Source organism: Electrophorus electricus, chromosome 10 (genome assembly GCF_041902795.1).
Source record: "Electrophorus electricus isolate QZ-2024a chromosome 10, ASM4190279v1, whole genome shotgun sequence".
Lineage (NCBI taxonomy): Eukaryota > Metazoa > Chordata > Actinopteri > Gymnotiformes > Gymnotidae > Electrophorus > Electrophorus electricus.
In genome coordinates this window covers 19,392,873-19,453,820 of record NC_137506.1, presented here as the reverse complement: position 1 = coordinate 19,453,820, position 60,948 = coordinate 19,392,873, and the positions used below count along the sequence as shown (strand labels likewise).

Here is a 60,948-nt window from a genome sequence, read left to right as displayed (position 1 = left end):
ATTCACTTATTAGTTCCGTACCAATCATAAAGCGTTATACTTCTTCCATTTAAAACTGGAAAATTCAGATGCCACCCTTTAAATCCACCCACACAGACTCTAATCTCATTTTTCAATGGAAAGTTCAGTGGAAATACTTTCTTGAATGAGCAGAATATTTGTGCATTAAAATAATTTTTTAAAAATTCATTTACTATATACTGTATATATGTTCATTATTTGTTTTGTGTACTGTTATGCTTTGGCAAAAATATATACACTAAGAATGGTTATAAATTATAACTTTATTGCTTGTCAAAAGAAACAGTTCAAGAAATTGAAAACATTGTAGGTTATAAGCAGATGATTAAACATTACAAACATTACATTTTTAGTTTTTATCAGAAATAGAAAAATACAAAACAATTAAAAAAGATTGTTTCACTATATTACACATTTTTACTTTTACTTAGAACAGTATTAATCATGTTTATTTAAGATCTTGTTTATTTAAGCTGAATATAATGGAAAATTATTCATGTATGGCATTTGAAAAGTGACCCATTTTACAGTGCTTGATAGCATTTCTTCATAGATGCTCTTGCTAAATAACATTTTCCAGATGAAATTCCTCAGTTCTCATTCAACATCGACTTTGGTTTTGTAAGCTGTAGAAACAAAAGATACAAATATTTCATGAGACACAAATGTGTTAAATGTATGTATTTATTTATTTTTGTCAAATTATTTCTATAATTTTCTGCAATAAGAAACCCATCTATCAATTGACTAATATGCAGCATTAGTGTATCGACTGTAATTTTGACTTATTGAAGTACAATATTTACCTTGCATTTCCACACCACTGTACAGATCAGCACAGCATACAGCAGACTCTTGCTTAGAAACAGGAGGTAGCTAAAGCGGACTGTGACAAGTGTACTCACTAAAATCAGAAATGGCAACACATCAGAATCGATCAGGTCAGATATGGTATTACTGGTAGAAAATGAAAAGCATATTTTCTTATACTATATTTTAATTATTTTTACAATATATATGTAAAAATATCCCTTTAACAGCCATTTGGATGATAATAGGAAGGTGTTTGAAGTTTCAGCTCACCTGGAATATGGCCTAGGTGGGGGAAAAAAACAACAACATCTATTTTACCATCATTCAAACTAATGCAGTAAAGTATGAGACAGTCTAGATTAAGGGTTTTTAAATGGATTTTATGACATCTAGCTCAAGGGTTGAACTTGTCAAGAGCTTGGCCTTTGGGTTCTTATCTGTTCCTTTGGTTTTGTTTTTCCTGGCTTAAAACATTTGGCTCTGTGCTTCAAAAAGCTGATGACTTGAGGTCAGGCCTGTTAGAGTGAGTACCCCAGGGTAGTGGGCCCCAAGGTCCTCAGCCTGGAACCCCTGACATAACCCAGGGTAGTGGGCCCAAGATCATTCAGCCTTGAACCCCTGTCCTAGAGGGCACAGGGTCTGTTTATAAATACTTTACCTTTTTGTGCTTGTATGATATCTGTATAGTTGTTGTACATTGTACCATTGTAGAAACCAACAACGCAGGTGAAATTGTTGTTGGTCTCAACCCACTCAGTTCGTTTCACCATCAGTCTGCTGGAGATCATGTAATTTTTGTTTACTGGATCTTGTCGGGCTGTATAGTCTGTCGCAACTCCATTGACAGTGAAAAGTCCTTTCTAGAATCAACCAGATGATATTGTATTCTTGTCATTGTTCAGAATTTTTATTGTCAATGAAAAAAAAAAAAAAATCCCCATTAGATTTACATCTTTTTGAACATTGGATGCATTGGACATAATTTTGTGAATAACAAAGCTCTTTTTAATGTACTATTAGACAGAACACAGAAATGTATAGAGTAAATGATTTTCAATATTTTCGATTTCAGTGATCTTACACATTTAAATGTACTTCCCCATCAGTTGGTACATCAAAAAACTTCATAAACACTGTTTTGTTTTTTTTGGTTAAAATTTTTACCACCACCAAAAACAAAACAAAAATAAATAATTCATTATCAGCTAATTCATGTACTGCAGGAAATGGAGTTTTATGCGTGTTCCATTCATAGATAACCTCAGTATAGGTTCTATGCATGAAAAGTGGAAATGTTTCTTAAGATATTTCTTAATAAATTGTGTTGAGGTCTATACACTGTATGAATAGTAGATAGAGGTATTGTGCATGGAATGTTTTGAATGTTTAGAAAGATTCTTCTGTGAGAGTCACTTCAAGCCTTTAAGACCAAACTGTCAAGGAATGTCATCGTAACTCATCTGGTAACTTACGCACAGCTGTGAGTTTGGTCTTTGTTCCAACTTCCAGTTTGGAATAGGACGTACATAATGATTTTAGTCGCAATAGACACCAAGCAACTTTTTATAATAAGAATACGTTTTTGGGGGGGCTCTTATCTCATCAAGGCAGCCAAGTCTCGTTGACCACATTTGCGGAGTCTGCACACATGGCCCCTCAAGTAACAGGAATGCCACACTTTTCCATTTGCACTATAGAACTGTATTTTGTTTTGTAATTATATTTAATTTACAGTTTTCTTTATATATTATTATATTAAATTTTATTTACTATAATATTACCACATGCTTTTTGTAATTACCAGCAATAACTGTGTACTTCTGAGTATTAACATAGTAACACATAGATACTAATTGGTGTTACTAAACATAACTTATACGTAAAGGTTTTTGTCAGTGGTTTGTAATTAGGTAGTTGAGCACTAGTTTTCTACACAGATACCAACATTGTGTAGCACTTTTCCAGTTATACATACTTGTATGTGCTGAAAGTTTCTTGAACTGAATTGAACAATTTAGTTTGACAATTTAAATTTGTTGAGTACTTTCTGAACAAAAATAATTAATGGAATGAATAAATAACTGGTTCCCGTTTGTACATGCACCTATTACAAACAAGTATTATAATGTGATTTCACTTTTGATCATTGAGTCAGTGAACTGAATAGCTGTAAATGACTTGGCATGAAGCACAATAAAGGAACAAACAATTTACATGCATGACACAAAACTTAAGTTTTGAAGTAACTTACTCACCTAGAACTGTTAGTCTGGTCCCTGGGCCAAATGCCAGCTCAGAGAAGCTAGCACAATGATAAAAGACCTGGCATAAACTGAAAGAACATTCTATCAACACAACTTTTCTATCTTTGGGGCCCCTCGTATAGTTAAGATTGGGAAACATTGCTCCCCCATTAACAACTTCCTCACAGAGGCCCCAGCAGGCTTCAGCATTTTAGACTGCAGTAGTTACTGAGATGGAAAATTTCACAGCAATTCTTTGTTGTTGACACTTTTTTGCTGCTCATTCTTTTATGCATTGTAAAGCTTCCCTGTAGAAATCACTTCCATAATCATAGTGGCCACAGTCTGGGCCTAGTTGGCCTCACTGATACTGTTTGTGGAATAGGGGCAGAAAGAAGGGCACATGAATGGCAAAATAATCCTTCAAACATCATTTATCTTTATTGTCCTTGAAATAAACACATGTATTTAAATCTACTGTTATTAAAAAAATCTAAATAGTGAGACATTACAAGCTTCAATATTGTATACTGCAACACATAAGATATCAGACTTCCTATTTGCGCAATGCGTCAAATAAAGCAACATAAAGTTAACATTGTTCAATAAGAGAGGTGTATAGTAAGAAAGCAAAGGTTCAGGCAAACTACACAATAAACTGCATAACACAGAGTGCATTGTTACCAAGTTGCATGTATTAGTACAGCACATTGTAATAATTATGCTTTCATACACAGAACCCAAAAGGCTGAAAATATCCATGTCATTGGTGCATCCTCCTCTGTCACATGATAGAATGGCAGGTCTCAGAATACCACCAGTCTGAGCTCCTTCACTTTGATATGAAACCCTGTTGAACAGAAAATACCACTTGTATCCTGCCATGGTGAATGTCTGCTCAGACATTTTTAAAAGCAACATTAAGCATATTTAAGAGTATTACATTATTATTCATTAGAATATTTAAACTTTATTTTTTTAAGCAGTATTGAAGCCCTCACTGCTGGATTTGCTTTGTAACAATACAAGGGTATGTGGCATGATAGATAATGGTGGCTCCATGCTCAATTACCTGTCTCTTTATGATGAACATGATGAAAAGGCCATACACAAAACTTTTGCAGATGAATATACCATAAGCCAACATTGTTATTCTGGTATTTTTAAGGTATTGTCCTGAAATCAAGAAAGGCAAGAAGTGCAAAACTATTCTAAATGTGAGCAGGCAAATATATATCATAAATTTAAGTAGAGAGATGTGTCTGCACTGCGAAATATAACCCAAGTAACACAATACTCTACAGTACCTGTACACACTATGGCATTTTAATGATAGATCTTACCTCTGAGGCCTAGAAAGAAAGAAACAAAAGAAAATATTTTCATGATTTAGTTATTTAGGTGAGTTAATCATCATCATCATCATCATCATCACCATCATCATCATCTAATACTACTACTACTTCTACTTCTACTACTACTACCACTAATAAACAGTAGAAAGAGGCATGCTTAGACTCATACCTTGAGGTCCAGTTATGGAGTCTGAATGCTTCGACTTTGCTGTCCCATTAAAGAAAGTGACAGTGCAAGTGTACTGTGAGCCTTTGTTCCATTCTTTGTAAGTGGTGGTCAGCCTGCTGCTGATTTTGTATGAGGATTCTGTTGTACTTTTCTTTCTGGCAGCATTGTCTGTTGCCACTCCTTCAATTTGATTCAGTCCATTAATTTGCCAGAACACTTCCACATGGTCAGGGTAAAAGCCAGTAGCCACACACACCACTGTGACTCTTCCATTCTTACACTTTTCAGCAAGGTTAGGTCCCAGTATCTTGACAGCTGGAGGTGTGATTTTAGCATTAGGATCTGAAAAACAAGCAAAAAAATAAATAAATTGTGTTGTCAGTTCATGAAGTTTGATACACTCCCCTGTTAAAAACACATTCATTAAATGCTATTTTATTGATCACACATACACACACACACACACACACACACACACACACACACACACACACACACACACGCACGCACACAAAACAGCAGCAACAACAACAACAACAACAATAACAATAACAATAACAATAACAGCAAAAGCTATTTGAACTAAAAGATATCTTTCTCTTTAATATAAATATCTGGTTAACCAGTTAACCATGCTCAAGCAGTGCCCTTTGTAAATACATTTTCACCTTTTATATTTTTCTTCATATTACTTTATCAGTTTAGAAGCATCACAACGTTGTCACCACACTCTCAATTGGAAGTGAACATAAGTGCTAGCACATGGGTGCACTGTGGGTTTAACTGGCTGGATGCTTTACTAGTTCCACTTACTCTACATTGCACCCATATTTGCACCTTTTAATTCAATAAGGATTCAAAGCAATAAGTCAAATATGTCAAATATATTCCAAAATAATAGGTGATGTGCTATTGCGTCACATTGATTTTTTAATGTATTATTTTAGCTACATGACAGTAATACAAGATGACTCCATTGTTCTGATAGCTCTGGAGTGCACTGTTGATTCAGACAGAATTGGACTAGGATTCTTCAACTTGTGAGCTCAAAAATCTTTCAACATTCTTTACAAATCAGGTATCTCTATGTCCAAGAATTTTGACATTGTTAGTGAAGTTCTAAATCATACAGCTTATAATACAAATATTTAAATAAAGATAATTTGATTTTGTTATAAAAACCCTCCTTCATTATGGAGTGATAAGAAAACTTTTAACACTAGTGAAGGGCATTGCCCATGTGCTAAACTCATTATAGAGGGGTTTACTGGTTACTGGAAAACACATTCAAACGATCTTACCTTACACTTCAGGTCACACTTCGATCAGATAGCAATAACATCATTAATTGATAACTTGAAAATATTTATGCTGTTAACTATATTACAAATTCTACACATATTGTTAATGTGTTTCCTTAAATGTTATCATTTTAAGGTCAAAATGAAGAATGCAGAGGTTTTCTTGACTTTTTGAATTGAGGTAGATTGCGGATTTTAATGACTTTTAATAACCTTAAATAAAGCTACAGAACTGACAGCATTGTAACTGAAAATTAGAAAATGATGTACATGCAACCCCCCCCCCCCCCATTTTTTGGGAGTATGTAAGCATTCTTCATGTTTCTGTTTCCTTCTTTTTGTTGAATGAACTTATAATCATAATAAATTATTGTACTAATCACTTATAGGAAATTTAGGTTGATCACATGATGTCCCATTAAATTCTTTGTTGCCTCATTAATATTACAGTTATGTGATGAGGTTAACTGTCTGTTTAGCAGGAAATCCACAAACAACTTTCCAAGAAACGAATGATCACACTAATTTACAAACCTTTTTAAACAACCCTGTAACTACTTACAGAGCCAATAAGAAGTATTATGCATAATATGTAGATTATTTTACCTATAAATAAAATTCAACATGCACAATATGAAACTATGGTATATAAATCAATATATATATATAATCAATTTTATATAAATCAATTTTATATAAAATATAAAACAGTGTTAATGCATATTACAAAAAAATGCATGCTCTATTTTTGTAGCAATACTAGTATAAACAGCACCTTCCACAGTAAATATTCTACATCAATTAACATGTTTTTTATTTTCCTGCGAATCTATTTACAAACAAGGCGCATCCATAAACTTGTCAGAGCAGAAGAGTCCCTAAGAGCACTGTGTGCGAACTGGAATGATAAGCTTAGCCTTACCAAGAACAGTGAGCTTGGTCCCCTGGCCGAAGTGTGCTGGCAGTGTGTTCACACTGTACAGCAGCAACAGTAAAACACCCTGCACTTCTTACACTTGAGCACATTCTGCTAGGCTAACATTGCCTAGGGACTGCTTCCACCATATACATACAATAAAGCTAAGGTAAACATTATTTCCACATTATGAATTTTAAAATTTTAAAAAGTCTAGATTTGAGTTTTCCTCATGCAGTAATGGAGCAAGAGACTCTTACCTAAGACTGTGAGTTGAGTGCCAGGACCAAACACGGCTGGATTGCCATAGCACAGAGTGCAGCCGCTCCACATAATCAGCGTTGACTCAAAAGACTACTTTTAGCAGCATGCTTTCTTCTAATACTGCATAACTTTTATCTATTTATCAATTATGTAAGTTTACAGTGTTGAAAGACATTGACCAATTTAGACTGGATCACTTTGTAAATCACCATTTTTGTGTAGTATAATTGCCAGACTACTGATAAATGTAATGTGCATGTATTGCCACAGAGAATAATGCTGGATGTTTTTTTAGGAATAATGCATTTCTCACCTGTTACAGTGAGCTTGGTGCCACTTCCAAAGTATACAGGGTTGTTATTCACACTGATACCACACAAGAGATAAAACCTGCACCACCCTCACATTCTGTTACACATTAGCAATCAGACAAAGTAGGGGCTTCAAGTACAATGGAATGATATGATTAATTTGCAATATAAATCTCTATGAGCAACATGGTGTTTCTTACCAAGGACTGTTAACTTTGTCCCTCCACCGAAGTAAGCCTGACGGCTCCCAGAGACACAGCATGCAAGGTCACTAATTAAATCAACTAGCTGTCATGTGCCATAGTCCAAATAACTCTGCATGTTACCTGTGATTTTTGCCTATTACCTGATCATCGTGTTTATAGTACATCTATCAAATCTTTAAAAGAGCTCCCTGCACAGAATCACATTTATTATTATGGATTTTGGTTATGGACAAGATATGACTACATATTTTTAGAATATAATAATTAAACAATGCATTAAAGAAAACACTGCGAGCAGCTTGAATGGACATATAACCCTTATATATATATATCATACATTATAATGATTTATTCAAAATCTGCTCACCTTTTACTGTGAGTTTAGTTCCAGTGCCAAAGTATGCACGATCATTGGTGTCACACTGAAACTAAGCTACTGATGAAACCACCATTGACATCCATACAGACTCAGTCAAACACAACAGCACTATTTTCACATAATGAATATCAAGCTAGGACATATTACAGTGGAAACATATGTAAAATAATGTGCAATGCTAATTAGTCACAATGTCAATAGAGTTTTGCGATAGTCTTTTCAGATGACCTCGTAATACTGCAGTGCATAAGTTCAATACAGCCTACTACACAGCACTGAGATTCCAAAAAGCCATATTGCTCGAGTACATTGTAAAAGTGCTTTTTAAAAAACATCATAGCACTGTAGCCTCACATTTCACTAGAGTCTTCACATGCATCATTACTGCATATACCGCAGTTTGACAAACTGAGTATACTTCATTCAATTTGCAAGATGGGCCTATATTACACTATTAGACAAAGCTTTACATATTACCAAAGTAAAAGACATGACACCAGATAACAGATGAATGATATTAAAGAGAGCAACTCTGGTGTTTCTTACCAAGGACTGTTAACTTTGTCCCTCCACCGAAGTAAGCCTGACCGGCTCCAGTGACACGGCAAGCAAGTTCACTAATGAAATCACCTAGCTGTCATGTGCCATAGTCCAAATAACCCTACATTTTACCTGTGATTTTTCACTATTACCTACTCATCATGTTTATAGCACATCTATCAAATTAATACTCCACAAATTAAAATCAAGGTTTTTTATTTGGCCCACTAGTAGGAAGACCAGAATTATTTATATTCCCATAAAATGGGACTAAATTAAGAACTTTTAAGACTTGCAGGCTGAATGGAAATTGCACTTTACTCACCTATTACAGTGAGTTTAGTTCCACTTCCAAAGTATGCAGGATCATAGTTCTCACACTGACACTAAGCTACAGATAAAACCTCTACTCACATCCACAAAAACACTACTAAACAAGCAGGACAACACAGCTTCAGTATTTTTACATACTGCATTAAATGAGGCAGGAAATATAACCTTAGAAATATATAACACAGTACAGGCTACAATTGAATTGATTTTCTTACCTAAAACGGTGAGTTTTGTGCCTGCTCCAAAATATGCTTGTGAATATGAGCACAGAGATTTAAAGCTGTATGGTAATATCTAGCCTCAGTATTTGAGACGTTCCCCCCATGTTAATATGTGAGCTTTCATTTCATTCAGTTTAAATCAATGTTTGTACAGATCCAAATATTTACATAAGCAAATCACATTATTCACACACATTGGTAACCAGATTAGTTCAGGGCATTCAAGAAATGAGCTGATATTTCTTACCAAGAACAGTCAGTTTTGTGCCTTCACCAAAGTAAGCTGGATAGCCTCCAGAAGCACAGTGTGAAAGCTTACCGAGAAAATAACTTGATTCACATGATCTAAACTGTATGCCAAACCAGATGTGTGTAATTTCATGATCTCTAAGATCTTGATGACTCTAGTGTAATGTATTCCTATCCACTGAAATTGCTACTAGCTGTGTATTGTTAATTCTCGCTACTTTGAGAAGGGCCAGCAACATTTCAAGCAGGATAGAATTAATACTTACCTATAACAGTCAATTTAGTGCCGCTGCCAAAGTAAGCTTGATAATTTGCACAGCATTTGGAAGTCATATCAAAAAGTGTGTCTAGTAGCATGCTCAAACAACTACTCATATCACAACTGACATTCACGGTATAAAATACTACTGTTTAGTATGTTCAGTAGATGTTTTTTTATCTTGCACTACTCAAATAAAAAAAGATATACATATTTTACAATGACTTAATGCCAAAATTAAAAACCTTCTTACCTAAAACTGTGAGTTTTGTTCCAGCGCCAAAATATGCTTGATAACCCTGATTCACAGTGTGGATGTGTGAACAAATTTCCCACATCTCTCTAATGTTAATCTGACATGAGTGAACTTCTCATATATTTGTCTGGATTCACAGTTTTTTTTTTCTTTGGGAATAAGAACCTCCTCAGTGTTGCTAGGGTTGAATGAAACTGCCCTTTAAGACAAAGTTTATAGACAAGACATGCTTCAAGGAAAGGTCCAAGACTAGTAACTCAGCACACACACTGGCCAATACCCAAAATGGTTCTCAAATGGTTTATCATCAGAAAAACAATTTTAATACTGATGACATAATTTCAAGAACAAAAACTTTCTTACCTAAAACTGTGAGTTTTGTTCCAATGCCAAAGTATGCAGAAGTAGCCTGAGTCACAGTATGAGTGTGTGAACAAATTTCTCACATCTCTCTAATGCTAATCTTATGAACCTGATTGAATTTCTTTCAATAGCAAGGAAAGCCTCCTAAAAGCTACTATTTAGACAGAAACGAGATGCACTCCAAAAGAAAAAGTCTTAAAGCACACTCAAGCAAACACCAAAAGCATTTTTTTTTCTTAGCCTAATCCGCAAAATGCTTCCGAATTTTGAACTTCAGTTAATAACATTGATACTTGTAAGCTAATTTCAGGGCCAAAAACTTACCCAAAACTGTTAGCTTGGTTCCAGCTCCGAAGTATGCAGGATTCAAATTATCACAGTATGAGTGTGTGAACAGATTTCCCAGATATCTCTAATGCTAATTTTATATACCAGACATTTATAGATTTTCGCACATTTGATTTGGCTCTCCTCATTTTTAAGGAAAACGTTTTTGGTGCTGCTATGGCTGAGGACAAATGCTCTACAGTAATTTACAGATGAGGATCTGAACAGCTTCTAATTAAAGAAAGAATAAAACAATCCCCAAAACCCAGAAATTCAATGAACATGACATATGTTCTTTACATTATTTTCCAAAACTGTTTGATTCTTTTGCCACCAATATGGAAACAAAATTATAAGACCAAAAAATTTTCTTACCTAATACTGTCAACTTTGTTCCTGCTCCAAAGTATGCTTGAGCAGCATTGTCACAGTATGACTGTGTGAACAAATTTCCCAGATTTCTCTAATACTGATCTTATAAACCTTGCTAATCCTGTGAACCTAGCATGAGCCAGCATCAAATGCATTTGATTTGACTTGCCAGATTTATCTCTCTGGTAAAGGGCACACACTTTGGGTTTAGAAATTCAGAAGTATAAACCTTCACATTGCAGAGGTCACTGTCTACAAGTTAACATTCAAATCGGGTCAACTTACCTAAAACGGTCAGTTTTGTTCCATCTCCAAAATATGCTTGAGAGCCAGTGTCACATTTGTTAATCACTGCTCCAAAATAATCACCAAGTCCATTTCATATTCCATCATGTAACAATCAAATAGAAAGCTGTGCTTGTTCAGTTTAAATGCACATGGATCCAGACCATGTGCTTACATGAAGTTGACCAATGTGTCCACAGCTGTGATACAACAGGGGATGAGATGCAATATTTACATAACGGGGGAAAAATGTATGAATTCATACATTTGAGGAGAGGAAAAAACAAAATATTATTTTCAACAAGTCTGTTAAGCCTGACGGTTGAAATGCATGTGAAATCACTTCATTTGCTTTGTTCTCTGGTGTGCTGTCACTAACAATAAATGGCAGGAGGTTTTTGTACGGCGGCTATATGGAAATATATCATCGTGCCCCCCCTGTCCCCACGGTGCTAAAACATTATACAAAAACGAAAACTCTCTTTCTGCCTCTTACCCATCCTCCCCCACCCTCACTTTATCTTTATTTCTCATCATACACTATACCACACTTATACAATTTTGTCAGGTGCTTTAGGAGGTAAGGTAATTGCAACAGAAAGTTGCTATTTCTGTGAATAACAAGAAATTGGGCAGGTGCATGTTTCACTTAACATGGAAAAAAAAGACTGTGTGACATAGCAACCCCACCCACATCCTCATGCAGCAATGATCAAAGCGAAGAGTGGTTATAGTGTCTACAGGATCCACTATTACTATACCAGGAGATGGAGACACAAAGTTCTTGCATTAAAAAATATTAATTTGCTTGCGTATGACAGAAAACCAGATCTTCTGATGATGTGGTTATAATGGCACTTTAAAGTCTTCTGCTGAATCATAATATTTTGCATTACAAATGTAAGAGGGAAAGTTCGAAATACATATGTTAGAATTGTAGCTATTGTCAAATGAAATATATGGTTAAAGATTAATTAGAGAGCAGCAAATAGTATGCCACTTAAAATCTATGCAGTCAATACATACACATATGTAAAGAAGGGCACTGTTCAAAATCAGGTCTTCATATTGCATCCTTGGAAAGTATAGGCAGACATTTAATAGTAATAAAAAAGCAAATTACAATAATATAGAACACAAACATTGCTTAATTTAAACTTCAGATTTGGTCTCCACCAAAACTTGGTGACGCTATTTAGATTATGTTTGGTCCATTACGAACATTCCAAGTTCCTCCCAGGAATGTGGAATTCTGACTATGTTCTAAAAATAAAGGCACATTTTAGCACCCATCTTAGTATTTTAAAGAATACTCTATTCTTGTTTGCATTATTTTGCCTACCCACTATATACCTTATATAGCCAAAACACTATAGGAAATAATATAATAATATATTAACACTACTAGCAAAATATTATTGTCTTTTGGATAATTGATATTTGGTGAAAATAGAGCATATAGTTCAAGTTGACTATGTCCTCCTCTGCAGTACTATATTGTATGATGAAGTTTAATTCCTCCCTTCATCCTGCAGAGGTCAGCATATGAGCTATAATCCATTGCACAGAGATGTATTTACATCATATCAATCTGAACTGCCCTTTCAGCAAGCCGCCCAACATTGCTCCACCCCAAGCTTTCACCAATCATAATGTGAAAAGGTTTCAGGAAATATGGAGATGATCCCGCAGCTACCAGGCTCTTTCTCCTTGACATGCAGCTCTGGCCTTGCCCTTTTCAACACGCTGAATGTTGAGATTGTTGTTCAGATGTATAGCTCAGGCAAGGCTGTGTGCCTTATTGCAGGTGTAGATGTACACAGTTGCGTCCTTGTGCTCTAGCCTCCTTATCTGGAGTTCTGATGTCTGCAGCTTGGGATGGGTCATGGATTACTTAGTCTCACTGAAAGGGGAAATGACTTGAACCACATCTGGGCCAACAGACATTGCCATTAAGTCCGTTTCACCCAGTTTCCTCTGTTTCTACCAGTACATATAGTAATAGGTGCTGGCATTATGCTTGCATCCTATCTTCACTGTGTCATCATGGTACTTCAGGAGCAATGGAAGATCCTGAATAACAGTGAGTCCAATTAAAGACTTTGTAAGAGGAAAAATGAAACTGATCTTCACTGATTGTGTTACTGGGAATCTGCAATTATATGTACACGACTTATTTATTTAATACAGAACATCAGAATTAACTTTTATAAGTTTATAACTATCTTCCTCAGAATGAGGACTAGTATAAACGCCACCCACATTAGCTCCATGCTGTGTTGAGGTAAAATGACAGCCTGTTTGCTTCTCTTTTCTAATTTTTCCAGTAACAGGAAGTTACATCACTGAACATTTACAGTCTTACACAGCAGCCATGCATTTCCATTCATAAAGCTTGCTCCTTCATTATAATGTAAAGGGGCACCTCCTTATTTTTATGTAGACTGGATAAATATATTGGACATTGTCTCAAAATGTGTATTTTACAGAACAATAACAATTTTATATATAAATCCAGGTCACTTAAAAAATGTTTAATAAAAAACAAAATAGTACAGGAGATATATATTACGCAAGCATGTAGGAAAAAGAACCTGAATCACATCCAAAAAGTGCCTAGTTGTTTTACACTTAGACAATAGAGAGTCAGACAGGAAGGAAGGATCCTGTGTGGACAGATGAGTTTAGCACAGTTTTTAATATACGATTAGTGAGAAGCGAAAATGATAAGCACTCACAAGGTCTGAAGGACCTGCCACACAAGGACATCAGACCCAGAGGCCTGTGGGGGTCATGTGGTTGTGGGTGTGTAATAGGACTATCATTGTTATTAGTGCTTGTGTCCATCCTTGAATATCCTTTGTTTAAATCATTGCTACACAGCCTGCACGGCTTGCTGTGTTCTGATGGGGGAGGGAGGGTCATCTGCTAAATGTTACCCACAAATCCAGGTGCATTTCTTCAACTTTTCACTTCACTGCTCTAGTGATAGTATTGAAGTTGCTGAATAGCTGATTAACTGCTCTCAGTCACTGTGCTCTACTTGTAGCACAGAAATATGAACCTGTGTCAGCAGTCTCTAGTTTCGTGATCTGCAGGGTGGCCTTCTTTACCTCCAGACGCTTCACTTTATATTTCTCGGCTTTATTGAAGGGTGGCTCGATGTCCACCAGTTTTGGGCCAGCAGAATATGACAGAAGTTGCAAATCCACACTATCTCTGATTTGTCTGTACCAGTACATCCTGTAGTGGTCACTGTTATCGTGCTCACAAAGCAGGGTCACCAATGAATTCTGATTGGCAAATAACACTTCAGGGTCTTGATCAATCCTGACTTCGCTGGATCCATCTGTAAGAAATCGTTAAAACGGTAAGCTATTCAAATTCTCAACATTAATATTACTGCAATTTTAGGTTGTGAAATTGGTATAGTTTATTTAGGTTTAGGTTTTTAAAAGCTTATCAGGTGCTTGTTAAATGTATAAAGTAAAACACATTATCACTGCCATTAAAATAATTTAATTTTCTGGTCAAATTGAGTGGAAAAAAACATACATATTGAAAGCAGTAAAGTAAAAATAACAAAGATAAATCGAGTTCTGTCCAACATGGCACTGAGCACTAAAGAGCACTGAAGTTGAAGCCCTTTTTGGTGGCTGTCATCAATCCTTCCACAGACAAATAAGGGCTGTCCCAAACCAGCACGAACACCTGCCCCCTCACACTTACACACCCACCCACCCATTATTCATCATTATTCATCATTATTCATCATTCATTATTACTAGTCACAATGAGAAGTTTACATCTCCAAGCTAGAACATGATTCTCTAATGCACTGTATTTCTATTCAGATATTCCCACATCTGAAATTTAGAAAATGTCAGTGTAATGGCCCGAGTGCTGCAGGTCAAGGAACAAGATGCACTGAACTGCCTCGATGTAGATAAACATTTATTAATCACAACACAAAGGATAAACACAGTGGCACTCACACGGAACAGGAAGGGTGAACACAAGCAACATTGAACACAGAGTCACATACAGGTATATGACATGCAGTATGAATAGAGACATAACAATCAGGATCACGATTAAAGACCAACAAACATGTACACACCAACAGGGGTTTAAATGCATACAAATATTACACAATAAACCATGTGCAGGTGTGTGCAAACAACATGGGTATAATTACAAACTGGACAGTTTGTGAATTCCCACTGCATGCGGCAGGCTGTACCACGTGAACAGTGGGAAGGGGAGTGTTCCATGACAGTCAAGTTTCAGATAATTAGAACTTGGATGCATCAATAATGAACCACATTATGAATTATTGAATAGCTGAAAAAGAGAAGAAAAATAATTTATTATTATTATTATTATTATTATTATTATTATTATTATTATTATTTATTTATAAGAAAATCTTCAATATTACATATGTATAGACAACAGATTTTTTTATGCAGCCTTAAATCTGAATCTCAGTTAAGTTTGTCTATGTCATGGTATGGCCCCTCCTCCCAAGTGTCTCCCTGTGTGTGTGTGTCTGTGTGTATGTGTGTGTGTGTTCGTCCGTGTGGCCACGCCCCCCATGTGTCACACCTGTTTGTAATTGTTTTTCATTTACGTGTGTATATAAACCCCTATGGTTCTGTTGTCTGTTGTCGGTGTTTGATGTTAAGCTAGCTTAGTTGCTACGTAGTCTTTGTTCTCTGTGTAAATAAATGTATGTTTTTGTTCAATGTAACTCGTCTCCACATCCTGCTTAGCCTCCTAACATTACAGTCTAAAAAAGCATAATTTGTAATTCAGTTTAAGGGAACATCAAATTTCAGATGCCTGTGGTTTAGTATATTTTACTGCATAGTAAAATTACCCACCAGTCTTTTAATAGAAATATAACTTTATTAGAAACACTTCCAACCTTTAAAACAGGTACACCTAATAAAGTGGCCAATTTGTATAGATATATAATAGGAGTTTCTAACAAAGTGGTTGGTGAATGTAAATCAGAGGTATTGTAAACATTTTCATATTCAACCCCAGACAGCAGGTGCCTCCTGTATCTTCCTGTAACACTGAACCCAACCTTTGCTTCACTGTGACTGGCTGCGCAGTAATAAGTGGCACTTTGCTGCAGTTTGAGGTCTGAAAGGTGCAAGGTGAACTTGTTCTCTGTGGTGGCTAGAGCGACGCTAAGGTTCCCTTTGGGATTGTCATACTCCTTTATAAGGAACTCCACAGGGGTGCCATAGTTGACTTGCATGTACCACTGCATAGTGTAACTGCTCATGCTAAACCCAGCTGCCATACTGCAGTGAAGGAAAACATCATCCCCTGGAAAAGCAGTCATGGAGACCGGTGACTGGAGCACTTGTTGAGCTGAACCTATGGAAGAAGTTAAACCCAAGACAGATCAGGACAGATCAGGTGTCTGTGTTCAGGCTGAAATGCAATTAAAAGACATTCTTGGTCTTAAAATGAAACCTGATGTGGATTTCAGTTCTGTCCCCCATCTGAAGTACTCACATTTGTCTAAAAGCATCCATAGCAGCAGACCTACTGAGAACATATTCTTCTAACCCTCCTCCTCCTCCTTTGAACCAAAACAGGAACAAATGCACTCATCGGCTGTTAAAGTGGTGATGGCATACAGACTGACAAGTGGTACCACTGATCTCATTTAGTGGGCATGCCTTATAGCACAGAAATGCTCTGTCCTGCAAGGTAACAAAAGGTCTGTGGTGTGTTCAGCTGCAAAGTCTGCTACAATTGCAGTTAATCCTTTTCCTGCATTAGACTATTGTGTACTGACAACAAAAATATGATGGAATCAGGATTCCTTTCAATAAGCCGTTGCAAGATAGTTTAGTAGCCCTTTTTTATTTATATAGATATACCATTGTCACAAAGCCTTTTCCTGGTGCCAGATACAGCACATGTACACAAAATGAAAAGCCATGTAGGATCCAAAACCAAACAGAAACTCTTTTCACTGCATGAAAGTGCAAATCAAATATGATAGTATCAGTAAGATAATAATATAAATTATACATATTATATTGGTTCCCATAATGCATCATTAGAGCATCACAGTTGATAACATAAGAACCTTTTTCCAGTTTAAAAGTGGCCCTGCATGATTTGCTGCTCAGCTGTTTGCCTGGCTGAACCCATGTTTACTCACTGCACAAGCAATAGATTTTTCGTAAGGAGATAGAATTCAACGTTCAGTGTTTTCTCAGCAGTTCAGAAAAATGAAACACACCTCCCCCTGCTGGCCTGAAACACAGACAGGTCTAATTGAAATGGCACAGATATACTGGCTGGTTAAAACAAAGTGCATGTAGAAATGGAACCCAGAGTATAACACATGGTATTGCGGTATAGTGTATCATCAGATAATAAACCAGCAATACATCATAAAAGCCCTCTTTTCCACAGAGACTGTGTTTGCATTTCTGTGTGTTTGCTTTTTTAGTAAGGCAGTTGTGTGAATATGAAGCACTGTGCATTTTGGCTGCACAGTAATAAACAGCAGAGTCTGACTGTAGGAGGTCAGAGATGGTCAGATTTCCTTCCAGTGTGGATTTTCTGTTGAGCTTGAATCTGTTTTTAAATCCATCTTCATAGTTTGGGTCACTAGATGCATAGCCAGAGATGACCAGGGAAAAAGAGGTACTGCCATGCTTTTGCTGATACCACAGCATGAACGTTAAGCTGGTGTCATCATGCCTGCACTTGATTGTTATTTGTTGTGATTCGTTGGCAAATAATGATGAGATCTGTTGAATGTTAGCACAGTGTACTGTCCCTGATAAAGGAAAAAAATAGTTTTCAACAAATAGTTTTCAGAATTTCAAAATAATAAAAAATTACAAAATTATTATAAAAAAAATCCACACATTAATCATTTAAGGACATCATACCTAATAACCAAATAAAAAACACACACAGTCCACTCGTAGCAGACATCCTTCTGATACACAGCTTGATTGACAATCACCATTTTAGCACATGCAGTGTACCTGTCACGGAACGCTCCACCCCCCCATGAGTCACGTGGTACGGCCTGCTGCGTGCAGGGGGTTTGTTTGTTTGTTTGTAGAGAAACCCTCCGTGAGGGCGCCCACCTGTACAGGGTTTTGACGTTAAGTTTTTGCATGTCTATTTAAACCGCTGTCAGTGCGCACCTCTTCATTGGTCATTGTCAATATTAATGTTAAGGTAGCATGCGTATGTAAGTCAGTTGTCATCGTTGTGTAGACAGTCTGTGTTAAACATTCACTTTGTGTAATACTGTTCAGACATGTTTATGTTCAATGTTTTGTTCTGTGTGAGTGCCCTGTTAAATGTTATTAAATGTCTCACAAAGTTGAGGGAGTCTGCGCATCCTGTTTTATGCCATTCGGCACTCGGGCCACACGTTACAGAATGACCAACCACCACAGGACGCCAGCTCCCGCGGCTAAGAGCGGACTTCCTAGCGGGAGGTGCATGGGCACCCCCTGCACTGCTGCCTGGATCCCAGGAGATTGGGGAGAGGACCGCGACTGGTGTCCACTCCGGAGGTGGAGTGGAACACCCCCAGAAATTTCTTGGGGGGGCCTACGGCTATCGAGCCTGAGCCACAGAGGACCGATGTGCCACACAACCAGAAAAAGGGTGGGAGCCAGCGGGATCCCCAGAGGGCAGAGCTGTAGCCCGAGTCCCTTCCAGTCAGTGGACTCACCAGCGAGACTGGAAGGGTCTGCCCAAAGCCTCGGAAGCATATTGCATTTGGAATGCTCCTAAAGCGCCAGGATTAAGGAGGACTGTTCAGGGGAGAAGCACGTCTGGAACCGGGGCGGACGTGCACCCCCACGTTTCCGTTGAGGCCGGGGACACATTTACAGCCCCTGCGCTGACTGCAGGCGCTGCAGCACAGTCTCTTAAGTGTGTGTGTGTGGAGGCGTTTTTGTTTGTGTATGTTTGTGTCTTCTGTGTGTGTTTAGACGCATCACATTGCGGGGAGAGCGTCTGACTGACCCGAAAGAGGCAGGCACTATCCCTTTCTCCCTGGCTGAAGGTCTCCCAGATGAGAGATTCCTGGCCCGCTTTGTGTTGGTTGGGCACTGGGCATGGCCGTACTGTGTCTGTTTGTGTGTACGGCAGCCTGGAGTTTGCTATCCTGGAAGGGGAGGCGTCGGAAGCCGCGCCTCTAGGGAGGGATCACTGTCGAGGACTGCTCCCCCCGTTACGTGGAGCGAAACGGACTGCCCCGAGAGAGGCAGGGTCTCTGCTTCTCTCCCTCGCTTAGAGAGGACTCCCGGGCTCCCTGGCCCGCCTTGTGTTAGGTGGGCACCGGGCATTGCTGTGCGGTTTCTGTGTGTGCACGACGTCCTGGGTTTCGCTGTCCGAGCATTGGACGCTTCGGGAGCCGCGCCCCTTGGGAGGGGGTTCTGTCACAGAACACTCCTCCCCTCACGAGTCATGTGGTACGACCTGCTGTGTGCAGGGGGTTTGTTTGTTTGTAGCCACACCCTCGTGAGGGCGCACCTGTACAGAGTTTTGACGTTAAGTGTTTGTAGGTCTATTTAAACCGCTGTCAGTGTGCACCTCATTGTTGGTCATTGTCAATATCAATGTTAAGGTAGCGTGTGTATATAAGTCAGTCGTCATCATTGTGTAGAGAGTCTGTGTTAAACATTCATTTTGTGTAATACTGTTCAGACGTGTTTATTTTCAATGTTTTGTTCTGTGTGACTGCCCTGTTAAATATTATTAAATGTCTCACAAAGTTGAGGGAGTCTGCATGTCCTTGTATGTAAGTCAGTCATGTATCCTGTATATGATTGTTTATTTCCAGTACAACAACAGCTGGGCTAAACTGTTCTCCTACCTTGTTGGTTAAAACATTCATGTTGAACCAGCTGTAGTCTGATCTTTGGTCATGTCTCCTACACCCAAACAGAATTACAGAAGAAATTGATTTTCAGTGAAATAACTACAGAGCACCTGAGGGTGGCTTATGGTTTTCATACCATCAGATAATAATCTTTAACTGTAAAATTAGAACACTAGAACCTGTGAGTTTCAGGGTTTTTAGTGAGCATGTAATTTTAACAAGAGCACTGTGCTTACTGGCAGCACAGTAATAGACAGCTGAGTCTGACAGCTTCAATTCAGAAATGATTAGATTTCCAGATAAAACAGTCTGCCTGGTCAGTTTGAACCTCTCAGTGAATGCAGTCTCAAGATTTGGTTCACTTGTGCTGAATCCATAGCCGATGAGGGTCAGATTTGTACTAGCTCTCTCCTGATGATACCATAACATTAATGTTAAGGTGCTGTCATCATGACTACACGTGATATTTGCTTTATGATTTTGGTGGAGTATCAGTTGTAGATCCTGTTCAAACTTTACACAGTCCACCAGCTCTGTAGAACAAGAGTGATGCTATTAAAAACAATCTAGCAAAAAACCCCCCAGCATATTCATTGAATGGTGGAAGAATAAAAATGCATATAAATTAGTTATGTATTATCATTAAAGAATCTTACTTGAATATATGATGAAGAAAATGACCAACCCAGCCGTAAATTCAAACATTTTTCTTAAACACTGTAGAAGAAAGTTACACTTCACTTCAACTATGTACACAAAAAGGAAGAGGTATGAATTAAAGAGTGAAAAGAATGAGAGATGGGCTGAGGGATAGTGAAAAAAAAGATAGTGAGAGAGAGAGAGAAAGAGAGAGAGAGAAAAACAATGCGATGTACATCATATTTCAGTAAGATGAGTTCTCCCTCTGTTGGTACACATCATAAATAAGTCTATATTATTCTGTACAGATGTGCTATTAGAAAGAGCAGAATATGTTTAAAGGCTCTTTCTATTTGAAGACAAATCTCACACTATATTGGCAAAAGTATACATTCAAAAGTAAACGTTCATCTGCCTTCGCATATGACATCCCATCTTAATCCATATGGTTTAATATAATGTCAGCCCACCCATTGCAGCTATAACAGCTTCAACTCTTCTGGGAAGGCTTTCCACAAGGTTTAGGAGTGTGTTTATGGGAATTTTTGACCATTGCTCCAGAAGCACATTTGTGAGGTCAGACACTGATGTTGGATGAGAAGGCCTGGCTCGCAGTCTCCTCTCAATTCATCCCAAAGGTGTTCTATCGTGTTGAGGTCAGGACTCTGTGCAGGCCAGTCAAGTTCTTCCACGCCTAATTCACTCATTCACATCTTTATGGACCTTGCTTTGTGCACTGGTGTGCAGTCATGTTGAAACAGGAAGGGGTCATCCTCAAACTGTTCCCACAAAGTTGGGAGCATGAAATTGTCCAAAATCTCTTGGTATGCTGAAGCATTAACAGATCCTTTCACTGGAACTAAGGGGCCGAGCCCAACTCCTGAAAACCAACCCCACACCATAATGCCCCCTCCACCAAACTTTACACTTGACATGATCCAGTCAGACAAGTACCGTTATTCTGGCACCTGCCAAACCCAGACTCATCCATCGACTTGCCAGATGGAGAAGTGTGACTCGTTACACCGGAGAACATGTCTCCACTGCACTAGAGTCCAGTGGTGGTGCGCTTTACACCACTGCATCCGACGCTTTGCATTACGCTTGATGTAAGGCTTGGATGCAGCTACTTGGCCATGGAAACCCACTCCATGAAGCTCTTTACGCACTTTTCATGAGTTAATCTGAAGGCCACATGAAGTTTGGAGGTCTGTAGAAATTGATTCTGCAGAAAGTTGTGCCTCAGCATCCGCTGACGCTGCTCTGTGATTTTATGTGACCTATCACTTCATGGCTGAGTTGCTGTCATTCCCAATTGCTTCCACTTTATTATAATATCACTGACAGCTGACTGTAGAATATTTAATAGTGAGGAAATTTCATGACTGGACTTATTGCACAGGTGGCATCGTATCATAGTATCACGCTGGACTTCACTGAGCTCCTGAGAGCGACACATTCTTTCACAAATGTTTGTAGAAGCAGTCTGAATGGTGCTTGGTTTTATATACCTGTGGCCATGGAACTGATTGGAACACCTGAATTCAGTGATGTGGATGGGTGAATGAATACTTTTGGCAATGTAGTGTACATTAGTTAACCATCATTAAACAGATCAGGAACATCATTAGAAGAGGACGAGCTGTGCTCTAATGCTGGTCCCACCTTGTTGGATAATGAACCAGCTGCACTTTCTTTATCTTTGCTCACATTTGTGAACCCTGGAGAAGCTGATACACCAAAACTGGATTACAGAAGTAACTGATGCAGGATTCTCAATGGTATAACTACAGAGGCCCTGATGGTGGCTTAATGTTTTCATACCATCAGATAGCAACTTCAAACTGTAACATTAAAACACTATATCCTGTGGGTTTCAGGGTTTTTAGTGATGCAGTCATTTTAAGCAGAGCACTGTGCTTACTGGCAGCACAGTAATAGACAGCCGAGTCTGAAAGCCTCAGTCCAGAGATGGTTAGATTTCCAAATAAAATGCCCTGCCTGGTCAGTTTGAACCTCTCAGTGAATCCAGTCTCAAGATTTGGTTTACCAGTGCTGAGGCCATAGCCAATGAGGGTCAGATTTGTACTATCTCTCTCCTGAAGATACCATAACATTGTAAGTAAGGTTTTGTCATCATGACTACATTGAATATTTGCTTTAGCATTTTGGTGAAGTATTAGTTTGAGATCTTGTTCAATCTTTGCACAATCCACCATCTCTGTTGAACAAAAGAGTGATACTATTCAAAAACAACCATACAAGCAACAACAACAACAACAACAAACCCAACATATTCATTGAATAATGGAACAGTATGCATAAAATTGAAGTTATGTATAATTATGTATCATTAAAGAATCATACTTGAATATATGATGAAGAAAGTGATCAGCCTGGCAATAAACTGATACATATTTCTTAAAAACTGAGAAACAAAGAAAAGTCACTTCATTTTATCTATTAACAGATAGAGCAAGAGGGTGTGAGATCAAGAGTGAAAGGAGTGAGAAACAGACTGAGACAGAGTGAAAAAGTGATAGGGGAAGAGAAAGAGAGTGAGAGAGACACAGAGAGAGAGAGAGAGAGAGAGAGAGAGAGAGAGAGAGAGAGAAACAGAGAATGCAAAGTACAACATCAGTATTTCAGTCGGATGAGTTCCATCTCCCCCTGGTGGTAAACAACACAAATAGTTCTATACTATTCTGTACATATGTGATTATTAAGAAGAGCAGGACATGAGGAAATTAAAGCTTCAAAAGGTCTGTAACTGCAGTACCAATGTTTAAATTGTTCTTTAATCACCATAAGTGTGGCTCATATTGCCCAGTTCCATCTGAAATGACATTATGTAGAATAATAATAAGAAACCATCTTATCCATCTGAAACCATCTAATAAGAAATCAACACAGAGTGTGTTTTTGTTCGTTTGTTTGGCTGTTTGGGGATTTGGTGAGGCTGTGGTATGAATGTGCAGCACTATTCATACTGGCAGCGTAGTAATAGACAGCAGTGTCTGACTAATGGAGGTCAGAGATGGTCAGATCAACTTCCAGTGTGGACTGTCTGTTCAGCTTGATTCTGCTTTTAAATCCATCCTAAGAATTTGGATGACCGAAGACATAGCCATAACTGATCAGGAAAGCAGAGGTAGAGAGAGAGAAAACATTTTATTCCAGTGCCACTCTTTTGCAGATACCTCACCATAAATGGTGAATTGATGTTATCATGCCTGCATTTGATTATTATTTATTGTGTTTCATTGGAGAGGATTATTGAGATCTGTTGAAGGTTAGCATAGTCTACTGTCCCTGCTAAAGAAAGATTGTTTTCAGACTAGAAAAAGGCCTAAAATTCCAAATCATTTACTATTTGAACGTTAGTCATTATAGCTAGTAACCAACTAAAAAGCAGCCCAAAGGCAGCACCCATCCTCCTGATCTACAGACTAAGTGACACTCTCACCCATTTTAGTACATGCATATTCCCTTTATACCATTGGTTAGAACTGGTGGGTGAGATGGTGATGGTGGTGGAAGTGTTAAGGAGTTGGTGTAGCTTTCACAAATGAACGGTGAAACTTCTATATGCAAAGGAAGGGTCATACTTTGTGGGGGGAATTTAAATAACTATAATTTTTCCTTTTTTAGATACCTTGCTTGCCTAAGAATTCTAATGAAAGCTTATTCCAAACAAAACATCCAGGACACACCTATTATAACAACATTTGTTTCAGTTGTTGGCATTCAGCTGATAGTAAATATTTTCTTTCTTGTGATTTATTGTGGTGCAGTTATTGTCTGCCTTTCAAAATGTATTTGTACATTTTTGATGGCTTGATTCATGTAAATGGCTACTTCTGTCTGAAGACAACTCTAAAATGTATTAGTTAGCCACCATTAAACTGTTACAGAACGCTCCCCTTTCCACTGTAACCACACCTATGTTGTTTAGCAGACACTTGTGCCTAGTTTAGACTCGTTATGTCTGTTTCTATTTTAACCCCTGCTGGTGTGCGCATGTCGGTCATTGCTCATATTGCCTTTGTTTATGCTAGTCGTATTTGTATTTGTTCACCGTTAACGTTATATGTGAGTGCCATTGTCTTTTACGTATGTTAATATATGTTATGTAAACAGTATTAGCTAAAATAATTTATAATCTTGCGATTTACTTAAATTCATGAAAAGGAGCGGATAAAGTCATAAAGTTAGAATGTATTTGAGTAATTGTGAAAATGAACAGCGAGTTGTCATTGGAATATTTCTAGAACAGCTGCAGTTTCTTTATCTTTGCTCACATTTGTGAACCCTGGAGAAGCTCTACACCAAAACTGGATTACAGAAGTAACTGATGGAGCATTCTCAATGGTATAACTACAGAGTGCCTGGTGGTGGTCATGGTTTTCATACCATCAGATAACAACTTCAAACTGTAAAATTAGAACAGTAGAACCTGTGGGTTTCAGGGTTTTTAGTGAGGCAGTCATTTTAAGCAGAGCACTGTGCTTACTGGCAGCACAGTAATAGACAGCCGAGTCTGAAAGCCTCAGTCCAGAGATGGTTAGATTTCCAGATAAATTATTCTGTCTGGTCAGTTTGAACCTCTCAGTGAATCCAGTCTCATAATTTGGTTCACCTGTGCTGTATCCATAGCCAATGAGGGTCAGATTTGTACTATCTCTCTCCTGAAGATACCATAACATTGTAAGTAAGGTGTCGTCATCATGACTACATTGAATATTTGCTTTAGCATTTTGGTGAAGTATCAGTTTGAGATCTTGTTTAATCTTTGCACAATCCACCATCTCTGTTGAACAAAAGAGTGATACTATTCAGAAACAACCATACAAGCAACAACAACAACAACAACAAACCCAACATATTCATTGAATAATGGAACAGTATGCATAAAATTGAAGTTATGTATAATTATGTATCATTAAAGAATCATACTTGAATATATGATGAAGAAAGTGATCAGCCTGGCAATAAACTGATACATATTTCTTAAAAACTGAGAAACAAAGAAAAGTCACTTCATTTTATCTATTAACAGATAGAGCAAGAGGGTGTGAGATCAAGAGTGAAAGGAGTGAGAAACAGACTGAGACAGAGTGAAAAAGTGATAGGGGAAGAGAAAGAGAGTGAGAGAGACACACAGAGAGAGAGAGAGAGAGAGAGAGAGAGAGAGAGAGAGAGAGAGAAACAGAGAATGCAAAGTACAACATCAGTATTTCAGTCGGATGAGTTCCATCTCCCCCTGGTGGTAAACAACACAAATAGTTCTATACTATTCTGTACATATGTGATTATTAAGAAGAGCAGGACATGAGGAAATTAAAGCTTCAAAAGGTCTGTAACTGCAGTACCAATGTTTAAATTGTTCTTTAATCACCATAAGTGTGGCTCATATTGCCCAGTTCCATCTGAAATGACATTATGTAGAATAATAATAAGAAACCATCTTATCCATCTGAAACCATCTAATAAGAAATCAACACAGAGTGTGTTTTTGTTCGTTTGTTTGGCTGTTTGGGGATTTGGTGAGGCTGTGGTATGAATGTGCAGCACTATTCATACTGGCAGCGTAGTAATAGACAGCAGTGTCTGACTAATGGAGGTCAGAGATGGTCAGATCAACTTCCAGTGTGGACTGTCTGTTCAGCTTGATTCTGCTTTTAAATCCATCCTAAGAATTTGGATGACCGAAGACATAGCCATAACTGATCAGGAAAGCAGAGGTAGAGAGAGAGAAAACATTTTATTCCAGTGCCACTCTTTTGCAGATACCTCACCATAAATGGTGAATTGATGTTATCATGCCTGCATTTGATTATTATTTATTGTGTTTCATTGGAGAGGATTATTGAGATCTGTTGAAGGTTAGCATAGTCTACTGTCCCTGCTAAAGAAAGATTGTTTTCAGACTAGAAAAAGGCCTAAAATTCCAAATCATTTACTATTTGAACGTTAGTCATTATAGCTAGTAACCAACTAAAAAGCAGCCCAAAGGCAGCACCCATCCTCCTGATCTACAGACTAAGTGACACTCTCACCCATTTTAGTACATGCATATTCCCTTTATACCATTGGTTAGAACTGGTGGGTGAGATGGTGATGGTGGTGGAAGTGTTAAGGAGTTGGTGTAGCTTTCACAAATGAACGGTGAAACTTCTATATGCAAAGGAAGGGTCATACTTTGTGGGGGGAATTTAAATAACTATAATTTTTCCTTTTTTAGATACCTTGCTTGCCTAAGAATTCTAATGAAAGCTTATTCCAAACAAAACATCCAGGACATACCTATTATAACAACATTTGTTTCAGTTGTTGGCATTCAGCTGATAGTAAATATTTTCTTTCTTGTGATTTATTGTGGTGCAGTTATTGTCTGCCTTTCAAAATGTATTTGTACATTTTTGATGGCTTGATTCATGTAAATGGCTACTTCTGTCTGAAGACAACTCTAAAATGTATTAGTTAGCCACCATTAAACTGTTACAGAACGCTCCCCTTTCCACTGTAACCACACCTATGTTGTTTAGCAGACACTTGTGCCTAGTTTAGACTCGTTATGTCTGTTTCTATTTTAACCCCTGCTGGTGTGCGCATGTCGGTCATTGCTCATATTGCCTTTGTTTATGCTAGTCGTATTTGTATTTGTTCACCGTTAACGTTATATGTGAGTGCCGTTGTCTTTTACGTATGTTAATATATGTTATGTAAACAGTATTAGCTAAAATAATTTATAATCTTGTGATTTACTTAAATTCATGAAAAGGAGTGGATAAAGTCATAAAGTTAGAATGTATTTGAGTAATTGTGAAAATGAACAGCGAGTTGTCATTGGAATATTTCTAGAACAGCTGCAGTTTCTTTATCTTTGCTCACATTTGTGAACCCTGGAGAAGCTCTACACCAAAACTGGATTACAGAAGTAACTGATGCAGCATTCTCAATGGTATAACTACAGAGTGCCTGGTGGTGGTCATGGTTTTCATACCATCAGATAACAACTTCAAACTGTAAAATTAGAACAGTAGAACCTGTGGGTTTCAGGGTTTTTAGTGAGGCAGTCATTTTAAGCAGAGCACTGTGCTTACTGGCAGCACAGTAATAGACAGCCGAGTCTGAAAGCCTCAGTCCAGAGATGGTTAGATTTCCAGATAAATTATTCTGTCTGGTCAGTTTGAACCTCTCAGTGAATCCAGTCTCATAACTTGGTTCACCTGTGCTGCTAGAGCTATAACTGATCAGGATCAGATTTGTACTATTTCTCTCCTGACGATACCATAACATTCTAAATAAGGTGCTGTCATCATGACTACACTGGATGTTTGCTTGAGCATTTTGATGGAGTATCAGTTGTAGATCCTGTTTAAACTTTACACAGTCCACCGTCTCTGTAGAACAAAAGAGTGATACTATGAAAAACAAACAAATAAGCAGTGCATTCATTTAACACTGGGATAATGCATAACAAATGTGCAACATTATGTAAAGTTATACAATCATTAAAGAATCATACTTGAATATAAGATGAAGAAAATCACCAGCCCAGCAGTAGATTGATACATATTTTTATGTATGTAATTGTGGAAGAACAGAAAGAGAAAGAAGGATGGAGAATAAAATGGAGAGGATGGTAAATGAAAGAGAGAGAGAGAGCACGTGAGAGAGAGAGACAGAGAGAGAGAGCAAAAAAGAAAATCACTACTTCAGGTAGTTGAGTTAGATCTCCCACTGTTGGTTCATAACACAGATAAGAACTACATTATTCTTTAAAGATATGTGAGCTAATATGAACAGGACATAAAAATATAAAGCTTCAAACTCTTACGACTATTAATTACTATCACTGCTTTAACCATCACTAGTGGAGCTCATAGTCACTAGTTCTAAGAGACACATAATGTAGAGTAAAGTAAATGTCCATCAGATAAACCAAAGATACTCCTTGAGGACAGAACCAGAGGGTACGTTTTTGGTCCTGTGTAGGGATGCTTGATTCACATTTAGACTGCAGAGATGGCTGGGGTAGTTTGGAGAGTGTCATCATTACACTCTTACTCTCCTGTAGTTCCATCCATTACTGGTAACAGGTAAGCAGGCCTATCGGTATAATCAGGACGAAGCACCCTGACAGACTGCACCCCCTGGAGGACACTCTAGGTGGGTATGACCTCCTAGAGGGATCCAAGTACAGATGAGGTGGAGCAAGAAAGGACCCAAGTGCAGATGAGGGTAAGGTGACAAAAGTGGCGCAAGACAAACAAAAGATGAAACCACTACAGGGAAGAGGATTGAACTGAAGGAGCAGGGGGCACTAAAGTGCACTGTTCTGTCCACTGCACTGTGGAGCTGTTATGTAGGGTGGGGCTACCCGAGGGAGTTCAGGCAAATGAAAGCTAATTAGCTCCCAGCTCATGGCCTCCCTCTGGTGGTTGCCGGCTGGTGTTGCAATCCTCCCATTACATTACTGTAGTTCCACACATTAGGTTCCAATTATTGTGTATTTTAGTGATAAAGAATCATATGTTACCATATGATGTTATATGTTACTCTTTCCTGACTCACCTTCTGTTATGCAGTGTGTTTCACTGGCTAAGAGCGATGAGATCTGTTGAATTTTTACACAGTATGCCTTTCTTGTTGAAGAAAAATAGTGGGTAAATTGGGAAAAAAAATGACATGCAAGTATTACAATATTCCCTAGACACATAACACACTAACTATATATCTATGCAGTAAATGAAATTAGCTACTTTAAATTTTCCTAAGAAATATCTTACCATGTGCCATTTATCTAAGTGTGGTGTTATAAAAGTCTAGTCAATAGTAGGCCAGTTGATTAATTTCAGATTGCACTGAACTTCAGTTAGCCTTCTCCTCCCTTAAAAGAACCTATAGAACATTTTCTGTCTTCATAATACCACTCACATTCTTTATTTGAGTGTGTTGTTTTATCATATTCCCCTTTTTCCTTTTTTTCAGAGTAGGTAGGGGTGTGATTGTGTTTGTTTGTTTGTATGTGTATGTGTGTGTGTGCGTGTGCGCCTATTGGGAGGGGGTGTCATTAGGTGAATGTATGCCCTAATGTTTAACACAAACCATTGCACTACTGCTTTATAGTAGGAACTGCAATTTGCATTTCCCTTAAACCCAGAGGTTGAGGGAAACACATTTATCATGAACCACATCTCATGTAACCATGCAATGGGAAGCCTTACAATTGCCAACTGCTTGAGCAGAAAGTTAAAAAGAAACATTTTAATTAAACAAGCATGCATCACTCTACTATGTTAGTATGATAAAGTGAACATTATTACAATATTACTTATCCACTTCATTTTTACAGAAAAAAAAAAAGAAATGCTCTACAGTGAAATGTAATGTGGGATGAAGATCTAATCGAAATTCTCCCGAATTCATCTACATCTGGAACAGGTGAGGTCAGGAATGTTTACTGGACAGTTCAACCACACTGTTATGTCAGAAAACACATCAGGAGGCAGCTCATTTTTGGTGGCGTTCATTTACATATTAAAATATATCATTATATATGCATATGAGATTTCTGATTTCTTTTCATTTCATCCCATCCCATCTCACTCAGTTCAACAGTTTATCAATGTAATGTTTCTGTAGAATTATTTGTCATTGTATTACTATGATGTCTTCTCATGATCACAGACAAAGTATTGCAGTCTTCCATACTGATAAGGTATGTAATGCACATTGTATTGTAAATGTCAAGAAAGTTTATGCATACTTCTCAGTGCCATGATTACAGAGCAACTGAAATTCTTGCATTTATGCCATGAGCTAATCGTCTATAATTCTAATAACATTGCATCAGATCCTGTGGATTTTAGTGAGTAGAAAATTTTAAATAGAGCACTGTCCTTACTGACAACACAGCAATTGACAGTCGACTCAGACAGTCTCAGTTCAAAAACCACTGTCCAGATAAGGTGCCCTGTCATTTTCAAACATTGGTTTGTTTGTGCTGTAGCCATGGCTGACCAGGATTAGATCTGTTCTAGCTCTCTCCTGGAACCATGACAACACTGAATCTTTGCTATAGAAGTTTCATTAAGTATAGACCCATATGTTTTGACCCTCCATGTTAATTAAATATGATGAAAAGCATAGAAGTAAATCCATACACTTTTCTTAAGGATTTTGGACAGACTGAGTCTGATACAGAGGGGGAAAGGGGAAAAAAAACAAAACAAACAACAGCAAAAAAAAAAACAAACAAAAACCAAACACTTTATGAACATAGTGAGGTACAGAAAGGGAAAAGACGACTGAGAGAATGATAAACAGCAGAGTGTGCCTGGAAGGTCACACGTCCTTCCCATGTGGATTTTCTGATCAGTTTGATTCATGTTTTATTCTCATTTTTTTGGAACACTTCAACCTAAAATGTATACAATTAGGGCCATGGCTGTACGGTCACTCTTTTGCTGTTACCGTAACATCACAGATAAGCTATCATCATCATCATCATCATCATCATCATGATTACACTGCGTCGTTATATCGTCAGTTTCTTTGGCTAAAAGGAATGAGACCTGTTTAAAGCTCACACAAACTCCTCTTCCAGTAGAAATAAAAAAACAAAACAAACAAACAAAAAAAAACCCCAATCGTCATGTGAAAAATCACTTAGTTAATATTAGATAGTAGTAAAAGTGAATAATTAATATCTTACGTTGTAACGGTGAGCAGTAAGGAGGCGGACATATGTGGAGAAGAACAAATCCAGGGGCAAATCCAGAGTCGTAGTCGCTGGAGTAGTCCAGGGTCAGTTTACCGATGCAGAGATTACGAGGGAATCATGATAAACCAAATTCACACGAAGGCAAACGGGAAGCAGGCTATAACAGAGGCTAGGATAAACACGAACGCTAGGATAAACACAAAGGTACGGAGTCCAAACTTACATACATACAGATGCAGGTTTTCAAAAACATCCAAACATACACTAGACTTCCATACATACATTCAATAAATAGCCAAACAAAAAGGGAACAAGACAGGGATTAAATACTTGAACTTAACAAGACTAGAAATGAGGAACAGCTGTGAAAAACCAAACAAGGGGCGGAGAAAACGAAACTACAGAATGGAACCAAAACACACAAGACAGGGAAACCATGGAACAGGGAAGCTAGGAGGGACTAACAATACCCCAACCCCCCAAAGCACGCAACACCGGGGCACGCAAAAACAAGAACCACCAAAACCAAACAGAACAGACTATGAACAGGACTATGACGAGACACCAACAGGAACAGAACAGGCAAGACGCGGAGCTGAACATGGGACACGACAAGGAGCATGCACCGGAACAGAAGAGACCAAAGACACAGAAGCAAAAGACCCAACAGACACAGAAACCCAAGGAACAGGAGCAGAAGCTATGGATCCAGGGTGCACGGAGGTGTGGTTGCGGCGTTCAGAGGCGGGTCCGGGAGGTCCGGGGGTGCAGTTACAGCGTTCAGCGGTGCTGCAGGGAGGTCCAGAGTGATCAGTGGAGGCAGGTCCAATAGGTCCAGATGCTGGGAACAGGACAGGCGGCATCTCACATGCCGGGAACAGGAACTGGATCAGGACGAGTGGCTTGTGGGATAGCCAATGGTACGAATTAGCTGACCCTGGAGGAACACACAGATAAAGAATCCCCTCGGCATTTCCCAGAGCGCACACAGGCTATGGGGATCTCGCATTTGCACTTGAGCACCCACTGAGTGCCTAGAAACGGGTTATCTGAGCCTTCACTCCGTCTACTCATATCTTGCGCTGCAGGCTCCACTCTGCAGTGTTGGTCAAGATGGTTAGACTCTTGGTGCTTACCTGGGATCTCGTCATCAACAAAATATGTGGGATCCTGTTATTTCCAGGGATGACGAGATGCCCGTGTAGCTGCAGCAGCAGAGGATTTGCTGTCTTTGGAACGTGTAGAAAGAGCCGGAGATTCGTCCCAGCGGAAAAACCATCTCCCAGAGTCTCACTCTCTCGCTGCGTCCTTGTTAGACTGTTCATTCTGTGATGGTATGCAGTAAGGAGGCTGATACATGTGCGGAGAAGAGTGATACTTATTAGGGGCAAATCCAGAGTCGTAGTCATTGGCATGGTCCAGGGTCAGTTGACTGATACGGAGATTACGGGGATACATGATAAGCCAAAAACACATGAAGGCAAACAGGGGATGCAGGCTATAACAGAGGCTAGGATAAACACACAGGCATGGAGTACAAACTGACATACATACTAAAAAGGGTTTTCAAAAACATCCAAACATACACTAGACCTCCATACATACATTCAATGAACTGCGAAGACAAAGGGAATAAGACAGGGTTTAAATACTTGAACTTAACAATACTAGAAATGAGGAACAGCTGTGAAAAACCAAACAAGGGGCGGAGAAAACGAAACTACAGAATGGAATCAAAACACACAAGACAGGGAAACCATGGAACAGGGAACCTAGGAGGGACTAACCATAACATTACCACATTTCCAAACAAAACAAAATTTTCACCCAGTCCTCAAAGAGCACACGTCTTTCTGATACACAGCTTGAGTGAGAGTTTTTCTCACTTTAGGTCATGCACACTGCCTTAGTGTGCACAGTGTAGAGTGTGACAGTAAGAGAATTGGGGTTACATATGTAGATCAATTAATGTTTAGATCATCAGTAATGCTGAAACAGATCAGCTGTCTCACCTAACGTCATTCCCTTTCTCCTGTTTTCCTCTGCTCAACTCCACATTTTTTTGAGGAAGGAGAGAAAAACAAAGATAGGCTGGGGATAAGCAGAAGAAAACATTTCTGGATGCACCCTTAGCCTGCATCTATCAGGAAGCGAGGCCTGGTGCTTGAACTGGAAAAAGCTGTACCACAGTATTGCAATAATATTACCCTCTTCCATCTTGCTGCAAAAGGTCATGATCACTCACTAGCGTGAGCTCTTGCACAACTTATATGCAAGAAAGTGAGTTGTTGTGGATCTACCCTTGTCTGTCTCCCATGCCTTTTCGAGGTTAGATCAAATGTTAATGCTATGTGCTAATCCACGTTTATTCAACACAAATTCTATGTATGGACAAAAATTATATATAAGTAGGCTATCATTAAAAAGTGTCAATTTGTCCAGATACTGGCAGTTATACTGGTGATATACTCATGTATTCTGCTGTAATGTAGGATGCATAAGAATATAAGTGAAATTCTCTTCACTGCATTTATATACATTTGTAACAGATGACAGAAGAAGACTGCTGACATGGTTTTATTAAGACAGTTCTAAGCATGAAAAAAAAAAATCAGTGAATTCAAGAAGCAGTTAATTTAGGTGGAACTACAAACATACAATTGTGCATACATGCAAGATCTTTTACTTACATATCACTCACATTGACAGTTTCTCCATATAACATGTTTTCTCCATATAACATTGACACTTATTACAAATGACTTGATGTCTATTTACTCAAGCACAAAAATTGTCTATAATTTTAAGGTATATATACTCTGTACATTGAATTGTATACTACAGAAGTACTCAACTGTATAAATGTGAAGCACCTGATGGTGGTTTATGACTTTCATATAATCAGATAATAATCTTTAACTGTAACATTAGAACAATAGATCCTATGGTTTTCAGTTTTTAGTGAGCATGTCATTTTAAGCAGCACAGTAATAGACAGCCGAGTCTGACAGCCTCAGTTCAGAGATGGTTAGATTTCCAGATAGAGTGCCCTGCCTGGTCAGTTCAAACTGCTCAGTGAATCCGGTCTCAAGAGTTGGTGTACCTGTGATGTAGCTATAGTCGATCAGGGCTAGCTCAGTGCTACCTCTCACTTGCTGGTACCAGAACATCCATGTTAAACTACTGTCATCATGACTACACTGAATTTTTGCTTTAGCAGAATGACTGACTATTACATGTGGATCCTGTTGAAAATGTACACAGTCTGCCATCCCTGTGGAATAAAAGTTATGCTATTAGTTAAAATTAAAAGAAAAAATGATATTTAATGAATAGGGAGAAAAATGTTTAACAGGTAAAATACACAAGAACAAGCCCAAAACTATGTGAGCAAGAGTGAGAGAGAGAGGGAGAAAAATACATAATCATTGGCTTAAAATGGAAAAGACAACAGATGTGCTTGAAGGTTTGAACAGAGACATCCCAAAACAGTAAAAGCTTCAAAAATATGATGACAAGAATTCCAGCATCTACCTTCGTGCAGAAAAGCCTTTTAATCCTTCTTAATGAAGTTCACAGTCACAAACACCACCAGATAAAACAAAAGTTGGTACACAAATACTCATCAGATAACAAATGTGAAATGCATAATAACCCTACTTTGCCCCAGAGGGTGTGTTTGTGTTCCTGTGAGTTTGGCTGTTTGGGGTTTTAGTAAGGCAGTCGTGTAAATGTGCAGCACTGTGCATTTTAGCAGCACAGTAATAAACAGCAGAGTCTGACTGGAGGAGGTCAGAGATGGTCAGATCTCCTTCCAGTGTGGATTTTTTGATCAGTTTGTACCGTTGATTATGTCCTTCCTCATATTTTGGATCATTGCGGCCATAAGTGTAGCCGATCAGGCCCATGGCTGTACTGTCAGTCTTTTGCTGATACCATAACATCATAGATAAGCTATCATCATCATGACTACAATGGATAGTTATGTTTTCTGTTTCCTTGGCTAAGCAGGATGAGATCTGTGTAAAGCTCACACAGCCTCCTCTTCCTGTTGAAGAAAAATCATTATTATGTTTGAAAAATCAATAATATTAAAAGTAATCTAATATTAAAAGTCAATATATATAAAGGACTTATTTTATTGCCTTTCAATAAAGTCATACCAAAAAACAAAACAAAGAACAGACATAATCCACAAATAGCACACATCCTTCTGATGCACACTTTGAGAGTCTGACTCACTTCAACACATACATTGCCTTTATACTACAATCCCATTCAGCATAGCTGTTTATACCACAAACAGACAGAGATACCATCAAGCAGCAGTGACATCATAAGGTAGGAAGTAACAGGTGATTAGTTTAGCAAGCCATAATCTTTATCCTTAGGAAGAAAAGAGTGAGCCGTCATTTTAAATTTGAGCTCATACATCTTACATAGCCAGAAAGAACAGGCTCCATCTTTTCCTTTTATTCTACACACAGATAATAATTTTTGTTTACGTATATATTTAGTTTTGCTATCTTCTAGTACTGATACCTTTATTTTATGTGACAGATATGTAAATTATGTCTGTTAAAGGTTTTTAAGTTTGTTTTTGGTGTACTAGCAAAAAATATTGTTTATACTTTATCAGGAGTCAATACTCATATACTGAGATAAACAAACTATAGGTTACATTTCAATTTGTGTTTTGGTTACACTGTTTTTTCAGCTACTGCACTGCTGGCAAAAGTTTGCCTTTTTGTGGCACAGACAGGTACGAACATTGGCTGCCTTTGAGTTTGTTTTTGTCCCGCAGTACACTGGTACTTATTCAGCGTGGAAACTAGCAGCACACAGAAAGATAGCATTATTGTCCTCTTTGACATCCACTGTCAGGGACCAGTTTTTCTACCCTGTACTCCAGATCTTGAAGCCAGTCTTGAAACCCTCTTCATAACTGGGACTAACAATGTATCTGGCTACTAACACTGGCTCTTTGCCACTGACTTGTCTGTATGTGTAATCATAGTCTGTGTCATTCTGGTAACAGTGCATATCCACTGAAGTGCCTTTCATAGTGGAGATGTATTTGGGCCACTGAGTGATCAACACACCTTCACTGGAGCCTAATACAGACAAAATGAGAAACATAAAGCTGGTCATAAGTAGACATTTAGTATGTTTATTTAAATGTGAACTGAAAAGGTGCTGAAAATGATTGCATACCTTTCAGTACAAAGAGCCAGAGGGCCAACATTCCAGTCAAAGAGCCAACATTCCAGTCATGCTGATCCTCATTTAACTTGAGTAACACCTGCTAATGAACTTTTACAGTTATAGTCAGTTCATCTTTAGCCACCTCTCACTACAAAGTTCATGCAACATCTGTTATTGATCTGGAGCACGCCAAACAGTGTGACATATTTCAGCTGACACTTCCTCTTTGCTTTGCTTTATCATCCCATGTTAAGGGGAATGATTTGGTGTGTCTTTTTTCTTTTTCTCCTGTCACTAATTTCTAGAATTTCTGTGGAGCAGAGGTGGAGCTTGGAGGATAAAGGCCACCTCCTACAGACGTTAGATGAGAGGATACTAGCACACTGGGGCTGGGGGTGGGGGGCTTCAAGTGTGCTTTGCAGGTTCTCTACGTGGATTTCCTGTGGATTTGGTTTTGAGTAAAACAAGATGAAACAGCAGCACTATAACTTGCGGGACTCACAGCACAGTAACAGATAGCAGAGTCTGAGAGTCTGAGGATATAAAGCTTAAAACTATACGAATAAGAGTAGTGTTTCTGCTTGTGTATGAGATGATGATGTTAGCCACCATTTTATCCTAAAAACAGTGAAGCAACGGTTGAAAACGGTTAAAAGTGTCTTAAAAACTATGTAAAAGTTTGGTTTTGGTTTTGAACCTGCAGTATTTGAAAATCTCCATCCATTACTTGTTAACCATTCATGTTGATCTTCCCATTAACTGTTAAAGAATTACATTTGTTGTGCCTCCAAGGCAAATATGCCTTTGAATAATTTTGAAATGTAGGTAAGGGGAAACCCCAGTCCTCTACACTGATGTCTCATGACATATCTCCCCTGCTACATCCAAGAGTAAGGAACTACAACTTCCATTTCTGTAGCAGTTTTGTTTCTCCATCATTTGCTGTTGTTTGTGGAATTCTAGTTGCATTATTTGCCTATTGAAGGGTTTTGAATTCAATAATAAAGTCAAGGTTGTCAATCCTGGGAGACCCCAGTCAGTCTGGATTGGGAGCTGCGTCTCCAGAACCACTGCGTCTCCACAGTCCTTTGGAGAAGTCTGCTGTTGTTCACTCTGCTGACCCACAACTGTGCAGCAATGCAACTTGAACCACATCATCAAGTTTGCTGTTGACATAACTGTGGTGGGTCTCATCACCAGGGATGACGAGTCAGCATACAGAGAGGAGGTGCAGCGGCTAATGAACTGGGGCAAAGTCTACAACCTGTCTCTAAATGTGGAAAAAACAAAAATGATAGTGACATCAGGAAAGTATGTGGTGATCACTGTCCAATCAATATTAATAATTCCTCTTTTGAAATTATTACAAGTGCTAAGTTCCTTGGTGTCCATCTAGCAGAGAACCTCACCTAGACCCCCAATACCATCTCCATAACAAAGAAAGCCCAGCAGTGACTTTACTTCCTGAGGAGGCTGAAGAAAGCTCATCCCCCTTCCATTTTTAAATTGACTTTATTAAGAAAATTCAACTCAATTCAATACAAACACTCCATCACAAAAACCTCACAAACAATATCCACTGGAGGACCCATCCCCCTTCCACCATCCTCACCATGTTCTACAAAAGAACAATAAACAGCATCCTGAGCAGCGGTGTCACTGCTTGCTGGAAGAATAGCACCATCTTGGACCGCAAGACCCTGCAGACAATAGTGAGGACAGACAAAAAGCTCACTGGGGTCCATTTAATAATAGCTACTGTGTTCTTAAATTAGTATACTGGATAATACCTCAGTGATTGCTGTATGCTATAAGCATATCTGTTAAAATATTACAACATGGTACAGCCTGAGTACATCCACTCGGTGACGTGCACTGGCCAGTGTTGCCATACATGTTATCTGCATTTTCATATTTATTGTCTACACTTATGTTCTTCTTTTGTGCAGCACCACTGTCCTGCACAAAAGTTATTTCATTTCACTGTATACCTGTATATAGCTGAAATGTCAATAAAACGCACCTTGACCTCTTGACTTAAAATTAAAAATACACAGAATAATATGTTAAGGTTAAACACAGCAATTCTATTTTCTATTTGATTTTGACTAAATTTCTACAAACTAACACATCAAAAACTAATAAGGAAATCAGAAAGTAACATCATAGGCCTAAAATATATGTGGAGAATACTACTGAGATATAGAGTCAGCTTGACGAATAAAGAACATGGCTGGTATTGCTCTCTGCAGCAACAGCACCTGGAGTTGCTTTAAGCAAGCACAGATAGTGTATGTGATAACTTTGATAAGTGTTTTTGAAGGAGACGGTGGGAAGTCATGGCACTGTGCATCCCTCACAGCACAGTAATAGACTGCACTGTCCATCGAGGTAAGGTTGGAGATCTGCAGTATCCCATGGCTTTTAGCATCTCCATAAATATGAAAGCGCTTCTCAAACTCCTTTTCGCTGTTGAATGTTGTTGTGTAGAGATATCCAGTAAGTTTCATTGAAGTGAGTTGCATAGTTTGTTGGTACCAGTAAAGGTAGAAATAATCTTTGTAAGTGTGTGAACAACTTAAGTTCACATTTTTTCCAGACACTGTGGCCACTGCAGTGGTCTGAACAATGTCTTTGCTAAATGAAACATCTTTGGAGAAGAGAAAAAAATAAAAATGTGATGTGTGATAGTATACTTACAGTAAATGCATTAATATCATGTATATACAATACTTTATTTTATATATATATATATATATATATATATATATATATATATATATATATATATATATATATATATATATATATATATATATATATATATCTCACAGGTCAAATTGTAAACATTTCTACATCTTGCTAATACTCTGCAGGATCTACACAGGAATTACCTGTGACCCAAAGTAGTATAATAGGGAAAAACAGTATTTGAAGAGTCATCATGCTTCATGAATGTTGAACAGGAAGAAGCTGAAGGTAAAATGTGTTGCCACGTGTAACAGAATTGAGTGGTGTAGCATGTGTAGCTTGCATGTATAGCTCTTACACAACCGAGAGCAGTGATGACCTGCCCACTTTCTTTCTTTTTCCATTTGTTTCTTTAATGATTGCTTTGTCTCCTTCTTCAAAGTCTCATGAAATGGCTGCTCTTCTGAGGTAGAGCAGAAGGTGGGTTTTGTGATATGGTCACAGCTATAAGAAGCACTGTTCCGGTTTTGTCTCCTTCTTCAAAGTCTCATGAAATACTCTCCAGAGGTAGAGCAGAAGATGGGTTTTGTGATACAGTCGCAGCTGATAAGAAGCACTGTGCCTATATGCTGCACAGAAAAACACTCCATCATCTTGTAGAGAGAGATTCGAGATGCTCACGGATACATTCGACCTTCCATCTCCATTCAGGGCAATCCTCTGCTGCTCAGTGGTAGGAGTCCTATAATACATATTTCCAAGATATTTCATCTCTGTTTCTAAGATGTTCCTCTTGTACCAAACTATATGATCATAGGTGGATATGTTATGAGAACATTTGATCTCAGCAGTATCTCCTAGGTCTTTCAAGATATTTTGTGGAATCTGGACAACGTTTTTACTGAGAAGTGGAGCTATATAGAAAAAGAAGAAAAAAATATAAAGATATTTGCTTCTTGTAATGAACACATCCTTTCTTTGCTACTTAAATATAAAGAATATTTCTCACCTGTTAATAATAAGAGGGATATGGTTTTTAGCATAAAGCTCTTTACTCTGGGCATAATTATATTGTAATCTGTTATTTTGATGATGCAGTTTTGTGCTCCTGCACTGTGAAAGGTGTGACAAAGGCTGACATACAAGACTGTTTAAGTAGTTTTAATTCTCATCACTGCCCCCTTTTGAAATAGCAAGAATACTGTGTTGAAGGTCACTGTAAGTGTCTAACATGTCTGTCTGCCTTATTTGACGTAGCAAAAATGGTTTGTGATTGCTATTCATAATTTAATTCCGTATGTCACTAATTAAAATCACAATTAAAATCACCTAGTCCATCTGATGATGCGATGCTGCAATTTATAACTGAAATTATGTCTTGAGTTTCAAAAATATAAATACACTGTCAGTTTAATTAGTGACCTCTATGGGCAAAGTTCTTATACTGCATGCCATTATAACACTAAGTGGGAGACACTGTCATAATTACAGGTGTTGTATAACTTTTTCTTGAGGAGAGAAAAACCTGATCTTCAAAATATATATTTCACTATCTGTTTTTAATACTGACTCCTAAGGGCAGAGTTCCTATACTGCATTCTATTACACAGTTTAGTCTGAGATCAGTCATGTTTACAGGTGGGTAGTATGTAGAGTTTTTGATGAGGAGAGATAGGAGGTGTATGGCTGTGCCTACTAGCAGCACAGAAATACACTCCACTGTCTAGAGAAGTTATGTTGGATATGACCAGAAAAGCACCACCAACACTGTTTCCAGTAATGTCAAATCGTGCTTTAAAATTATCCTCAGGTGTGGCTCTCCCATACTGTAGCATCCCAATGAGCACAAGGGAACCACTTTTCTGCTGATACCAGTACATGTAGGGATAGTTGCTATCGCCATGGCTACAGCCAAGCTTTGCTTCTCTCTGGTCAGGTCTCTGCAGCACATGTGGTGGAGACTGCTGGATGCTAAGAGTGGAGAGCAGCTCAGCTATGAGAGAGGTGGAAATCAGTTAAAAAATCATAATGAAAATATTATGATCACTGAATTTGTTAAACAAGCTTACCTCTAATACTGAAGAAAATGACTATGCTTAGGATAGTAACTTTACTCATGTTTTCTAATGTTTTTTTGTAGAGTCAAGAAGGACATTAACTAGTTCAGTACTGTAAGTTGAAAGGTCATATTTTTTTTTTCTTTTCAGATTTTTCCTCAGCTTCTTTATGTTCAGATGAATTATGACAGTGGTGCCTCCACGTGACTTTCAAGTTTATGGACTGGCTTTCAGTACTGGTTGAGGAGGGACATGGGACATAGGAGGGGTTTAAAGTATGTGATGGTGTGTATTTAGAGCACTGTGCTGCACTCACTGCACAGAAGTACATAGCACTGTACTCTGCTGTCACAGAATGTGCCATTAGGAAACCTTCCTTCTCTGCATCTCCTGAAATGTTGAAGCCATCTTTGTCCATCTGGGTTAACTTAAAGGAGAGATAGCCTAGGAGCTCCAGCCCTTGTCCTTCAGCTTGCCGATACCAGTAAATCTTGTCGTATGCTTTGTCATTGTGGCTGCAGTTAATTTTGAATGACTCTGTAGGCACCACAAACAGGTTGGCAGGAATCTGTTCAACAAATAAAGACATGGTGCTCCCTAGATGGATATTACATGAACAAATTAGAAACAATAATGAATAATAATAATAAAAAAATAATAATATATATATATATATATATATATATATATATATATAAAGAGCCAAGTCATACTTAACTCACCCAAGACCCACTGTAACAGGATATATGTGACTGGATGTTTCAACATTTTGTAGCTGAATGCTCTATAGCACAGTAACTAGAATATTATTTATAGCACAGTTTATTGTGATTTGTTCCGATTAAGAACTGTAGGGAGAAAGCATAACAAATCATGTGCTGCTTTATACTCATGTGCATCACTACTGCCCCCTTATGGAGTTCTACTCATGACAAGAGGAACATAGATAGCAAAGAGACAATGACTCTGATCACAGGGAGATAAGGTGATGAGCTTTGACATGTAGAGGTCCAGGGACAGGAAATGACATCATAAGTCTTTTGCTGGGGAGTTAGTATGACTAGATAGAGTATATTTTAATACTGGAGCAAATGGCTATGTTTTTTTTTTTCTACTTTTAATACTATCAGCAAATGAGATGGGACTATTTGTTAAACACTAAGGACTTATGTATCACTGTGTTCTCATTGCAGCACAAAAATATACTGCTGTGCCCTCAGAGGTAAGACCGATCATTGTTAATGTGCTGCCCACAGCTGCATCTCCTTCAATTTTTATTTTGCCTTTGTAATCAAACTCTGTATTTTCAACAGTAGTAAAAATAAATCCCAAAAATTCAGAATTATGTTTAGACTTTTTATACCAAAGGATGCGTTCATATCTTGAATCATTGTGTTGTATTTTTGCAGATTGCTCTTTCTTCTTCGTTGTGTGTGATGGAGACTGATTGACATTCACAGCCACGGAGAACCTTAAGAATTGTCATGAAAATAACAATTATTTTTACTGTACATTATTTCACACTTCATAATAAAAACAGATAATGAAGTTAATGCAGGATATATATTAGAATGGACATCAGCATACCAGTCAGCCAGAGAAGACAGAGAGCAAATCTTCTGACACTAAGCATGTTCAAAGTCATTGTCATGGTAAGAAACACAGTGAGAGCAGCCTTCTTTAAAATTGTGAGAACTTCCAAAAGAAGAGGGGAACTCACCTCATCAGCAATAATGTCACCCTCATGTGCTCATAAGACCTTTGATAACATTTCTTGTTAACATGACGTGTAGAACACAGAAAAAAAGAGGCACATTCTCCCTTTTTAAAATCTGTATTTTCATTTCATTTTATTTTTTATCAATTAAAGTTGCATTGTGTAAGATGCGGGCATAGCTCAGAGTGCTGATCTGCAACAATTAATGCATATGCAAAATCTTGCATTTTGATCATTTTAGATCAAAAATGAGAGAGAGAGAGAGAGAGAGAGAGAGAGAGAGAGAGAGAGAGAGAGATGAATTACTTGTTGTGAACGATTCTTAGGAGGAATTACAGAATTACTTGTACTTATATTTTGATTTGTTTGGTTTTAAGACATTGGCTACATTCAAAATAGTCTAGTACATAGTATTCACGTTCAGATTGGGTCCCAAATCATTATGCAGCATGCAAAATAAATAAATAAATAAATTCCTCCAGTATGTGAAAGACACCCAAATTTACTACTACTCACATATATTCTTGTATGTAGCCAGAATTATGTTCCATTCCAATGAAAAAAACCAAACATTTATAGCATTTAGCTGACACTTTTACCCAAAACAACTTATAATTATGACTGAATACAATTTGAGTAACTGAGGGTTAAAGGCCTTGCTCAGGGGCACAACAGTGGCAACTTGTTGGTGGCAAGCCCTGAACAGGCAACCTTCCAATTACTAGTTGAGCACCCTATCCACTGAACTACCACTGTCCCTTGGGGCAGTCAATCACACAGTGCAAATAAGCTTTACTTTTTTCATTCCTATTACATAAAAAATAGTGTTGATAAAATATATGTATAGATTCTCATATGTGTAGCAAAAATCAAAACGTTGAATTTTGTTACTGGACAATAATTAAATAATTATGAAATTCTTTAAATGTCAATATTTTGTACCAAGCTCTATCCTTGCCAGTGCTGGTAATGCTAAATTAGTTGTATGCGATTCTTAGACCTCTGAGTACAAGTAATACAAAAATAAGCTGGTGTTAATTAACCAGTTTTGCACTCCTTTTGTTCCATACTGGATACTATATGGCATACTACTATGGGTACTATTACGCAGTATAAAGTATACAGTGAGTGCAGTGTGCTGTACTATATACAATATGTAGTAGTCTTTCAAACACTGCCATTGTGTTTGGTTTTGAACCCTGTTTTCATCCTCATTATGTCCAATTAATCTCAGGTGTGTCTTTATCCTGTGTATATATTCCCCTGTGTTCTGCTGTCTTGCTGTCAGAATATTGTAAATCTCTACATGTGCTGTGGCTGCCTCTGTGTGCATTGTCACTATTGTGAATCCATAGTTATTGCCATGTTTCTCTTTGTCTCTTGTTTTTCACTATTGTTGTGTTTTTATCAATATGTTTTCTGGCTTTGCCACTTTGTCTTCTGGCTCATTAACCCTGGATTGTTGTTTCCTGCTCCCACTCTGTGAATTGTGTGCCTAAAACTGACAGTTAAGGTGGTTCAGTAGGTGTATCTCTAATATCTTTCCAAATTGAAATAACAATGTTTTGTTATTGTTAGGTCATTGTTAATAGAGTCTAAAAAATATCAAGCATGTAGTTTAAATATGCACCTTTCTATACATTCCATATTATTTTACACAGAATGATGGTCTAATATTTTATACATAGGAAATCACAAAAGTAAATCTCTTTTCCAACTTAAAAATCAAACAGCCTGTTTTTTCTCATTACTCTATGTGTGAATGGGATAAAGCCTTATAGGATGATGCAATGCATTGCAACAATAACTTAAGATAAATTTCTGAAAAAGTAATTTATGTATCTTTCATATCAGACCATACTTAGGTCACTATGATTTCCGAAAAAGCTAAAGATTTTGTTTATTTGTTCATTTACTTATTTTGAAGCCCCCTCCCAAAAGAAAGTAAAGAAAAAAAATTAATAACTTAATAATGCTGCAACTAAATGAAAACCTGATCTTCAAAATATATATTTCACTATCCGTTTTTAATACTGACTCCTAAGGGCAGAGTTCCTATACTGCATTCTATTACACAGTTTAGTCTGAGATCAGTCATGTTTACAGGTGGGTAGTATGTAGAGTTTTTGATGAGGAGAGATAGGAGGTGTATGGCTGTGCCTACTAGCAGCACAGAAATACACTCCACTGTCTAGAGAAGTTATGTTGGATATGACCAGAAATGCCTTGCTTTTAGAATGTCCAGTAATGTCAAATCGTGCTTTAAAATTATCCTCAGGTGCAGCTCTTTCATAGTGTAGCATCCCAATGAGCATAAGGGAACCACTTTTCTGCTGATACCAGTACATGTAGGGATAGTTGCTATCGCCATGGCTACAGCCAAGCTTTGCTTCTCTCTGGTCAGGTCTCTGCAGCACATGTGGTGGAGACTGCTGGATGCTAAGAGTGGAGAGCAGCTCAGCTATGAGAGAGGTGGAAATCAGTTAAAAAATCATAATGAAAACATTATGATCACTGAATTTGTTAAACAAGCTTACCTCTAATACTGAAGAAAATGACTATGCTTAGGATAGTAACTTTACTCATGTTTTCTAATGTTTTTTTGTAGAGTCAAGAAGGACATTAACTAGTTCAGTACTGTAAGTTGAAAGGTCATATTTTTTTTTCTTTTCAGATTTTTCCTCAGCTTCTTTATGTTCAGATGAATTATGACAGTGGTGCCTCCACGTGACTTTCAAGTTTATGGACTGGCTTTCAGTACTGGTGGAGGAGGGACATGGGACATAGGAGGGGTTTAAAGTATGTGATGGTGTGTATTTAGAGCACTGTGCTGCACTCACTGCACAGAAGTACATAGCACTGTACTCTGCTGTCACAGAATGTGCCATTAGGAAACCTTCCTTCTCTGCACCTCCTGAAATGTTGAAGCCATCTTTGTCCATCTGGGTTAACTTAAAGGAGAGATAGCCTAGGAGCTCCAGACCTTGTCCTTCAGCCTGCCGACTGTATGCTTTGTCTTCTTGTATGCTTTGTCATTGTGGTTGCAGTTAATTTTGAATGACTCTGTAGCCACCACAAACAGGTTGGCAGTAATCTGTTCAACAAATAAAGACATGGAGCTCCCTACACTGACTTTACATGAACAAATCAGAAACAATAATGAATAATAATAATAAAAATAAAACTGTCAATACTCTCCTCTCCGTACATGCGTCCACCTCCTTACTGCTCAATGTTAGTTGATTTTTGTGATTTGCTCTGAATAAGAACGTGGAGGTTAGGTATATTGGCCAAATAAGTTGTCCTGGTGTGTGTGCGTGTGAATGACTGCATATCTGCAGACCCAGTGGTGGATGCTGCTCTATCCTGGCTGTTATACTCTCATCCCTCCCTGCACCTGATTCAGTCCCCTGATTCAGTCAGCAGGTTCTTCTTCAAGCTCTAACTTACAATTTCTATGTATTTCAGACAGGTGTTCTCACAATGGTCTTATTAACGTCTGAGTTTGAGATTCCTATATATGACTTTGTATATTAATGTTGGAATTAAACTTATCAGGCATGTCTTGCTTAAAGGATGAAATTTTATTGCCTTTAACACTTTGAGTTGGTAAGTTTATGGTTGTCATACCACCCGACCCCCTGGTGCACTAAACTGCCCAGCAGGCTGTGTCACCGGGATGGCACCTCATCCAATCAGACATACCATCAGATCCTCATCACCTGAGTACTGATTTCACTGGTGTTCACTTAAGCCCATGTATAAAAGACTGCCCAGAACTGATCTATGTTTCGAAGTATTGCCTCCAGTATCTACTGTGTATACCGAGTGTTATTATTTTGTTTCTTCTACTGTATATTAGTTTTGGTTTTGTCTTTTGCTCTTTCCAAATTATCGCTTGCCCCTTTTTGGATTTGTTTGCCTAGTGACCATTGCCATTTTTTTTTTTTTTGGACTCAGACTGATTTGCTTCATGGTTTGGATTATCCCTAGCTTTGACTTACTGCTTTGGACCGTGGCCTGTTCACCCACCATCGATTTGAGCTGCAATAAAACCCCCACCTTCTAATCACGAGTGTCTGGTACGTTTACACAACGTAAAACACAGATCAAGGTGTAACATGAAAAGAAAAAAGAGAAGAAGACAAAAAATGACTGTTTTCACTTTAATATGTAGCAATGTAAACAGTGTGCCTGTTTATTCTCAGCACATGCTATGCAGAGTGATATGTTTTTTTTTCACAGTACATACCACAGTGATGGCAAGGCAATTACCTTTCATTGCTTGCCAGGCTACCATTGTAAATAAAAATACATTTTTACTGACTTGTTTGATTAAAATAAAGGTAACAAGAAAAAAAAAGGAAAAACGTTCTTTCATGAATGTGAATTTATTTGAGGTCTGCACAGAGCAACTGCAAAGAAGCAATTGTTGAAAAAATACGATGTGCTTTAAGGTTTAGGAGTGGCTGGTGAGAACGTCAGATGACAGCACAAGACAGTGAGCATGCATCACATATAGACCTGTCAGAAGCCTCTGAGTATTCCTGATAGATCTTTCTTTTATATAAATGTTTAAAGACATTTTAAATAATGATTATTTGCTATAATGTTATGTGGCTATTTATTAAACTTACTGTAAGCTTGAACATTTATATATGTTAGTACTAGAAACAATTCAGGACAAGCTTCGTATTGTACGTTATACAGACCTGTGCTGATCTTAATTTTTGTAAAGTAAAGGAAATAACCTCACACACTGAGATTGTAGTTTTGTGACATTAGGGAACTGTCTAAAGACTGTTTGGTAGGACATCTGGTGTGGTTAAACATGTGTACTAGGTTGTGCAGGTAAATCTTTTGATCAGTGATGAGTTTTTGTTCTTAAAAGAAGGGGATGTATGTGCATAAGAAGCTGCACAAAAGTACATAACACTGCCCTCAACTCATCTTGCATGGAAAAGTAGAGAAACTGATGATTGCCCATCTCCAGTTATGTTATAAGGATTAATATATTCTTCTTCAGTTTTTTTGAACTGCCATAATATGTATAACCAATCAGTTTCATGCCAGTGTCTCCATGTACTCTCTGATATCACAATATTGTGTCATAGCTGGGATGTTATGGCTGCATGTGAGGTTTACACTCATCTCAGGTAGACACAGTACATCAGGAGGGGTTTGATGGACCTCTTTGCAAATTGCAGAACCTTGGTAAAAAAAGTGTTATAAATTTACAGTCTTATATCTCATATTTTTCTTGAGTAATTTTAATATATCAAAACAAATCAATTTTGAATTACCGAAAAGATAGCACATATAAATGATGAATGTACAGGGAAATATGGTCATACTGACTGATTTAATACGGTAAAAGAAAACCATGATGGGCAAATGATCCAAAGCAGTACAATCTGACTATGGCTCTGGCATCTTTCTGCCAGCTATGATATGATGTATTACATCATTATATTGCAGTAGATCCCACCCATTAATGTTAAATTTGTTGTTGTTGCTGTTTCAAACAGCAAATGGGCGAGCACTAAGAACATTTTTACACTGATGAAGAAAGGCTCTGTAGCATTGTATTATATGCAGCAAAGAACTACCACGTATTGCACAATGTAACAGAATCCTGGACTTGACAAGGTTCAAAGAGCCATTTTAGATTCCCTCCTTATCATTTACTCTATTTCCTATGACATACACAATACTGAGTTCTTGGTAATGAGTTTCTCTGTATAAAGCTGCTCAGAAATACATAGCACTCTCTTCAAATTGCCTTAGTTGAAATGTCTGCACAGTAGCAGATTATTGTCTATCTTCAATCATGTTATAATGTTTATTATATTCTTTTCTGAGTATCAGTTCCATAACTGGATTATGGTATTGTGTATCAATCCCATAATTTGCATAAGCAATGAGGTACACAACACAACATATAGGCAGGGATTTAATGCACATCTTTGCCAATCACAGAGCCAAAGAAAATGATTAGATTTTTACAGTCTGATTGTGGTGACAGAGACTGTCACTCTTTGAAAGAGGGAGGGTAATGTGACAGGGATTGTCACTTCATGGAGGTGATACAGGTGCTCTGGCTGCTATGCCAGGGAGATGGCTCTTTGCTGGTGGTCAGGGCATCGCTTGATTCCTTATAGGACCTGCGTTCGAGACTGGGGTGAGCTTTCTGTCCTTTGCCTGGCACACATTTACCACCATGGGTTCAAGTCTTGAACCCATGGGTTACAGCCTTTGTCACATTGATCTATGTATGCTTTTTTTTAATGGACTAGTTCTAAAAGACCCCTCTTTCTATATATGTAGCAAATGTCCTCATGAATTTATACTGTACAGTGAGAGTGGTGCTATTTTTATAGTGTCAAGCAGTCCATTTGGTGTGAGTGCTGTTGCAGTTAAGCAGGTGTACCAGGCTGTGCAGGTGAATCTGTTGATTATAGATGAGTTTTTGTTCTTTGGAGAAGGGGATGTGTGACAATGTGTCTAATAAACTAAATATAAGTACATAACACTGTCCTCGAATTGTGTTGCTTGAAAAAGTAGAGAAACTGATGATTGCCCAACTCCAGTCATCTTATAATGATTTTCATATTTTTTTTCTATGTCTTTAGTAGTGCTTAATCTAACATATCCACTGAGTTTCAGGCTGGTGTCTCTATTTTCTCTCTGATACCACCATACTATGGAAAAGCTAGGATTATTATGGCTGCAGGTAAGGTTTACACTCGTCTCAGGCAGACACAGAACATCAGTAGGGGTTTGATGGACCTCATTGCACATCACAGAGCCTGGGTCAAAAGAAAAGTGTTAGATAGTTACAGTTTTGTCTATTTATTTTAAAGATAATTTTCAATGTATCCAGGCATGTCAAATCAATATTACATAATACATAGCACATACAGATCAATTTAAAGAGAATCCAAATCATATTGATGGATTTAAATTCATGAAAGAAAGCCATGATCTTCAAGTTTTCCAAAAGACACATTTGAAAAATTTGACAAAGACTACAGCATTGTACTGTCATCAGCAAGACGGGATATGATATCATGGTATTTAAAACATTGTCATGCTTCTCTTTCAACTGGGAAATGGGAGGGCATTACTTGGAAGGGTGAAAATGTAATCTATTATTTGCAACTGAATAGCATGAATACACACTCACGACCCAGGCTTTTAGAACCCCTTAACATGCATCTATTGTTAGAGGCCTTTTTTTGTTAGACCCATTATGTTGGTATATTTTATGGGCATAAAACTATTCCCTGTCACTCCTGTGTTGCCTTGCAGAGTTTAATAGCCACCTTTTAATCCATTTATTACTGTTGACTCAATATTAACTGGGTGCCAGAACATTCTCAACACAGCAATGGTGTGTATTAGTATTAGCATCAGTGCTGTGGTGATCATGATTAGAGTGTTAGTATATCAGGAACAACTGTGCCACCAAAAACATGGTTTGCCACCCAAAACAAGTCGAGCCATCATCAATTCTCAGTTGACAACTATAAACTGGTCTAAAATTGAGGAACACAATATGGTCCCCTCAGACTGAATGTGTAAAGTGAAATGACATAAGTAATAATAATAAATACTTTTAGATAATAAAAAAATAAGATGAAAAAAGGTTTAGTGTTCAAGCATCCACACAACAGTATTTGCAAGTCAGCCACCCCCATAGAGCTCACATAAAAAAGCATATAGCTACTTACTAATTTGGCAAAAAATCTACATATTTTATAGTACTCTTTAATTCTAAGATAATATGGTATATATAGTTGAGACACCTCAGTGGCAAGAGACATACCATCCAACATCTTACATATGCTTGAAAAAATGAATAAAACTACACCACCACCTGGAGACCAGATTGTTAAATACACATTGTCATGCAGAAAATAAGTCCTTGTTCGATATTGTTCTGAACCAATACGTTTTCAAAATGGTGCTTGCTGACAAGACAGAAATATGGAGCATTGCTCTCTGAATCACAGTTAAGGTGCCCATCTAAACTATAGTTTTCACTGCCTCATATTTATCTTTACTAAAACTCCAATAGTCAGGTTCTTCACCAAGAAATGTGAAAACAATGCATGTCATTCCTTCCCCTGGAAACTGCTGGAACCAGTAAATCTGACGGTGGTTGATATCCTTATTGTGACTGAAAATCATTTCTACAGAGCTCCCTGGAGAACCCCAGATGACACAGTAAACCACAACATTTTCCTCTCTGTTCTCTCCAGCCTTGGTGTGATCGCCTCTGCATGGAAATGGTTTCAGTCCTATCTGGAAGGATGGTCCTCTCAGGTAACATGAAGAGGATCCACATCCAATCCATATAGACTCTCCACTGGTGTCCACCAGGGCTCAGTATTAGGCCCTCTTCTTTTCTCTTTTTATACTCGTTGTCTTGGTGATGTAATATCTTCTCATGGCTTCTCCTTCTCCATGTGAGGACATGGTAAGGGCTGGAAGTTCCTGGGATGTGCAGAAGCTCAGTTTTACTGAGGTTGAGCTTCAAAAGTGTTGGGCTGTCATCCATGATGCAATGTCAGTCAAACATGCTGAGATACGTCTGTAAACCTGCATGTCGGAGGGTGGGAAAGAAAGAATTAATTGGGTGCCATCAGCATAGCAGTGGTTGGAGAAGCCATGAGAAGATATTACATCAACAAGAGAACAATAATACAAAGAAAAGAGAAGAGGGCCTTGCAGTGGAAGCTGGAGCCCACTTCTGCAATTAAAGTTAAGGTAACCCCAACACCCCTCACAAAGTCTATAGTTGTGTGCAAAAGTTTTGAAACTGACGCAAATTTTGGTTTTCATAAATTTTACTGCCTCAGTCTTTTTTAGATCCTTTTGTCAGATGTCTATATGGTATAGTGAAGTGCAATTATAAGCATTTAATGTTTTTTTTCATCCACTTTAAGCAAAGACTTTATATTTACAGTGTTGTCCCTTCTTTTTTTAAGTAACTAACAATTTTAAGAGAAAAATAAATAAATAATAATAAAATGAAAAAATAAGCAATTAATGTCTAGTCCAGTTTCCTAGAGGTCCTAGTCTTTTCCCAATGGTGTACATGTTCTCTAAGCTACTGTTGGGTAGTAACTGTTAGAGACAATGTGATTGGGAGACCATTGAGGTTCATTGAGTAATTAGAGAGCGAGGACCTAGCTTGTCTGGGCCTTATAGAAGCATCTCTGTTTTGTCAGGATTAAGTCAGAGAAAGTTCCTCAACATCCAGTGTCTGATGTCCTTTATGCATTCGTCAGTAATATTAAGTTTATATATGTCCTCTGTTTTGGCAGAGACATATAGCTGAGTATCATCAGCCTAGCAGTGGAAACTAGCACGGTGTTTATGTATAATCTCACCTAGAGGTAGCATATATAAAGAAAAAGCAAAGGTCATAGAACAGATCCTTGTAGGACACATTACTAACCTTGTTGTATGCTGAGAAGTTTCCATTTATGTTAAAAAATTGGTAGCAACCGGCTAGATAAGTTTTAAACCAGGAAAGGGCTATTCCCCTAATCCCAACAACATTTTCGAGTCTAGTGAAATGTTGTGATCTATAGTGTCAAATGCTGCACTCAGATTGAGCAATATAACCAAAGAGACAGAACCCTTGTCAGATGTCAACAACAGGTCATTAACTACTTTAATTAGTGCTGTCTCCATACTATGATTAGGCCTAAACCCTGACTGACAGACTTCATGTATCTGCTTACCCTTGAATGTGTTCCAATTATTTATAAGACTGTTTTCAGTCTTTGTACTTGTGAACATCTTCTATAATAAGTGTACCCATTCCCTTTGGAAAACAGTTATTTCAACACAGAAATGAATGTGAATGTTGAGTATCTTAAAGCAATAAAGATTCATGCAGTGGTGTTACCTTGACAATGGTGCTAACATAACTGATAAGGTAAACATACAGTAAGGAAGTAGTCTTCAATCATCCACATTTCACTTTATGTGCTTGTTTCAAGATTTTTTCACATTTTTGGAATGCACACCTGCACAGCGATAATACTGTTGTTTTCTAGGTAAATGACTAATTTGAAACATTTCATTTTCATTCATTTATTTTTCCATGGCTTCTGATGGACATTGTAAGTGAGATGCTAGAATGATGGTGAAAGAACAAAAAGTAAACTCAACATAAATTTCAGTACAGTACAGCACTCAACATAAAGTACAAAAGATCAATGCTATGCATGCTGAATCAGGCAGATGTGCAAAATGTCATTGGAAGTAAGCTTTTGGTTATATGGAGGCAAAACCTACACAGCACAAGTATATAGTTCATATGGACTGTCAGATATTTGCACTTAGAAAAGTTGGAGAGAGAGGTGAGGTCTCTCCAACTTCTCTAAGTGCAAATATCTCTGAATGTCAGCCCATATTAACTATACACTTATGCTGTGGCCACAATAAATATTTACATGTCACCAGACTTTAAAACAAGTATTATTACCCTATCTAGGCTGGGAGGCCGTAACATGGGGTTTTGAGTAGTACAACAGTAGAAATGAGTAATGGGATGAATAACCAGACAAAGTTGACAGCAAAGACCTAGTGTATTTACAAGTTCTATGGTGTTTAAAGTCAATAAACTGGTGCAATCGCATCGGGAGTGACCAAGTCCAACACAGCAAACAAAACCACACTAGAAACAAAACGACAACTGACTAAGCTAACAAAAAGAAACTTACAATGGCTGCACTGACTACATTGTTAGAACAAAGATAAACCCACCCCCAAACAAAATAGCAGCCACTTCCTACCACCAGTGGGAAACTATACAGGACAATATACATACAAGAAACATATATTATCCAGCAATCAACCAAAGGGGCAAAACAAACCATAAATCAAGGAGCAAACACAAACTCAAAATGTAGCAACAATTCAAAACCCACAACCACAAACTCTTCTCCAATGAGTCCTCAGCCAAATCCTTCGTCTCTTCCTCTTCCTTTTATTTTGTTCCACTCCTCATTAGAAAACCTGCTATGGATCAGGATGGGGACACCAGAGAGGAAGAGGAAAACCTGGAACACAGAATGCAGATATACAGGCGGACATAACACAAGATATGACATCATTGCTTCGCAATGCTCTCTGATCTCACACATTAATTTAAAATGTTTGGACAAATAGAAAATAAATACACTATACTGACAATCAACTTGAGCACTCAGTAGAAGTGTTAGATGTTTACAATCTGATCTCTATTTTTTTTCTTTTATTAATGGACTAATTTTATAGGTTCTCTCCTTCTGTACGTGCAGGAAATGTCCTCATGAATTTTGACAGTACACTTAGATTGATACTATTTTTATAGTGTCAAGCAGTCTGTTTCGTGTGACTGCTGGTGTGGTTAAACAGGTGTACCAGGCTGTGCAGGTGAATCTGTTGATTAGAATTGAGTTTTTGTTTTTAAGAGAAGGGGATGTGTGATACTGTGCATAAGAAGCTGCACAGAAGTACACAACACTGTCCACAACTTGTCTTGCTTGGAAAAGTAGAGAAACTAAAGATTGTCCATTTCCAGTCATCTTATATTGATTTTCATATCCTTTTTCTATGCTAGGACTGCTGCTTCTAACATAACCAATGAGTTTCAGGCTGTTGTTTCCATGTGCTCCCTGATACCACAGTATTGTGTCATAGTTTGTGATCTTATGGCTGCAGGTGAGGTTGACACTCTTCTCAGGTAGACACAGTACATCAGGAGGGGCTTGATGAACATCTTTGCAAACTGTAGAGCCTAGTTTGAAAGAAAGGTGTTTAACACTTAGTGATTATATATATATATATATATATATATATATATATATATATATATATATATATATATATATATATATATATATATATATAATTATCTTAATATATCTAATCATTTCAAGACTATATTACCTGAAAGATAACAGACAAAAATGATAAATTTAAAAGGCAAACTGATCATATTGATGGATTTAAATGTGTGAAAGTAAACAATATTCTGCAGCCAAGTCACTAGAATCTCTTCTGAAATCTGCATCTTGTATCTGGCAATGAGACAGGATATGACATAATTATACTTCAAAAAGATGTGACCACACCCATTCTTTTTTTATGAGCTTATGGAATTGTCACTAGTTTGTTTGTTGTGACTGCTGGTGTGGTTATTCAGGTGTATCAGGCTGTGCAGGTGAATCAGTTGATTAGAGATGAGTTTTTGCTCTTAACTAAAGGTAATGTGTGATACTAAGCATAAGAAGCTGCACAGAACTACAGAGCACTGTCCTCGATTCTTCTTGCTTGAAAAAGCAGACAAATTGATGACTGCCCATCTCCAGTCATCTTATTGTGATTTTCATATTCATTTTCTATGTCTTCCTGTCTTTAGTAGTGCTGTATCTAGCATATCCAATTAATTTCATGTTGGTCTCTCCATGTGCTCTCTGACCCCAACATATTGTGTCATATTAAGAGAGCTTATGGATGCAGGTGAGGTTTACATGCATCTCAGGTAGACACAGCACATCAGGAGGAGTTTGAAGAACCTCATTGCCCATCACACAGAGTCTGGGTTGAAAGAAAATTGTTAGATATTTACAGTTTTGTCTATTTCTTCATTTTCAATGTATCTAGGCATATCAATATTATGTAATACATAGCACATACAGATACATTTACAGGGAATCCGAATCATATTGATGGATTTAAATTCATGAAAGAAAACCATGATCTTCAAGTTTCCAAAAGACAAATTTGACAAAGACTACGACATTGAATTGTCATCAGCAAGACAGGATATTTAAAATATTGTCATGCCTCTCTTTCAATTGGGAAATGGGAGGGCACTACATGGAAGCGTGAAAATGTAATCTATCATTTGCAACCTAATAGCATGAATACATACTCACCACCCAGACTTTTAGAACCCCCTACCATGCATATAATGTCAGAGGCCTTTTTATGTTAGACCCATCACATTGGTATATTTTATAGGCATAAATCTATACCATGTCGCTCATGTGTTGCCTTGTACAGTTTGATAGCCATCCTTTAACTAATTTATTACTCTTGACGCACCAAAAACAAGTCCAGGAACAACAATCCTCAGTTGACAACTATAAACTAGTCTAAAATTGAGCAACACAATATGATGCCCTCAGAATGAATGTGTAAAGTGTAATGACATAAGTAATTACAATAAATACTTTTAGATAATAAAAAAATTAAGATGAAAAAGGTTTAGAAAAATTTAAATAAATTAAAAAAGAAAACCTAACAAAGAAAAAAGGTAGACCAGTAATATTTGATACATGATCATCCTAAGCATCCACAAGCATTTTCAAGCATCCACAAAACAGTACTTGCCAGTCAACCTCACAGAGCTCACATAAAGAAAAGCGTATATCTATTTACTAATTTGGCAAAATTTCTGCATATTTCATAGTAATCTCAATTTATTAGATACTATTACAAATGTTGTTGAGATGCCTGAGAGACAAGAGAAATACCATTCAGCATCTTTTTAAATAAATTATTGAATCTACACCACCACCTGGAGGCCAGATTTTTAACTACATATTGTTATCAGTAAACCAAGTTATTGGAATATTTTTCAGAGCGAGTGAGATTTGAGTGAGTGGTACTTAGTGACAACTGGATCACAATTAAAGAGCCCATCTAAACCACAGTTTTCATTGCTTCATATTTATCTTCACTAAAACTCCCATAATCAGGTTCTCCACCAACAAATGTAAACACAATGCGTATCATTCCTTCCCCTAGTGGCTGCTTGAACCAATACATATAACGCTGGTTGAGATCCTTATTCTGACTGCAGTTAATTTATACAGAGCTCCCTAGAGAAACCCAGATAATGTCTGGTGCCTGGAAAACACCATTTCCATAACTTTGACCTGTGTGAATAAAAAACCAGAAATGCCAAATTTTCACTCTGAATAAAATCCATGAAAAAGCAGGGTGCTAGCTGTGCAACAGCACCTGTAAAAAGACAAGCTGCTCGAACAAGCAGAGCAGTGAGCATGTTGCTCACCTGGACCGTGGTGAGTGGATCAGTGCGAGTGGACCTGAGCTGAACTCTTCTGACAGTGGAAAGAGTGTTTCCAGCACTTGAACCCAGATTGGATGTTCTGCTGCCTTTATCAGAGTAAATTATTAGTTAAATCCTCACTTTCCTGTTGGTATTTCTTGTTTGTGCTTTTCCAGTGTGTATTATTCCGATGTTTACAGCCAAAAGCATTCTGTTGACTTATGTGTATAATAATACATGCATTTGGAAAGAAAACTTCTTTTTTACGCTTAATTAATAGTCATGTATGTAAAGGAGCTAAAATATCTATACAGTGAGAGTTCTAAAGGTTTAGTAGTAAATAAATGAATGAAAATATTAGCATTCCTTCTTATGGACTCTTTTTGTAGAGCCTGCATTGTAACTGATATTTAGGCTACAAAATGGTGAAAATACAAATACCTTCTTTGCATAGAATACAGAAGTTCACACATGCTGACTCAGACATCTGTTTTAAATGCCAAAGGGGAGAGCACTAAGGCAGGGGTTTATTATTTGCAAATATTTTATATATGTTTGGACAAATAGCAAATACATAAACTATACTTTCAATCAACTTGAGATCTCTGAACTCAGATTTTCTTTTGATCTCCACCCAGTTTACACCTTTTCTTCTTTTATTCCTGGCTTGTACTTACATCAATGGTATATCCTATGAGGAAAGCACCTAGATGTGTGATTATGAAGTTTACAAGCAAAAATTATAATTTATTTACTCTTTCAGTTTTAGGAAGCTTTATATGTTTTGTCAAGATATGATAAAACTATGACATGACTTGAAAGGACAGAGTTATAACAGACCCAACAAGATCATTATCAGTTTGTTTTAATTGGTAAAGTGAAGTCTGTGAAATCTTGGTAATAATGAGTCGCGCCCTGGTTGGCACACAGGCAGAAAGCCACTCATACCAGCACCAATCACACTTCACAACCACTTCCCTGTTCAATCACCAGTGTATTAAGTTCACCTGTACCCCACTGTTTAACCCCCACCCCCCAATAAATCTTACCTTCGTCCCAATAACTTGCATCTTTCTCCTTTTTTCAAAATCAATTTGATTGGAATTTAGAATAGCGTGTATACTCTGGAACAAAGGAGATCTTTCCAGATTTTCAAGAAGGAATGTGGGTGACACAGTTACAGTGGGAAAAAGTTTTGATAATACCAAAGCAAAAACAGTGTGTGTTTACATGCACTTCATAATCCAGTCATAAGTGAATTTCTCCAGTAATCAATTATTCAAGTGGTCATGTAAACAGCATACTCCAGTTTCTTAGATCAGAGTATGGCACAGAAATCAGATTGAGAAGTTTGATAAAGAGAGCTGGATTTTAGTTCAGTAATCTGATTTCTCAGATCATGTATACCCTTATTCTAATTTCTTTTAGATTTCCCAGTCTGCACATGCTTACAAACATAACCTGAGCTGTTTCAGAAGTGGCTAGCAGAGTTAAAAGCAAAATGGCTATCAAATACTTCTGGGGAGACTCTGAAATGCTGTACATGCTCAAGGAAATGGAGAGTTTGAATTGCTACTCTTAGTAACCATAAAAATGAAGAACCATATTTGCTGGTGAAGTGAATCCATGTATACAAAAAAGCCACAGCTGGAAGTTTGAAGTTTATATCACATAATTCTTTGTTTATTGGCTTGTTGCAAAGTAGAAATTTGATTACTGCCCAAAAGATGTATTCCCAGAGTGTTCCCATTATGTGAATTACATGAAGTGCATGAAAATGTGTTGATCAGATTATTGGTAAAAAATATATATTTTTTGCAGTTATCTGATTATTAAGAGCTTTTAAATGCATTGTTAGTATTTTAAATCAACATCATTTTTAACAATCACTTGGGCATAATACTGAAAATAATGCTGCTAATAATTTTGCTAATGCTGCTCATTACAATCAAATGTAAATCTTGTGACTGGATTATCCACAGAATTTCATAAACATGACATTACCACACGTAGCCCAAAGCATGCGTGCACACACACAAATGGCACCTTCCCTGTTACCAATCTCCTAATTATTGATTACATACACCTGTCCCTCATTTCCATTTCGCTTACTCTCTAGTTAAGCCCAAAGGAATGCTTGTTCAGTGCACTTCAATCACCTTTTGCCTTTTTCCCCTTTTAACCAGATCATGCTGTGCTTTGTTTTTGTTTTTTTTGCCTGGAGAATAATGAAACTCCAAAAGTGTTAATACGGACCCTTGTATTTGTGCTGTAAGCTTGCCTGTAGAGCTCGCCTGGCCATCCCTCGTAGCCACCCACATCTTCTGAGCTAGCTCATATTGGGGAGTTTCCCCCAATATCTGCCTTTCTCTTGTAGGCTGAGATTGCTGAGCGTAATCGCTGGTGTGTCTCCTTCCAGACCTGCTCGCTGTGTGGACACCACGTTTCTACAGATGGCTGATCAGATGTAGGGGGGTTCCATGGGTAGAGTGGTGATTGGTAACCTAAAACACATTCAAAAGGGGTTAGTCCTGTCCCTGCGTGGTGTAGAGAAGTCTTTGCATACTCTGAGCCACCCCTGGTTCTGTGGCTGTTCCCTGCCTTACCTCATCTCCATACCAGCGCTATCCTACCTGGCTCCTGCTCCTTGCCCCTTAACTTGCCCCAGAACAAGCTTCCCTTGTCATCCAGTGACCTGCCTTTGTCCACCATGTTGCACCTGTTGTCCCTGTGCCCGTTCCTGTTTCTCCCTTGTTCCTGCCTCAGTACCCGTCTGTGTGTCCATTCCTGTACATGTGTCTGTTTTTGTTCCTTTCCTTTTGTCCTTGGTTGGGTCTGTTTTGCATTTTGTGTTCCTCATCCTTTTGTGCCTCCAGTCCCTAGTCGTTGGTCGTCTTTTGTTGCAGTTCCTCGTTCTCCTGTTGCTCTGGTTTCTGTCTATTCCTCCTTCTGCTCTTGGTTCTTATTCTGTTCTGTCTGCTCCTGTTTCCACAGTTTGTGTCTGTTCCCTTTTCTGTCTCCAGCTTCTGTCTTCATTCTCTTTTTCCCCAGTACCTGCTCCTGGCCGTGTTCCTTCTTCAGCTTCTGTCTATTTCTGTGTATTTTCGTTGTCCTGTTTGTGGCTTTTGGTGTTTTGGTTGTTGCACGCTTTAGTGGGGGTTCTGTCACAATTGGCCACCCTCCTGGCATCCCTGTTTCCATAGTTTCCCTGTCGTGTCTGTTTTCCTTTACTTCCTTGTTCCATTCCTTGGTTTTGTTTTTTCCACCCCTCATCCAGTCCTCAAATCCCATCCTTGGTTTGGTTTTCCATGTTCATGTTCACCTGTGTCTAGTTAGTTCTTAATTGTCTTGGTTATTTAAGCCCTGTTATCAGTTATTTTTCTAAGTTTGGTTGTGTAGTGTTATTATCATTATTGGCTTCATCGTCCTTGTTTTATCGTTTGTGTGCTAATTTGCCTCAGTGTTTTCCCCGTGTCTCGGTTTCCTAGCCTCCTGTGTTTTCTTTCCCTCGCTTATTAAAGAACCTCTTGCATTTGCATTCTGTCTCTTGCCTCGTCCCTGCTAAAATGTTACAGTCCACCCTTATGTTCTTCTCTCCCGATCTATAGGTGACACAGAAACCAAACTGGGAGAAGAAGAACAACCACCGAGCCTGCCTGGAGTTCAAACTCAGTGGTTTGAAGGTACTCCAGGTTTTTATGGTGATCACCGTAAAGGGGTGTTGTGCTCCATCCATGCAATGTCTCCA

General features: G+C 37.9%; 1 protein-coding gene and 3 long non-coding RNA genes across 9 annotated transcripts; 1 reads left to right on the top strand and 3 right to left on the bottom strand.

Annotated features, from left to right (window-relative positions):
- Positions 1-283: 283 nt before the first annotated feature.
- LOC145659340 (uncharacterized) lies at positions 284-3,914 on the bottom strand. Of its 2 annotated transcripts, XR_014125467.1 has the most exons (4): positions 3,090-3,914; positions 1,105-1,694; positions 828-925; positions 284-647 (listed from the first exon to the last, which is right to left on the bottom strand). It is a non-coding gene; the product is annotated as an uncharacterized LOC145659340 (long non-coding RNA). The 2 variants fall into 2 exon arrangements; XR_014125466.1 differs by having other exon boundaries at positions 828-1,694.
- A 353-nt stretch (positions 3,915-4,267) lies between these two features.
- LOC113592095 (M1-specific T cell receptor beta chain) lies at positions 4,268-16,849 on the bottom strand. The gene is made up of 6 exons (XM_081721961.1): positions 16,719-16,849; positions 16,131-16,577; positions 14,248-14,532; positions 8,525-8,608; positions 4,602-4,943; positions 4,268-4,429 (listed from the first exon to the last, which is right to left on the bottom strand). The coding sequence occupies exons 1-6, from the start codon at positions 16,759-16,761 to the stop codon at positions 4,404-4,406; spliced, it is 1,227 nt and encodes a 408-aa protein (XP_081578087.1). The 5' UTR covers positions 16,762-16,849; the 3' UTR covers positions 4,268-4,403.
- Positions 16,850-17,895: 1,046 nt separating this feature from the next.
- Positions 17,896-32,334, bottom strand: LOC145659341 (uncharacterized). The gene is made up of 4 exons (XR_014125468.1): positions 31,439-32,334; positions 20,071-20,128; positions 18,218-18,322; positions 17,896-18,003 (listed from the first exon to the last, which is right to left on the bottom strand). It is a non-coding gene; the product is annotated as an uncharacterized LOC145659341 (long non-coding RNA).
- Positions 32,335-39,911: 7,577 nt separating this feature from the next.
- LOC118242316 (uncharacterized) lies at positions 39,912-45,205 on the top strand. Of its 5 annotated transcripts, none has more exons than XR_014125464.1 (5): positions 39,912-40,076; positions 41,280-41,347; positions 41,551-41,675; positions 42,594-42,622; positions 42,810-45,205. It is a non-coding gene; the product is annotated as an uncharacterized LOC118242316 (long non-coding RNA). The 5 variants fall into 5 exon arrangements; XR_014125463.1 differs by having other exon boundaries at positions 41,551-41,685; XR_014125461.1 differs by lacking the exon at positions 41,551-41,675 and adding an exon at positions 41,484-41,514.
- Positions 45,206-60,948: the final 15,743 nt, after the last annotated feature.

What these genes read in the sequence shown, in the direction of transcription:
- LOC113592095 (XM_081721961.1), bottom strand. Translation starts at nt 16,761, where the DNA reads ATGTTCTCAGTAGGTCTGCTGCTATGGATGCTTTTAGACAAAT. An exon ending in CAAATTGGCCACTTTATTAG is followed by an intron (nt 14,533 to 16,130) that starts GTGTACCTGTTT and finishes GATTTCTTACAG; the next exon opens with ATGGATCCAGCGAAGTCAGG. An exon ending in GACAAAGTTAACAGTCCTTG is followed by an intron (nt 4,944 to 8,524) that starts GTAAGAAACACC and finishes CTTGTTTTTCAG; the next exon opens with ATCCTAATGCTAAAATCACA.